A 72,089-nucleotide genomic window follows, 5' to 3' on the forward strand; every position below is an offset into this window, starting at 1 on the left:
CTTTCAAAAGACTCAAAATGTTTGTTTATGGAATTAATCAAACTCTTTAATGGCTTGGATGGAGTATCTATAGAATCCTTTTGGAACAGTAGAATTAAATTTTCAAAAACACTGGTTTCCATGTTTAGCAACATACTATCCTCAGTATGGGACTTCAAAAGACCTTCGTTGGAATTGTCTTGTGCAAATGATGCAAGTTGAATATTTTGAATCAGGGACAAAGAATCAAGGTTGATTGTGTTGCAAGGTGTGCACCCTTGGTTTCCTTGTGTTGTGTAGTGCTAGGGTTTGTGACATGGCTTAACTGCCTCTTGTAGATTCTATAAGTTTAGTGGTTGTATCGAGAATTACAAGGTAAATCTTTTGGTGCAACGACAACCGCACTTATAACAAGTGATATCAGAGCTTGGTCATAGATTCAAATCCCTCACTTGCATTGGGGGATTGGGGGGGGGGGGGTTGTTTCAAGGTGTGCGACCTTGGTCTCCTTATGTTGTGTAGCGCAATACTCGGGTTTGTGACATGGCTTAACCGCCTCATAAGGATTCTATAAGTCTAGTGGTTGTATCGAGCATTAATAGGTCAATCTTTTGGTCAATCTTTTGGACCTTTAATGAATTATGGATCATCAATTACTATCTTTCCTTTTAGTTTCTCTATAGTGTCTTTTTCTTCAGTCTTGATTTTAACCTTGACCTCCACTTTTTCTTTTTCTACATTCTTCTCAGGAACTGGAGGATCAACTGTAATAGTTTGAGGATTCTCAACCTTGTCCTTTCCTTCCTCTACTTTGCATGTGTCCTCTTCTCCAACTTATCCTTGTACACCAACCTTTGCATGCTCACTTGCCTAGACTTATTGAACAAAAGTGTCATTCACTGTCTTCTCACCTTTCAGATTGACTTTTGATGTTATATCATGTTCTTTGGGATGAAGTTATTGCCCTATAGCCTTATTTACCTTATATTGATTATCTAATAAAACTTGTCAAAATCTTTTGTCTCCTTTGATCTATTTTTCCTAACATGATTTTGTTTACCCTATGTTTACTCCTGAATTTTCTCTTTTCTAGATTAAGCAATCTATCTATCTCCTTTGTAGTAATGACTGAACATAAGTTGACAAACACATACTCCTCAGTCTCTCATCTTCCTTATTAGCTATTTGTCTTCAAGAATCCAAAATGTCATACAGGCTCTTGGGTATGAATTTTATAAGTTCAATTAATTCATTACTATACACATTTAGATAATCTACAGTAGCCTCTTAGAGTGTTCTCTTACTGGATTCATCAAAATTGTCATAGCACTCAGATATTGGTTTCAGATCACCATTCTTAACAATCTTCATTAACAATTTTCTCTAATTTTATAGGAGGAACAATAGTAAATTTTCTTTGTTTCAAAGATTCGTCAATCTCAGATGCCTTAGATTTCTTACCAGATCTTGTTCTACCAGAAGGCTTCTCTTTTAAAATCTTGGTGACTTTTGGAGTTTGGGCCTTCACTTCCTTCACAGATTCATCAGATTTAGTTTATTCTTCATCCGCAATCACAAATCTAACTATCTTCCTCTTCTTTTCACCACCAGATGGCTTGATTGAAGATTTAGGTTTTCTTGCAAGCTTTGTAGGACCGGAGGAGGGAGTTGTGCTTCTAACTTGCCTTGGCTTAGGCTTAAGAATTTCCTTCTTCACAAACTACTCCTCAAAGAATATTTTCTTCTCTAGATTTTCAGACAACTTCCTTTGTTATTCCCAAACTTTTTGCAAAAGCTTCTACTTCTTTTTGAACCTTCTTCTGAATCACTGATTTCTTAAACTGCCAATGAAGTTTTAAACTTTTCTCCTTATATGTTTCAAATCTTTCATCATTGGGGTCCATCGGTTTTCTCAACATATGTTGTGCATACAATTCCAACATTTTTTCTTTGACTTCATAGCTCATAGGAATGATCCATACGATCTGGGGCTCTATAGCTTCCATTAAACATTGATCAATATCTACCATGAAGCAAATGGTATATTGATATTTCTCTACATTAGACTTAGGTATCATTTCCCTATCATGCATTTCATTTTGGAAGTTCTTGAAATAACCCCATAGATTCTTTCTTCAGACCTTAGAGTCTCGGAATTGTATAGGTTTTCCTAGATTTGAAATCCTACAGGTCTATCAAATTCAAATTGCACTAGACCAACACCCAGAACCTATTTCATAAAGTAGAAAAACAGACATAGAAGCAATGTTCCGAATTTGAAAGGATGTTTCTTATTTTCTTTTATCTTCTTAATATTATTGATAAGCTCACTCTAGAGCAATTCACAAAGATCAAATTTCTTGTTCTCTCTCATCATCTCATATGTGGTATAAATGGGAGTATCAAAAACATAATTTTCTCTGCTAGAAAAATAGATTTTGTACCCAATGACCTTGATGCAAACCTAATATCATGTTCCAGAATATCATTAATTCTCATCGCCCGTTTGTCAAATTTTGATCCTATTGCATTGATCACAATTTCATTTTTCACAGATTTTAGGGATGGTAGTTCTCTGGTTGCACATAATCCTTTTACAACTTGAATGAATGTCTTGGTGATCTTGTGTGACTTATCCAACCAAAAAAATTCATCACAAAATTTTCTAAAGATGTACCAGATCCATTCATGTTCATAAAACATCAAAAATCTAATGAATTGCACAAAACACTTATTCTCCAATTCATGAAATTGGGGTTTCAATACTGAACTCTTGTCTACTAACTAATTGTTATACAGATTCAGTATTTGTGTGCTACCCAATTCCTCAATGGGGCAATACATATATACTCTAATATCTTCAATATGTATTACTTCATAGGGCACCGATGAAAATGTTCTCTCAAGATTGTCTTCCATCAAAATAAATGGATGATTATTGAAATTCTGATGCACACGCTCAGTGATTTCAACAACCAAAGGAGTTGCAGTGCCAAACGCAACGATCTTATCAATTTCAAATTTCAAACTTCAACTAAAAAAGAGGTTTCACTATTAAATACCTTTCAACCAAGCACAAGATCATACATCAAATGTATATATCACTTCAGAATCTCTGCAAATTATCCCTTACTATGCTCTTCTACTCTTTTGTTTTGAATACAAGGTGAGAAATGAATGGTTAATTTTCCTTTTATCCTTTGCATACCTACCTTTTCACTCCAATAAATTCACTTAACTCTAATACTTCTAGATACTCTTCATATCACAATGATCTTCTACGGACCTTCAGATTCTTCCAGAAATCCATCATAAATATTTACAATCACCATATATACCTCTGTAACCTGCCAAAATTAGGTACAAATCTCAAACATTGGTTAGCAATGTATCCAAATCTTCCACAAGCATAGCATCTTATATTTCTCCTATTTACCATACTATTGCATTCAATTGACTTGTGACCATATTTATTGCAATTGAAACATTGTCCGGAGAATAATTAATTATTCTGATTCACCCTATTTCTGCATTGACTTGCCATATGACCAAATTTATTGCAAACAAAGCATTTACCATTGAATTTATAAGAATTAGGTTGTCTTACCAGAGATCTCTTATTCTTTTGATGATTGCTTTGCCTAGATCTGGAGCTTTCTCCTTTCTTAAATCCAAGTCCTCCCATATCACCTTTATTCTTTTGACTTTGTTGCATTTCATCCATTTTAGATGAGCTAGGATTGAATTTTTCTTTGTACTCATTAGCAGTGGTTAGTTCATCTCTCAAAATTATGATCTATCTTTCAAGCTCTTGCTCATTATTTTTGGATTGCATCAATTCAAGCTTCAGCAGGTCATTTTCATCATTTAGTCTGCAACACTCATCAAATCTATCTTTTATTTACTAGGTCAAGCTTTCCTCATTCTTCCTATCTTCAATCTCCTTTGTCAATTTCAGTACAATGGCTTCCATCTCATTCTTTTAAAGTGAATTAACTCTAGCAAGTCTGTCACATTCTTTTGTCTTTTCTTTTAGGGCTTCTTCATCAATGCTTTTACTTTCTTTCTCCTGAAGTTGATCAACAAGCTCCTTTCTCTTTTCCTTGGACTTACTCAGTTGCTCCTTTAATGTCTAAATGAAATTTTCATCATCCTTGAGATTTGTTTTCAATTCCCAAACCCTGGCTTTGGATTGATCAAGATCATCAAGTGCAACAAGTAGCTGATGTCTAAGCCCACTAGAATCCATTAAGACACTTTCCCGGATCTCCCTAAAGCTATTAGGATCCTTCTGAGGAACTAGGATTTGATACCAATTTTTGAAATCAAGGGAACATTGAGAGGGGTGGTGAATCAGTGTTCAAAAAATTTAACTTTAATTGATAACCTGATCTATCAACCACTTTATGCAAATGAAGAAAAGTAAGTGAGAAACATAAAGCCAAGATCAACAACACCATAACACCAAGATATATACGTTGAAACCCAGTTAAGGGAAAAAACATAGTGGGATTGAGACCCACAATATTATAATACTGTGATTGGGACTATAATAATATTACAAGGGGAATGCACATGCATTCAGGTACACTGCTTAGAGATCACTGCTCAATTACAAGTAAGAGGGCTACAACCCCCAAAGGAATCACTATCCTACAAATTATTACAAATGATAATTGATTGTCTAAACTAATGAATAACATCTACAAATTCCAAAATATAGTTCTAGTTAAGCACAAAATGTCTTCTTCCACTATTCTAACACACTCCTTTGTCACATTATGTAGATGCACGTTTGGTCTTATTCTTCGGGTTTTGAACCTTTTGGGGCCAACTAGATCCTTTGGATCGATATATATATATATATATATATATATATATATATATATATATATATATTTGTAATCATGCTTTAGAATGAATCAATCAGAATCAATAGAAGATCAATTAGGATCAATCAGAGATAGACTGTGCTTAGAAGATAGATCTTTTGATTCAAGGTCTCGGTGTGACCTATTCTACCAGGCCTATGTGCTGGTATGTTGTAACTCAATTGTTACCAGTTGAATGTAATCAAATTTCATGCAATAAAACTATTTATTTTACTCTTGGTGACTGGTTTGGACTGATCTCCTTGATCTCGTTGAGGTCATCTACGTCACTTACCCAATCAACATCAGTATAGGCATGTAGCATGAAATCATCATTCTTTGGATACCATAAACCATAATCAACAGTCCCCTTCAAATATCTGAAAAATCCTCTTCACAACAATAACATGAGTCTCTTCAGGATCAGTTTGAAATATGGCACAAAGACAAACAACATGAATATTATATGGTCTAGTCTGAGTCAGGTACAACAATCCACTAGCCATAGATCTGTACAAGGTCTAATTAACTTTTTGAGATTCAAAATTCTTAGATAGCTTGCATCCAATCACCATAGGAGTTCCAATAGGTTTAGAATCAGCTAGCCCAAATTTCTTCAACAGTTCCTTCACATACTTAGATTGAGAAATGAAAATACCTTTACCAGTCTAAGTAATCTGCAATCCTAAGAAGAATTTCATCTCACCTATCATAAAAATCTCAAATTCCCTTTTCATATCATCAACAAACTTCATACTCAAAATCATCATCACCTCCAAAAATAATTTCATCCACAAACACTTCAACAATGAAAATTTTATCATTCTCAACCTTAAAGTATAAATTACTGTCAGCAATACCTTTACAAAATCCCAACTTCATCATATACTTATCTAATCTAGCATACCAGACTTCAGGGGATTTCCTCGGTCCATAAAATGCTTTCTTCAATATGCATACCATGTCTCCTTCATCTTATAATGAAAATCCTTTTGGTTGTTCAATGTAAACTTTCTCCTCAAGATCACCATTCAAAAAGGTTGACTTGACATCCATCTAATATACCTTGAAATTATTATAAGTAGTGTATGGAAGCAACAATCTAATAGCTTCAATTCTAGCTACAAAGATCAAAAGTTTCTTCATAATTAATACCTTTCATCTGAGATAATCCCTTACATACAAATATTTCTTTTTCTCACAACTTCATTGGCTCCATTTAGTTTATTCTAGAACATCCATTTAGTATCAATCACATTCTTATGTTTAGGTCTTGGAACAAGCTCACAAGTGTTAATCTTCTCTATCTGATTCAACTCTTCCTCCATAGATTTTATCTAGTTATCATCCTTACATGCTTCAACAACATCTTTAGGCTCAATCTTAGAAATCAAGCATATCTCTTCACCAGCAAGTCTTCTCCTAGTCATCACACCCTTATTCTTATCACCAATAATCTAATTCTCAAAATGATTCAATTTCACATACCTCAGAGTTTTTAGTTTATTCTGAGTCTTAGACTCTTATACTTCTTCACGGTCAACAACAATATAGATTAATTGTCTCTACCAGATCAAACTTCTTCAAGATCTCAGTCTATGCAGGCTTAGAAATAATATCCTGATCATCAATCTCATATCCACATGCTCTAATCTGCTTCCCATGACATTCATCAACCTTCACATTTTCACTTTCCACTATCTTCTTCAACCTCTTATTGTAGCACTGGTAGGCCTTTCTCTTAGTAGAATATCCCCAGAAGATTCCTTCATCACATCTTGCATCAAACTTTCCTATCCTCGTCTCTTTTGATATAACATTTGCTTCCAAAAAATCTGAAATATCTAACTATAGGAACATGACCAAACCATAGCTCATAAGGAGTCTTACCAGAATCACCTTTCATATGCACCTAGTTGAATGTGTGAAAAAGAGTGCTAATAGGTTCTTTCCAAAAGTTTGGTGCAACATTTCCTTAAATCAACATCATTATAGCAACATCCAAGATTGTTTTGTTCTTCCTTTAAACAACTCCATTCTGCTGAGGGTTTCTAGGAGAAGATAATTGTCTTTAATTCCATTCCTCTCACAAAATGTATCAAACTCATTAGACATGAATTCTCCTCCTTTGTCAGATCTCAGACACTTCAGTTTCAATCCTGTCTCAGTCTCCACCTTTGCTTTGAATATCTTGAATTTCTCCAATGCTTATGATTTCTCCCTTAGAAAAGTCACACACATCTTTCTAGAGTATTTATCAATCAACAACATGAAATACATGTCACCATGCATGCTTCTCACACTTGTAGGACCACACAAGTCAGTATGCACATGATCTAATAGTCCATTAGATGTATACAACTTAATTTTAAATGTAATTCTTGTTTGATTTTCCAATTGACATTCCTTACATACCAAATTAGAAGGCCTTACAATATTAGGAAAATCTCTAACATCTTGAGTAGAACTTATCCTTATCATGCAGTCAAAATTAACATGACACATCCTTCTATGCCACAACCAACTTTCATCTATCTGAGAAATCAAACAACTTTTCTCATTGACATTCAAGTGAAAGATATTACCTTTAGTCTTAGTCCTTGTTGCAATCTCTTTAATAGAGGCATTCAGAATCTTGCATTTACCATTCTTGAATTGCAAATTGTATCCCTTATCAACCATCTGTCTAACGCTCAAAATATTCTGCTTTAAACCTTCAACATACAAGATATCGTCTATATTATTTTTACCATCAAAAGACATAGAAACTCTACCATGAAATGCACAAGCTTTATCATCTTCAAATCTTACTATACCACCATCATACCTTTCCATATTCACAAATTTACTTTTATCGCCTGTCATATGATGTGAACAACTGTTGTCAATTACCCATTCATCTTTTTCTTCAATCTTAGTAGCCAAATATTTCTCCTCAACAATGCAGCTTGTAGGATTCATTGGTACCAGATCATCTTCCTTGATAGCAATAAATATAAATTCATCTTCTGAATTCTCATTGTTTGATTCCTCATCTATCACACCTTTATCAGCAGCATAATAGCATCTCTTATGATTTTTGTACTTCTGGTAGGGCTTATTGGGCTTTTCATACTTATCATGCTTCTCATATCTGTCATGCTTATCAGATCTATCATCCCTTTCAAATTTATCATGCTTATCATATCTAGACATTATTTCAAGAGACCGAGAAGCAAAATGTCCTATCTTATTACAAGAGAAACATTTCAAAGGAAACTTTCCATCATATTTACCAGCTCCCTTAGGCAATCTCCGAGCAATAAGTGCTTCAAGCTAATCCAACTCTCTTGCTTACTCTTCCATCTGTCTCATCTCTCTTTCATATCTTGAAACCCTAGATGAAATCTCTCCCAGATCATACAGTTGTTTCCCAGATACAGAGGCTTTCAATGTAGTCTCAAATTTACCATGTGTAGACGTCTAAAAATGGTCAACGCTTGTGGAATCATACTTTAAAATTTGCGCATCGCCTTATTTTAGGGTTTTTGCATCGCATTAACATTTCTCCTATTATTTGCACTTGGTCTTTATCATTTGCGAGCATTGAGTCCTTCTTCTACATTCTTCATTTGTCTCGCTTTCGAATTTGGTCTTGTCGATAGCAATATTTGTCATGATTTTGGTCGATCTTATCTTGTTGCATCAATGTGCGTGCTCGTTTATCATATTTTGACATCGTTAATTCGATTTCATTTTGGACATCGTCAATCCTAATTAGGGTTTTGTCCTCTTATCAATCTTGTCATCTTGTGATCGATTTGTCATCGATCGTTGTCATTATCAATCTTGTCATCTTGCGATCGATTTGACATCGATCGTTGTCGTTTTCAATCTTGTCATCTTGCGATCGATTTGTCATCGATCGTTGTTGTTTTCAATTTTGTCATCTTGCGATCGATTTGTCATCGATCGTGGTCATTTTCAATCTTGTCGTTTTGCAATCTATTTTGTCATCGATCCTTGTCTTCTTGTCAATTTTGTCATTTTGCGATCGATTTGTCATCAATCGTCGTCTTTCTCAATCGTGTCAATTTGGATCAATTAGTCATTGTTCCTCGTCAATTGGTGCACTTATCAATCAAATCGTTTGTCAAGCATTGGTCCTTTGTCAGTCAGAATCATGATCAAATCGAATCGATATCAATGATCCTTTGTCAAGACCTAATTGTCATTCTTGCATTTTCTAATTCATCTTCTAGGGTTTCATGATTTATTCATTTAACCTTGTTTGTCATTTCTCCCTCTAGGTTAAATAGTTTATTTATCCTAAGTCTTCTTATCACAATTAAATGTTTATTTAATTGGCTAATTAATTCTTCCCTCTTTGTGAATTAATTAATAAATGAAAAATTGTTAATTAATTCACTTAATTCCTAATTTCCTAATTTTCTAATTTTCCTAATTCCTAATTTTTCCAATTTTCTAATTTTCCTAATTTCTAATTCAATTCTCTCCTATTTCTCTCCTAATTTTATGGGAATGACATTTCAATTTGTCATAATTTGTCATAATTGACAATCAATCAATTTTGACATAGAAATTTGTCATAATTTTGTCATAACTGACAATCAATCAATTTTGCATAGAAAGTGCAAATTTGTCATAATTTGTCATGTTTGTCATTCTTCATTTGCAATTTCCATTTGAATCTAATTCATGCTACTTTTGTCTTTTCTCCAATTTGACTATAAATTGGATGAATTTCTTTAATCAAGATCCCTACCTGGTCGAATCAATCATGCTTCGAGTATTCTTGTGCTACAATCTTGTCTACATGCTTTCACATCATGCTTATGCACTAGTAGGTGAGATCCACAAACAAATCTATTTGAAGGAGAAAGAAGGACAATGGAGCCACATGAAGGAGACATCCAAGTTTGCAATGGTTTGCGTTTGAATTGATGTCTTGTTTTCATGTCTTTATTGAGTGTTTTTAGGATTGATCATTGCATTTGAGTTTTTGTGATTGAACTAGACTAATAATTAACATTGCTTTGATGATTTCTGATTTCCTAGCTACACCATGTGATTCTCCATATTCTCTCAACTCAAATGCAACAAGATTACCAACCAACATGTCTCTTGCTATAGTAGTCACACTCTAGATCTCATAAATAGTATCAACTTTATCTTTGTAAGAAGAAGGAAAGGATCTCAACACCTTAGCAACAATTTCATCTTCTTCAAGAGTTTCACTGGCACATCTAATGTTCATAACCAGTTCATTCACTTTAGCCATAAAGGATGTTATGTTCGCATCTTCTACCATCTTCAATGTCTCATACTTTCACTTCAGACTCTGCAACTTAGAAACTTTAACTTGTGTATCTCCTTCATACAAGACCTCTAAATTTTTTCATAGCTCATGTACAATCTTCAAACCCATAACATTAGTCATCTCTGAATCAATCAAGAAACTCAACAATGCTTCCTTGATTTTATCGGCAATAATCAGTCCATTCAGAGGAACATTGTTGACATTCTTTGTGATCTTCCAATAATCTTCTCCATGACACTTGAAATGAACTTCCATCTATTCCTTCCAAACAGTATAATTATTTCCATCAAATATATGACTCTCCTTCTTGAACACATAGGTTGCCATCTCAGATCTCCTTATGTGATTAAGCTTCCTCCGGAGGATCTAGCTCTAATACAACTTGTTTGCAATATCAAGGACGGAAAATTGAGAGGGGGGGTGAATCAGTTTTCACCAAATTTAACAAATTAAGAACAATATCAAATCTGATCAACTAAAATGAAAAGAAAGACAACAACAATGTTATCAACACACATAACACCAAGATTTTTAATGTGTAAAAATCGGTTAAGGGAAAAACCATGGTGGAAACCTACCCACAATAAGATGATACTCTATAGTAGTATGTGAAAATATTACAATGGGGAATGTACATGCATTTAAGCACATTGTGTAGAGCTTGCTGCTCATATTATAATGACTCAGAAGGCTCCAACCCTTCAAGAAGATTCACTACCTTACAAAGAAGTTCAGACTACAATCCGGAATACATGAACTACAAAAATAACATCTGTTAATGTTTGATGACAGTTCCAGCTAAGCTCATATGTATGCCCTTCACCAATCTCATCTCAAAACTCCACACCAAAATATGAATTCACTTGATCACACATACACCTGTCTCTGATAATGTACACTCAACAACCATACTTCACCGAAACACAAATTAATAGCTATTTATACAAATCATCAACCTTGACTACATGGTCAACCAAACCCTTAATACCTAATTTCAAAATTACATTACATGATATATAAGCCAACAACCAGACCAATACAATGTCATAAGAATCATAGAATGGGCCTAAATCAATTCCTCAAACACACACCACCAACAAAAATCTCGCCAAGATCAACCACGACACATTATACCACCAAAAATACCGCATAACATGAAGAATATCACTGGACCTAGAAGATCATCAAGAACATCCACAATGATCAATGCAGACCACCAAAACAAATAGGACATGATTAGGAAACCCCAACAAGTATGTTAGAACTGTAGACACCTAAAATTAATTAAATTAATAATTAATTTAAGCTTGTCCACATTATTAATTAATTTAATTGTGTTGGTCCCTTCTTAAAATTATTTAAATCAAATTTAATTAATTTTATCACCATAGTCCTATAATTAATTTGCTAGTAAATTAATTATTTCCCATTCTTCTAAAGTCATCTCAATCATTAATTCTTCTAAATTCCTTTTCATTAATTAATTCTAATTAATTAACTAAGCTAGTCATGCGATTCCTTCATATCATTTCTTCTAATCCTCACTTCACTTAATTAATTCCTCTAGAAGCATGATTATCATTATTCCCTTATATTAAAATTCCTCCACTCATTCTCTATCCTCATCTCACATCCTCCTAACTTTCCCACTTGCACTCTAATCTCTCATTAAGCCACCTAATTAATCCCCTTAATCATTTTCACATCTCTAATCACCTTGATTAGAGATGGGTCAACTTTGATCATTTCAAGGAAATTCAAATTCTTTGAATCTCCCCATGTATCCTCTTCCCAAGGATTTTTTAATTTCTTTTCTCATTTAGTCTTCCCGCACATCTCTTATTTTAGAATTTTTAATTTCTTCTTCCTTCCCCCAAGGAATTTTATATTCCTTTTCTTTTCCCAATGTATTTGGGATCTCTTCCCCATGAACCTTGAGAGGTGTGGAGACAAGAAATGCCTTTATGATATATCTCTTGAATCCCACACATTGTCCTCTCAATCAATGATCTCCCTCTCAGATTGATCTCAAACCTTCATCCCAAAGTCAATCTTGGCCCTTCATTTTGGCCTCCTCCAATCTATAAATTGGAGTCTCCTCTGCTCACAAATCATCCACTTTTCATATAATATTATGCTATCCATTTGAGATCCAAAATCATCCATCATGTTGTCATAATGCCAAAATCATTCCACACTTAGCCAATCCATCCATCAACATTATCATTCCTATCCTATCCTTTTGTTGTGTAGTGGAGAGCAATCCATGTCCCATCTTGGAGCCAATCCAATCAAGTGGAGATAGGGCGCTTCTATACTTCATCAAAGGCTCAATCAGAGGACAAGAGATATTCACATGAAGGTATAATGGTTTCTATTGCATTTGATTATATGTTTTATGCTTATTTTGATTAAATCTAACCATTAATTCCTCTTGTGGATTTTCCCTTGGTTCAAGAACCATCCACAATAGTTGCACCAACACCACTTATTCAAATCTTCATCGATCAATATGCTAACACTCAAGAATGCTTAACAACAACAACTCAGACCAGAAAGATAGCTTGTGGAGAATCAAATCACGAACCATCTGAAATGAAGATACACACGAACATCCCAAACATTCTCTCAAATCTGCAACACAAGATATGATCATACCAGAGCACACCGGATCAAACACCAGAATACTGCAACACAGAACACTGAAAAAAAGTCTCCATACTAGAGTCCTGAACTCGATCAAATCATCACATAGCATCATGGAATCAATAAATAATGACATAGAGGCACTAGTGATACGTAATACCAAACCACAAATCCTCGTCAGCAAACCAAACTAAATCAATTCTCTACAATCATCGGATCACCAAAACCACAGGAATATGTTGACATCAATGATAATAACATATCCTAGCAGCAGCAATATCCAACAACTAATTGTTGAAATTATGTTATCATTGATGTCAACTGGTATAGGATGGCTAATGGTATAAGAGATGTATGTGCAACACTATCATGAATGCATACAAGGTGAGATGTCTTTGATATCACCTTGTGTTGCTAAACACCGAAAAGGTAAGGAAGAGAATGTCATTCAGAGGAATGACCATTTGAGTCACCAATAAACAATCTGAGTGTTTGACTTGTGTGGATGATATGGACAAGTTACCAGTATAGTCTGTCACCAGTAAGAAGAATATGTCAAGTGATAAGTGATGTGTTGACATGGATAAGATAAATCAACCAAGTGAGTGGTTGTCAATCAGCACGTATATGACCAATGTACAAGCAGGATAAGTGAGGTCTTGAGCTATTGTTTATGATGAAGAGTTAGAGTGTTATCTAAATAACATCAACACGGGAGGAGAAGGATGTATAGGTCACTGATACACTATGTGGATGCAGAACAACAAGACTCCCACTAGATAGAGATGCAGTCACCATGTGAGAAGATGACTGACAATGAGTGTACCCAATTAGATCACATGAGCTTGTTTGAAGATATGTTGCATAAATAGGGAAGCCACATGAGTGCATTGTAGGATGCAGATGACAGGGATCCACTTCCATCAGTAAGTGGAGCTTATCTCCTATTATGGACAATGTGCATCACAGTTGTATGAGATAAGGAAGAAGAGGTAAAGGAAGGTGTTTGAAGGCTCACACTAGATCTACTGGTGAATCACAAAGATGCCTCAAGTGCATGAAATCAAGGTTATGCACTGGACCGACATAGAAGACATGATGAGTTGTTAGGATAGATGAAGAGTGATGAGTTTGTCACTTTGACAAACCAGTTGAGATATTGTCTAAACTGATGATGAAGAAGGAAAGACTGAGCAACTGCAGACAAAGAGTGATAATAACATGAAGATGCCTCAGATGGAATCAGTTGAAGGATGATGACATGGTGTCATCAAGACATCTACCAGTAAGTATGTCCACTAGTAATGTAACAATGTGTGGATGCAGAAGACTCCCATCTGATGAAGATGTGCATAAGGAAGGTTAGAAAGAGTGTTGACCGGTTGAGTGTTCCACCAAAAAGGAAGTAGAATGTAAGGTTGAACCAATAAGAGGGTTTTCCAGATGATCAAGTTTGAACTGACTAAATGTCGGTAAGTTGAATGCTAAGTTGGATGCCGACATGTGCAATACGTAGGTGCCAAGTGGCAAGAAGGAAGAGGTTGGTGAAGATGTTTATATCATTGAGGCATGGTAGGTGTTTTTACAGTTGAGCATTTAATATGGAGCCTGTGATTTGCAGATTGGATCAAGGGATTGCAGCTCAAGGAAGAATGAATGACAAAAGGAGACCAGGGAGTTGTTGGCACTAGGATCAAATCAAGGAAACCAGATTGCAAGAGAATCTCAAGAAGGAAAGAAATGGGTCATAAATGTGTCAATAGATTTCAAGACCAGAAAACAAGGTTAAGTTTTCTATTCTTGGCAAACATACTTTTGGACAAATGGAAAATGCATGGTGGATTATCCCTCTAAAGAAATTACGTGATCCAAGGCAGACCAGATCAGATCAGATGCAAATTCAGTGCGTGGCAGAAACCCTAACCATTCCAATATTCAAACTCACATCTTGGTGGGAAAATCTAGCAATAAGTATGTGAGCCAAAGATATTATTTGTGTCACGAAATGTGAGAGTGTTGCTGCTGTAGAAGAGGGTAAATCAGTCAAGTGCTCATAAAAAATCAGAATGAGGTTGAAAGGTTCAATCGACAATAATGAGGTAATTGGTAGTCTGGAAATGAGTCTGTGAGAGAAGTATACGGGTGTTGACTAAACCAGCAGAGAAGAGCCATAGCAGATTGCAGAGAAGGGAACCTAAGAAATGACAGGTTTCAAATGGTAGACATCTGATTACATTATCAAGAATGGTGGTGGAGAGAAGCAGTGTAGAAGAGTAGCTAAGAGAAGAGAGAACTGACAAAGTGCAAAACTAGGAGAGACTAAGGTTGTAATAGTGTGAGGGTTAGTAGAGAATCGACAGTGAATTGGATAGAAGATCTAGTAGAGAGATTTGAAGAAGGGTTACAAGATCTATTTGTAACAAGAAGATAACTTTGGTATCAAAATATGATTTTGTATTCACTAAGTTTTAGCTTGGTGCAGGGGTTGTAGCTCTTTGGGTTGGTGCCCTAAATCAATGGTTGGTACTCCCTGGGTTGGAGCCCTAAAATAAGGGGTTGGTTCTCCTTGGGTTGGTGCCCTAAATTAGAGGTTGGTGCTCCTTAGGTTGGAGCCCTAAAATAAGGCATTGGTGCTCCTTAGGTTGGTGCCCTAAATAGGGGTTGGTGCTTGTTGGGTTGGTGCCCTAAACATTGTAATTAGAGATTCATTACAAGGCTAGATTGAAGTAGTAGAATCCAACAAAAATTTTCACCGAGGTTTTTTCCATCTTGGTTTTTTCTCGTATATGATCATGTAATGTGATGTCTCTTTATGTGTGAGTTCTTTTGAGTTAGCCTCCCCACCAACTGGTAAGTGCATTGAGTTAGATCTGATAACTGGTATACACACATAGGGTAGTTAAAAGGAAAAGTTTGAGAACCACTAATTCAACCCCCTCTTAGTGGTACATTGTGTGTAACAATTGGTATTAGAGCCTTAGCTTCTTGGTTGATAAGCTTTCTCTAGCTTGGGTATGTTGGCATATGCACACTCCAATGAGACATTGTCGGTGATTGAAGGTTTTGTCATTGATGGCAACCTTACAATCCTATGACACCGACAAGTCATTCCACTGACACTAGCAAGATTAGACTCTACACCGGCACTCAGACCATTGGCACCGACAGTGAAAGGAAGCATACCGACACAAAAGCCGACAAGAATTTTATTGTTAATATATTTTGTTTATTATTGAAAAATCATTGTAAGCTGACTTGGCAATTTGTAAAATGACTCTTATATAAGAAAGATCATTGTAGAATACTTAGAGAAGGATAGAGGAATATAATTAGGCGAAATAAGGCAGACCTATTATGCGAAATATAGGTTAAGGGTTTATGTAAGAAGCAGAGCAAAAATCGGTACTGGATCTGGCATTATAGATGCTATTTTGAAGTAGTACAAGACACTGGATTTATATAATCCATTTTGTAAGTTAGTGAGACTTCCTATTTTGTATTTGAGCAGTGAGCTCTAGGCACTCGGCCTTCCTGCATGTACAGGCCCCTCTTGTAATAGTAATATTCTCTTATTGGCCAGTAAGCGAATATTGTGGGTCACAAATCCCACCAAGGTTTTTCCCACACTGGGTTTCCTCGTTAAAATATTATGTTATGGTGTGTTTTTCATGTGGTTGCTTTTATCTCTGATTATTGCATTACTTTCTATTTACCGGTACATAGTATTAATATGGTCTACATGTTTTAAGTTAAGAAAATCTTACAACTAGTTAGATACTGATTCACCCCCCCCTCTCAGTATCTGTGAGAATCCTAACAGGGTAGATTCTGGCTTAAGGACACAATGGTTTGTTTAGTGTCAATCCTTGCTCCAGTTTTTCATGCTTCAAACTATTCCATTTGGAGTTGTAGAATGGAAGTCTACCTATCCTCTCCAGTGTTTGATGTGTGGATGTCTGTTGTAAATGGATGTCTTAGGAAAGTCAATTCTCCCACCAATTTAGATGCAGAAAGAAGAAACCAATGCAATGATATAGCAATGAAGGCTATACTTAGTGGTTTATCTAATGATGTTTCCTCATAGGTGGATATATGAAGATTGACAAAAATATTATGGGATAGATTGAAGAAGCTCTATGGAAATGAGCTTACTACTGCAAAATCGGCTTGTGAAGATAGAATGAGAAATGCATCTTATGTATCTACAAATGATGAAGGCAAATCTGCTAGTAGCCGCAATAATGATGATGAAGGATCCCACCTCTTGATGGCTCAAGAATTAGAAAATGAGAGGCACACATCTGAGAATGATAATGTATATCACTCCTACCTGCAAGATATGTTTGGCAGTGATAGTGAAGGTGAAGAAAAAGAGGAAACAAAAGTGATCTTGAAGGAGAGCTTGCAAGTGCACTCGAAGAACTTAGTAGAGTGAGGAATGAGTACAAGTTATTCAAGAATGCTAGAATTGTGGAGCAGAACCGGTTGATAAAATGCCTTGAGGTGTGAGGCCCTACCCCGACCCATCCTAGCATTTCAGTGATTTTCATGTTGGAACTATTATGGATGCTTTATTTCTATGCATTATGGATATAGAACTTTATATGATCGCAACATTGGATAACATTGATATATTGATGCTTCATTTCTTTGCATTATGGATATAGAATTTTATATGATTATAGGATAGGATAACATTGAGATGGTGTATGTCATTTATTTGATTTGCGGGACTTTATTATGATGCTAGAAATATGATGCATGTCTTATGAATGGATTAAATTTATGAGGATTATGATAATTACTTATGTGGATTGCTTTGATATATGGTAAATAGATTTGTATGATGTCAATTGTATGTGTTTAATATTATATGAGGCTATTTGGGAATTACTAATGTGTAATTGAGATGTGCAGGAAAATTATCCATGTGACCATGGGAACATTATGGAGAATCAAGCCTAGGTCTATGTGCGATTGTGAAGCTAGGGGTTGTCTATTTGGAGAGACAATCCCTCGTTTGTAAACGTATTTTAATTTGTAAATGTTATACTTGCATGAGTGTTCAATTTGGTAATTTGTCTAATTTATAAATTTCAATAAGGACAATTTCCATGTGTGTATTTGTGATGTGGAATTCTTTTTGTAGTGTCACTTGACACATGTGTGGTATGTTGAGTTTGCATTGTCATGCCTCTTTTTCAGGAATTTATTTTTTCAATGTTTATATTTTCAATTATCCTTGAAGGTCCCAAGTAAACTTAGGATAGTGAGCCATTAGGAGCGTCAACTCAGATTTGACCCATAGGTAAACTTTGGGTGGACTTTCAAAGGGTTAAACCAACTCCTACAGTCAATTTAAGAGCATTTTTACTGGGCCATATGGTGTACCTATGGATGAAGGCCAAATTTGGCCATGTGTCCACTCCCTAGGACTTGTTTAACCTCCCCAAAAAGTGATTTTCCCAAGTTGGCTGAAATTCATCTTTAGGAGACCCATCCTTGGTTAGATAACCTTCTTGGTATGTGTCATTCCTTTTCCCCATTTCATTCCCCTTTTTGAGGTGCCTTGGTTAGAGAGTGTGTAAGACTTTGGGAAGACCAACCAATGTGAGCTCTCACTCTATCTAAGAGGTTGGAAAGAGTGAGAGGTTGGGATTGAGACTTAGGAAGTTAATCACCCACTCTCCATCTTTGGAGACTAGCTCTTGAAATTTTGGAAGCAAGTTTAGGATGAAATTTTTGGCTAAGTGTTGAAGAAAAGAAGTGTGGATTTGGGCTTATCTTCTCCAGACTATCCCTTGTAAACCCTTGGCAGATTCAAGGTTGGTTCAATCTCTTAATTTGTATTTTGAAACATTCTTTTGAAAGATTACTTGAATGTAGTTGTTTTCTTCGCTTGTGTTTTGTTTGTGAAGATATATATGTGATCTTTCACTTGTTTTCGGCTATGCATTTACTTGTGTTTTGAGAGTATCCAAGGCCATCTTATTGGGAGGGTAGAGTGGTCTTGGGGGTGGAAGGTTGTTTGACAGCCTTAGAGTGAGAGGATCTCTTTGAGAGAGTGATCTCTTGGGTTTGTTTATGTGACCCTTGCTGTATAGTTTTGTTTATGCATTTGGGGTCAAAAGGGGAGATATTATGGCATGTGTGCCTTGGGGGTCATAAGGATTTTGGGTCAAGTTGGACCTGTGATGTGTTCTTGGTTTCCATGAGATGGCTTGTGATCTACTATTCTGCAGTTTCTCCTCAAGGTACTTAGTCAACTTCCACCCATGTAAAAATCACATTATGTGATGATGTTTAGCCTTGGGATGGGAATATGTTTGTTGTAAGTTTGTCATGCTTGTTTGTGTTTGCTTGAGTGTAACCCATTTAGGTCTTGGTTCTCCAAGCTCAAGGGTGGCTTCTAGTAAGCCTAGGTTGGGAGGTGAGCCTCCATGCTCACAACCTTAAGATTTTGTAATGCAAGTTTGCTTAGAAAAGAAGAAAAAGGAAAGCTAGGAGTTGCGACAAGATTATTTATTTGAGTTACAAAATAATAATGTATTTATTTGTTTAAAGTCCTCATTTATTAGAAATGAGAGGCTAGTTGGGTACTTCACCCATTTGTAAAGTTGACATATTGTATTCATAGTATTCTTTTAAGATGGTTAAATAGATAGTAGAGGAATAATAGTTTTGCATTTTTAATATTTCTAAGTGTTTTCTAGATTATATTAATGTTGCTGTAATTAATTTATCTGTGTCATTTATTCAAAAAAAAAATGGAGAAAATATAATGGAAATAAATGAAACAGTAAGGCATGAATGTTAGTAAGAGAAAAGTAGTTATTTAGTTCTATTTATCTATTTCAAAAAGAAAAATATGGTAGAATAGCTTCTAGAGTGAATAATAAATTTTCATCAACATGATGGTAATGATTTAAGTAATTTCTAAGCTATTATAGTTGCTGCTGTAATTTATTTATTTCTGTTGTTTATTTCTTTTAAAAATATATATGCATAAAATAAACCTAGGAAAATACATCTAACTCTAAAGATTAACTATATGACATTTTAAAGGGAAAGAAATGCATTTACTTGAATTTGATATTTTCCAGTAATTTGTCTTAATGTGTGTGTTTTTTTTTTTAAATAGTTAATCTAATATACTTTGTTAAAAAAAAAAATGTATCAAAATGTGTTTTTATATTAAATAGAGAAATGCACATTAACACTACACAAAACAAAAGGGTTAGTTCCACCTCCTATTATTTTTATCAGTCAAAATATGCATATGCATGAAAGGGGTTTATACATTTTATTCTAGAAAATGAAATATACATCTATTGATGGTTGTTGGTATTTCTTTATCTGTCAGTCAATATTTTATTATTGTTTTTATTGCTGCATATTAAAAAAAATTAAAACAGATATATATATATATATATATATGTTATTTTAAATTTAACTTATAAAAAAAAAAAATTTGGCAACCCCTACCCGAGGGTACCCCGGAGCTGAGGCTCCCGTGGGCGACGTAGGCCCTCTGTGGGCCGCGACCCACAAAGACGACAAAGCGTCGCTGTAGGCCGAGGCCCACAGAGGCGTTACGGTACCACTGCGGGCCGCGACCCGCAGAGGCGGCCGTGGTCGCCATTGCAGGTCGCGTCCCGCAGGGACACTGTGGCTTCACTGCAGGCCACGACCTGCAATGGCACCCACGGCACCGCTGCGGGTGGCCCTGCTATCATCCATGGTCGCAGAGCCACTGCGGGTGGCCCCGCTATCATCCGCGGCCCCTCCAAGACCATGCTGCCATTGTAAAGATCGCCACCTCTGTAAATAGAACCCTCTCGCGGCCTCTCTCAAAAGCCCTCTGCCATGGAAAATATCATACCCCTGCATAACACATTATACCCTAACCTGATTTGGGTTAGGGTAGATAAGAAGTTAAAAAAAAAAAATAGAATGGAAGTTAGTTTATAACTTTAATTTAAGGTTTCTTGTGTATATTTTAATGCTAGATAATTTGTAAAAGGGGGAAACCCTATTCATATTTTGAATAGAGTATCCCCATTTTCTTATTTTTGGCTTTATATGGTTATAGTCAATGGTTATAGTCAATTAATTCCATGATTTCATATATATATATATATATAGAATTAGATTTAGTATTATTTTTATATTATTTACATAAAACATTTAGGCATATAAGTATATGTTTAAGACGTTTAATTTGAATAGGGTAAATTCCCAATTATAAATGAACCTATTGTTTTACATTTTAGCGAGGATATTTATTAAATCTTATAATTTAGTTTATAAGTATATCTCCTTTATTTAAAATCTAGGCCATATATATATATATATATATATATATATATATATATATATATATATATATATATATATATATATATATATATATATATATATATATATATATATATATTGAAAATGATGAATTTAAATCTTTTGTTGGGATTTTAATAAGAACAACTAAAAGTCTTCGAAATCTTTTAGCCATAGGGAAATTATTTTTAGTTCACCTTAATTTTGGCTTTTCGAAATTAAATCTTATAGGGCAAATTTTATTATGAATTTGCTTGGCCCTTTAGTCAAATTTTTAAACGCATTCTAATTATTGCTCAATGGATTATTAAATTTTAATAATCTTAGTACTAGGATTAATTTAATTAACTCCCAGAGCAATTAAAAGACTACTTGAGATTAATAATATCTCTTGCCAATTTAGTTAGAGATTGTTGTTTAAATTAATTTATTAATTAATAAAATAATAATGATTCTCTTGGAGAGTTATTTTCCACATTGAGTTTAATTTCGCATGCTTGATTAAGTTAATTAGATTAACTTTAGTAAATAACTCTTTTATATTCTAGAGTTAAATCATAGTTAAGACAAGACTTAATTATTGCAGTTTTATTTTAGTTTAATTAGTTTTTATTAGGTTGTTTTAAAAAACAAAAATAATTGTTCTGTTCTTGCCCAAAAGTTTGGGCATGACATTTGGTATCAGAGCCAGGTTTCCAATGCTAGGAACCTTTCTCCATTCTTTTCGCTCTAATTATTTAATTAATTAATTTTTTCTCCAAAAATTATTTATTTATTTCATTTTATTTTATTTTCTCATAAGGATACCTCCGACTACGCGACAAGCTTGCAAGCGCGGTAGGGGTCCTAGGTGTGCATGTATGGCACGCGAAGATGCTGATAGGGAGGAATCGGTTTCGAAAGGGAACCTAGAGGCTCCTCCTAAATGACTGGTTGACCCAAATTGAGACATCTTATTAGCGCTTTGGAACTTGATTGGGACAGTATAGGATAGGCTTCCAGTAGTTGACCATCATGCAGAAAACCAGAACTCAAGGAGCCATAGATCAGCAATTAGGGAACGGAGTAGGAGTCTACCTCCTAATCCCTTAGAGGGCTAGGCTGAACATGAGCCTGAATCCATCCATCCACCCAGACCACCTCCAGTAGCGACACCTGTATATTTTGAGACAGCACGTCGTGATCCAGGGGATTTGATTAGAGAGGTTTTGGGCCTCCAGCCACCATCTTTTGGGGGATCTACCGATGGGGTAGAGGTTGAGGCTTGGGTTTTGAGCCTAGATCAGTGCTTTGCATTGCGTTCCTATGAAAGCAAGATGAAGGCAGGAGTAGCAATTCACGTTTTGAGAGGAACGACCTCCACATGGTGGAGACAGGAGGAATACAAGTGTGGCCTAGTTGCAAACACCCTCACATGGGAGATCTTTATAGAGAGGTTCAGGGAGAGATACCTATCAGAGCACTTCAGGCAGCGTAAGATAGATGAGTTCCATGATCTCCAGTAGAAGGGTCTCTTAGTGACCCAGTATGAGAGTAAGTTCTTCGAGCTTCTACCATATGTGGATTACTTGAAGGACGAGAAGCTTCTCGTCAACCGTTTTATCAAGGGATTGAATGTCGGGATAGAAGGACTGGTGAGGATGGCCACTCTAGGAAGCCTTCAGGTTGCCATGGAGAAGGCCTTAATAGCAAAGGAAATTCATGTTAGGCCTCAAGACACGAGGCATCAGTTTCAGAACCGAAACTCTACACCGCAGTCTTTTGGATTTTAGAAACCCCACTAGAAAGGCAACCACAGGAATACATCGAGGTCCTTTAAACCCCCTCCTCTACAACAGTCATAGTAGAATCAGAGGTAGAGGCCCCCTCAGGGACAACAGGGCTTTAAGCCCAAGCAGTGGCATTCACAGGGTCCTAGGCGCGACTAGAGAGTACAGGGTACTTACAAACCTCTGGCACGGACTCAGCAGTCCTACAAGGGTGGGTCAGTGGTTTGAGTAGGATAGGTGGACAATCTTTCTCTAGGCCTTAGGGCATATAGTTTCAGGCACCCGGTGCTTGTTTCACATGTGGAGCCATGGGACAAATGGTGAGAGAGTGTCCGTAGGGTTAGATGGCAGGTAGTCAGAGGATGGCAGCATCAAAGCCTACGATTGGGGATATGGGCAAGTCCCATAGGGTCTTTGTAGTGGTTGACAACCACCAGACAAAGCACTAGGCCATAGTTATTGAGGCTGCAGGTATGATCAGTGGTAACAGTGTATCTATATTGTTTGATACAAGAGCTACTGATTCCTTTATATCTCCATTAGTTGTGGAGCGTTGCGGGCTAGTGGCAATTCGGCAAGGTGTCAGTTGGGAAGTGGAGTTAGCTTTAGGGGCTAGAGTGTCAGTGGATTTAGAGGTTAGGGGATGTTAGCTCTAGATTGGTAATACCACCACCTTAGTAGACTTTAGAGTTACACCACTTGGATCTTATGGCATCGTACTTGGCATGGATTGGCTTTACACCCATAGAGCCGAGATGGATTGTTGCCAAAAAAAGATCGAGTGTGAGGATGATCATGGTGCTCCCATAGTAATCACTGGGATTCAGAGGCCTGTGTCTCTTCGTATGATTTACGCTATGCAACTTAAGCGGAGCATGTAAAAGGGATGCTAGTTGTTTGCTATCACCATCAGTGATAGAGAGGAAGAGAATGAGAAGGAGCCTTCCTTAGATGATCATCCCATCCTTGAGGAATTTGCAGATGTGTTTCCATCCAAGCTACCTGGTATGCCACGTAGCAAAGAGATTGACTTCTATATAGATCTTGTACAAGGAGCCGAGCCCGGTTTGAGAGCACCTTATAGGATGACCACAAATGAGCTTAATGAGCTCAAGATGTAACTTGAGGAACTCTTAGAGAAGGGTCACATTCATCCTAGTGTCTCCCTTTGGAGTACACTAGTCATATTCATGAAGAAGGATGGGTTCCTTCGGTTATGCATGGATTACAGACAGCTGAACAAAGTGACCATCACGAACCGTTATCCCTTGCCCAGGATCCATGATTTGTTTGATCAACTTCAGGGAGCTAAAGTGTTTTCCAAGATAGATCTGAATTCAGGATACCATCAGTTGAGAATAGTGGAGAGTGATATCCACAAGACCACATTTCGTACCAGATATGACCACTATGAGTTCACCATGGTCCTGTTCAGTCTTACAAATGCTCCAGCTGTATTCATGAGTCTCATGAATGGGGTATTCCTCACTTTCCTTGACCGGTTTGTGATTGTGTTCCTCGATGACATATTGATATATTCTTAGAATGAGAAGGAGCATGAGGAGCACTTGAGGCAGGTTTTGCAATGTTTGAGGGACACTTAGTTGGATGACAGTTTGTCGAAGTGTGCTTTCTTTAGATTAGAGGTCAAGTAACTTGGGTATGTTATATCCAGTGATGGGATCTCAATTGACCCATCAAAGATCAGAGCTATTATGGATTGGCCAGTGCTAACCAGTGTGACAGAGATCAGGAGCTTCATGGGTCTAGTAGGGTACTACAGACGCTTCGTTGAGGGATTCTCCATAGTTGCGCATCCTATTACATCCTTTTAGTGAAAGGGAAAGAAATTCGAGTGGATAGAAATGTGTGAGAGGGCCTTTTAGGATCTGAAAAGGGCACTCGCTAGTGCATCTATTCTTATTGTGCTAGACCCCACGACTGACTTTATGGTATGTACAGATGCTTCTTTGGATGGATTAGGAGTAGTCCTTATGCAGGAGGGTCGAGTTATAGCTTATGAGTCTAGGAAACTTAAGACTCACGAGCTTAACTACCCTACGCATGACCTTGAGCTTGCAGTAGTAGTTATTTCACTTGTGAGGTGGAGACACTTCCTTTTGGGTCATCATTTTAAGCTTCATTCAGATCATCAGAGCTTGCAGTACATCTTCACCCAACCTAATGTTAATGCCTGTTAGAGGAGATGGATGGAGTTTCTATGCGAGTATGATTTTGATGCCCACTACATCAAGGGGAAAGAGAACATAGTTGTAGATGCCTTGAGTAGGAGATGTCATGAGGTATACTCCATATCTATGAGCACAGATTTGAAAGATCATATATTACAGCGGTTGTCAGAGGATGGATGGTATTTGGAGGTTTGTCAGGTGATTCGATCACAGGAGACCCTGGAAGGGAAGTATGTTGAGTATTCCTTAGAGTTTGATGGACTATTATGCCATTGAGGGCGCATCTATGTACCTTCTCCTGAGGGATTGCGAGAGCTCATTATGATGGAGGCTCATAGGGCTCCTTATGCAACACATCCCAAAGTTAAGAAGATGCATGCAAACTTGAGATAGTTATATCATTGGCCAAGTATGCGGTAGCTTATTGCTGAGTTAGTAGCCCAATGTCTTGAGTATCACAGAGTCAAGACGAAGCACCGCCATCCTAGTGGGTTGCTCTAGTCTCATGCTATACCAAAGTGGAAGTGGGATACTATATCCATAGATTTCATCATTGGTCTTCCCATGTCATCCCATCGCCATGTTGCCATCTTGGTGACAGTTGACAAGTTGACCAAAGTGGCCCACTTCTCACCAGTTCGGACTACCTTCATAGCACCAGCAGTGGCATAGGTTCTTGTGAGACATTGTCAGACTTCATGGCATTCCACGCAAGATTATTTATGATAGGGACTCCCTCTTTACTTCTTCCTTTTGGAAGGCATTACAAGCAACCATGGGCACCAGACTCAACTTTAGTACAACCTATCATCAGAAAATGGATGATTAGACAGAGAGGCTAAATCAGGTGTTAGAGGATGTACTCCACATGTACGTCATGGATCATCAGACTAGATGGGAGGAGTATCTTCCTTTAGTAGAGTTTGCCTATAATAATGGGCATCACACTTCTTTGGCGATGCCACCTTTTCAGGCTTTGTATGGCAGACCTTGCAGGACACCTCTAAGTTGGGACCATATTGAGGATAGAGTGGTCATAGGTCCTGAGATGGTTCGTGATATGGAGTAGCAGGTGATTTTGATTAGACAGTGCCTTAGAGAGGCACAATATAGGTAGAAGAAGTATGCAGATGCGAAGAGGATAGACCGGAGTTTCATGGTTGGGGACAAAGTTTTCCTGAGAGTGCGACCACATAAGAGTCTAATCCATTATGGAAAGGGTTCTAAGATCACACCTCACTTTGTCGAACCATTTGAGATCCTTGAGAGGATAGGACCAAGTGCTTATCACCTAGCTTTGCCACCTATCCTGTCATGCATCTATGATGTGTTTCATGTATCAATTTTGAGGAAGTATATCTATGATGAGTCTCATATTTTAGATTGGGATGCCTTGCATGTTGAGTTGGATGGGCAGCTAGCTTTGGAGCCCATTCACATTTTGGCTCGCCAGACATTGGCCCTTCAAAGTCGAGAGCTGGACCAGGTTAGGGTCCAGTGGGATTTCTATGATGAGGTTAAAGCTTCATCGGAGGATGCAACACATATGAGATCACAGTACCCCCATCTTTTTTATGAACTCTAGGAGGAAGTTCATGCCTAGAGGGGGAGGGTGTCAGGCCCTACCCCAACCCATCCTAGCATTTCAGTGATTTTCATGTTGGAACTATTATGGATGCTTTATTTCTATGCATTATGGATATAGAACTTTATATGATCCTAGGATTGGATAACATTGATATATTGATGCTTCATTTCTATGCATTATGGATATAAGATTTTATATGATTCTAGGATAGGATAACATTGAGATGGTGTATGTCATTTATTTGATTTATAGGACTTTATTATGATGCTAGAAATATGATGCATATCTTATGAATGGATTAAATTTATGAGGATTATGATAATTATGTGGATTGCTTTGATATATGGTAAATTGATTTATATGATGTCAATTGTATGCAGAGTGGTTTATTTGTATTCTTATTTATGTGTTTAATATTATATGAGGCTATTTGGGAATTACTAATGTGTAATTGAGATGCGCAAGAAAATTATCCATGTGACCATGGGAACATTATAGAGAATCAAGCCTAGGTCTATTTGTGATTGTGAAACTAGGGGTTGTCTATTTGGAGAGACAACCCCTCGTTTGTAAACGTATTTTAATTTGTAAATGTTATGCTTGCATGAGTGTTCAATTTGTTAATTTGTTTAATTTATAAACTTCAATAAGGACAATTGCCATGTGTGTATTTGTGATGTGAAATTCTTTTTGTAGTGTCACTTGACACATGTGTGGTATGTTGAGTTGGCATTGTCATGCCTCTTTTTGAGGAATTTATTTTTTTCAATGTTTATATTTTCAATTATCCTTGAAGATCCCAAGTAAACCTCGAATAGTGAGCCATTAGGAGGGTCAACTCAGAGTTGACCCGTAGGTAAACTTTGGGTGGACTTTAAAAGGGTTAAACCAAATCCTAGAGTCAGTTTAGGAGCATTTTTAGTGGGCCATATGGTGTACTTATGGATGAAGACCAAATTTGGCGATGTGTCCACTCCCTAGGACTTGTTTAACCTCTCCAAAAAGTGAGTTTCCCAAGTTGGCCGAATTTCATCTTTAGGAGACCCATCCTTGGTTAGATAACCTTCTTGGTATGTGATATTCCTTTTCCCCATTCCATTCCCCTTTTTGAGGTGCCTTGGTTAGGGAGTGTGTAAGACTTTGGGAAGACCAACCAATGTGAGCTCTCACTCTATCCAAGAGGTTAGAAAGAGTGAGATAAGCCTTCTTAGGCAAGGGATTGAGACTTAGGAAGTTAATCACCCACTCTCCATCTTTGGAGACTAGCTCTTGAAATTTTGGAAGCAATTTTAGGATGGAATTTTTGGCTAAGTGTTGAAGAAAAGAAGTGTGGATTTGGGCTGCTCTTCTCAAAACTATCCCTTGTAAACCTTTGGCAAATTCAAGGTTGGTTCAATCTCTTATTTTGTATGTTGAAACTTTTATTTGAAAGATTGCTTGAATGTAGTTGTTTTCTTCCCTTGTGTTTTATTTGTGAAGATATATATGTGATCTTTCACTTGTTTTTTATTATCCAGTTACTTGTGTTTTGGGAGTATCCAAGGCCATATTACCCTTGGGAGGGTAGAGTGGTCTTGGAGGTGGAAGGTTGTTTGACAGCCTTAGAGTGAGAGGCTCTCTTTGAGAGAGTGATCTCAAGGGTTTGTTTATGTTACCCTTGTTGTATAGTTTTGTTTATGCATTTGAGGGAGATATTATGGCATGTGTGCCTTGTGGATCATAAGGATGTTGAGTCAAGTTGGACCTGTGATGTGTTCTTGGTTGCCATGAGATGGCTTGTGATCTACTATTTTGTAGTTTCTCCTCAAGGTACTTAGTCCACTTCCACCCATGTAAAAATCACATTATGTGATGATGTTTAGCCTTGGGATGGGAATATTTTTGTTGTAATTTTGTCATGCTTGTTTGTGTTTTCTTCAATATAACCCATCTAGGTCTTGGTTCTAAAAGCTTAAGATTTCATAATGCAGGTTTTCTTGGAAAAGAAGAAAAATGAAAGCTAGAAGTTGCGACAAGATTATTTATTTGAGTTTAAAATAATAATGTATTTATTTGTTTAAAGTCCTCATTTATTAGAAATGAGAGGCTAGTTGGGTACTTCACCCATTTGTGAAGTTGACATATTGTATTCAAAGTAATCTTTTAAGAAATGCATTCTTTTGTTAAGTTGATGTTGCAAAATATGGTTAAATAGATAGTAGAGGAATAATAGTTTTGCATTTTTAATATTTCTAAGTGTTTTCTAGACTATATTAATGTTGTTGTAATTTATTTATCTCTGTCATTTATTCAAAAAAAAAATGCAGGAAATATAATGGAAATAAATGAAACAGTAAGGCATGAATGTTAGTAAGAGAAAAGTAATTATTTAGTTCTATTTATCTATTTCAAAAAACAAAATATGGTAGAATAGCTTCTAGTGTGAATAATAATTTTTCATCAACATGATGGTAATGATTTAAGTAATTTCTAAGCTATTATAGTTGCTGTTGTAATTTATTTATTTCTGTTGTTTATTTCTTTTTAAAAAAAAATATGCATAAAATAAATCTAGGAAAATACATCTAACTCTAAAGATTAACTATATGACATTCTAGAGGGAAAGAAATGCATTTACTTGAATGTGACATTTTCTAGTAATCTATCTTAATGTGTTGTTTTTTTCTTAAAAAATACTTAGTCTAATATACTTTGTTCAAAAAAAATTGTATCAAAATGTGTTTTTATATTAAATAGAGAAATGCACATTAATACTCCACAAAAAAAAAGGGTTAGTTCCACCTCCTATCATTTTTATCAGTCAAAATATGCATATGCATGAAAGGGGTTTATACATTGTTGGTATTTTGGTATGGTTTTGTCAATGATGTCAACACCTACTAACACTTATCAACTCTGGCACTTTGGAGAATCGACAATGTTCATCGGCAAGCAAGTGACTTATGCACAGTCACCAGTATCTGGTACACAGATAGGATATGATGTTCACTAGCACTTGGAATGGCATGGAAAACACCTGGTTATGTGGAAGACATTATTTGGACACTTTGTCTTGGAGATTTGTTCAGTAACATATTCGTGTTTGCATATTTGTTGTTACCAACAAATAGGTCCAGGTTATACACCGACATGTTTATCTTTTCCAGATCAGCATGACACGCTATGGAGATGTTTTATTATTGTTGTAAATTCATCAAGCCAACATGTTGAATTGGTTATTGTATCAGATATTGTTTTATTTGTAAATTGATTTTATTGTATTATCCTTTAGAGCCGACCTACTAAAATTGGTCTTAGGTTATGATATAAATGTAAGATCTTATTTGGAAGATCAAATGTGGAATGCAAAAAGGAATTGTGAGAAGGTATATGCGAGAATAAGTAGAGCTATACACACAAACATCATTTGAAGGTTGAAAGAGGGTTTTTGTGAAGATAATCAGAACTACACCAGTACTAAATCCAGCATAGAAAGATGCTATTTTGATCAGTACATCTTTATTGGATTTAACCATCCAATTGTAGTCAGTGTGACTCCTATTTGTGTTTGAGTAGGTAGCTCTAGGCACTTGGTCTTTCTGCATGTGCAAACCCCATTTGTATACACATACTATCTATAGTAGTATCATATGATTGTGGGTAAGGTTTCCCACCATGGTTTTTCCCCTTACAGGGTTTCCACGTACAAATATTGGTGTTATGTGTTGTGGATGTTATTGTCTTTTTGTTTCATGCATTAATCTTTACCGGTATTGCAATTAATTGATAAAAATGTCTACCGACATAAAGACTGGTTTACCGATATTAAGCATTAAAGTTGGTTAAGTTGTTTTTGGTTTAAATTTATTTGACAACTGATTCACCCCCCCATCTTAGTTGTCTCTAGGACCTAACAATTAGTATCAGAGCTTAGTCCTCTTTTTTCAGAAGTTTAACAGCTTGAGGAGATCCAATGTCTTCTAACTATTTCAGGAAGGACAATCCTAAACTTGATGGAACCAACTATGGCATATGGAAGATCGGGATGGAGACACATCTAAATTGCATTGGAAAGGACATCTGGGAAGTTACAAAGAATGGCTATACTGCTCCCACTCAGAATCAGCCTAATCCACCTACCTTGGCTAAAGATGAAGAAAATGATTGCAAAGCAAGAGAAGCAATTATGAGCGCATTATCAGATCAGCAAATCATGGGATTATCAGATAGGTCTACTGTTAAAGCTATTTGGGATCATTTGGAAACACTGAATGAAGGAGATTCCACAGTCAAAATTGCAAAACTTGAAATCTTCCGGGTCAGGTATGAAAATCTGAAAATGGAAGAAGATGAAAGGATTTTTGCCTTTATGGAAAGAGTTGCTGAAATTGTTTTGGGTATTAAATGTTGTGGAGGAACCTTAAGTGAAGATGAAATTATTTCAAAAGTTTTAAGAGGATTCCACCGCATATAAAATGAAGGTTACTGCTATAAATAAGTTGAGAACAATGCCTAATACATCAGTAACTAGGGATACATTGATTGGAAAACTTTCAGCTTTTGAAATAGAGGAATTTGGTCATGTTGCTACTATAAAGATAGATTTAGCTTTTAAGGCATCAACATCATCTGCACCATCATTTGACAAGTCTGATTGGAAAGCCTTTTATGTAAGAGAACTTGAAGAAAGTAGGAGAGAAAATGAAGAACTTGAAGCACTATTTGCAAGAAAAATGCCTAAAGGTCTAGTTGGAAGTAAGTATGAAGGTAAAGCACCCTTTAAATGTTTTAACTGTAATAAGATTGGTCATATGGCTTCAAGATGCCTGGATAGACATGCGAGACTAAGAGAAGAAGCTAGAAGAACATACAAGCCTAACCCTAATTATTAGAGATATAGATTTAAGAAGAATAAAGATAAATCTTATTATCTTGTTGATGAAGGAGTGATTGATGATTTTGATGAGGATCCGACAGACAATGGATGGGTTTTTGTTGCTATAATAGAAGATCAACTGACACCTACTATTCAACCGGTAGAGTTGGCCTTGGTAGCTAAAATTGAAGTTAAGGATGAATGGATCATTGATTCAGGATGCTCACATCATATGACTAGTGATAAAAGCAAATTCTTGACTTTTCAGAAATACAAGGTCTATTAAGATTTGGAGATGATAAAGATTGTTTGATCAAAGGTAAAGGTACAATATCTCTTGATGGTAAGCATAATACTGACAATGTTTACTATGTTGAAGGTTTAAAGAATAATCTTTTGAGTGTTGGTCAATTAGTTGAGAAAGGATTTCAGTTACAATTCAAGAATGGAAAATGCAAAATTATGAACAAAACTGGGTTGGAAATTGCAACCAGTAATCAAACTAGAGGTAACATCTTTCATTTGAATAACAGTGAAAAGACATGTTTGATTGCTCATATTGATGAAAGTTGGTTATGGCAAAAGAGACTTTGTCATGTAAATTTTGATTGCATGGTAAAAAGTAGTACTACTAAGGCAGTTAGAGATTTACCTAAGATTGTTAAGCCTCACAATCTGGTATGTAAGGAATGTCAATTTGGAAAAAAAGTTAGAGCTACTTTTAAAAGTATTCCAAAAAAATCCAATAATGCTCTTGACTTAATTCATACTGATTTATGTGGTCCAACTAGAACTAAAAGTTTACAAGGTGATAGATATTTCATGTTAATCATTGATGACTATTCTAGAATGTGCTCAATTACTTTTCTAAGAGAAATATCAGAAGTACTTGGGAAGTTCAAACTATTCAAAGCAATGGTAGAGAATGAAACCGGTAAGAAAATCAAATGTCTAAGATCAGGTCAAGGAGGAGAATTTACATCTAATGAATTTAATGCATTCTATGAAGTGAAAGGAATTAGAAGACAGTTATCAGCACCTCAGATACCACAGTAGAATGGAGTTGTAGAAAGAAAAAATAGAACTATCTTGGATGCAGATATAAGTATGTTATCAAAAGTAAATCTACCACATGTATATTGGAGAGAGGTGGTAAGCACAATGGTCTATACATTCAACAAAGTTCACATCAAAGGCGAAACCCGTAAGACCCCTCATGAACTATGGTTTGGTATTACTCCTACTCTTAAATATTTCAAAATATTTGGAAGTAAATTCTATATTAGAATAGATGAGTATATTGGAAAAGCTGATCCTAGAAGTGATTAAGGAATATTTCTTGGTTATTCATCTAAGAGCAAGGCATATAGATCTTTTAACAAAAGTTTGCAAAAAATTGTTGAGAGTACAAATGTGAAGATTGATGAGCAATTCAGAGGAACTTCAAGGTATATAACTTTGAACCGGCAATAGAAATACTGACAAATGAACCTACATTGAAACCACCGGTACAGAATAAAGATCCAGTTACACCGGTATCATCTGAAAATTTCACTATAACTGAGGAACAACAGCAAATGAAGACACCTCGGTATGTTAGACTGAATCACTCTGAAGATCAGATAATTGGAAAAAAGTATAAAGGAGTTATGACAAGAGGAAGACTGGAAAATGAAGAGGTATGTCTTATTTCTCAAATTGAACCATCATCAGTAAATGAGGCATGTTAAGATAAACACTGGATTAAAGCTATGGAAGAAGAATTAGAGTGAATTGAGAAGAATAACACTTGGACATTAGTTCCTCGGCCTAAAGACAAAAATGTGATTGGAACAAAATGGGTATTCAGGAACAAACTTAATGAAGATGCTAAGGTAATCAAAAATAAAGCAAGACTAGTGTGTAAGGGATATTCTCAGAAAGAAGGAATTGATTATAATGAAACCTTTGCACCGGTAGCTAGAATTGAGGTAGTCAGATTATTCTTGGCTTTTGCAACACACAAGAACTACAAAGTATATCAAATGGATATTAAATGTTCATTTCTGAATGGAGATCTTGAAGAAGAAATTTACATTGAATAACCTGATCGATTTTCTTTGATAGATAACAAAGATATGGTTTGCAGGTTAAGGAAAGCTTTGTATGGGTTGAAGCAAGCTCTAAGATCATGGTATGCAAGATTGGATAAGTATCTTTTGAAGATTGGTTTTTCTAAAGGTAATGCTGACAACAACTTATACTACAAAGTGACTAATGATGACATCTTGGTTATAGAAGTTTTTTTGATGATATAATCTTTAGAGGAGAAGATGGATTATGTAAAGACTTTTTTATTGAAATGTAGCAAGAATTTAAAATGTCTATGATTGGAGAAATAAAATTATTTTTAGGATTGCAAATTTCATAGACTGATAAAGGTATATTCTTGAGTCAATCCAAGTACTTGAAGGAGTTACTAAAGAAATTTGGGATGGAAAACTCTAAACCGGTAAGCACACCTATGACTACAAATGACAAATTATCACTAAGAGATGAATCTACACCTATTAATCCGACTAGGTACAAACCTATGATAGGAGGTTTACTATATTTGACACAAACGAGACCTGATATTATGAATGTAGTATGTATTGCTTCAAGATTTCAGAGTAATCCTAGAGAAAATCATGAATCAATAGTAAAAAGGATTTTTCAGTACTTACAAGGCACTACAAATCTTGGCTTATGGTATCCTAGAGATGAAAACTTTAAATTATGTGCATATATAGATGCAAATTGGGTAGGAGATGTGGATGATAGAAAAAGCACCACCGATGGAGCATTTTTTCTTGGAAGCAAATTAATTTTTTGGTTGAGTAAGAAACAAAGTTGTACATCATTATCAACAGTAGAATCAGAATATGTTGCAGCAACAACTAATTGTACACAGGTACTATGGCTTAAGCAAATGTTGAAGGATATAAAGGTAAAATGCAAGGAACCCATAACTATCTATTGTGATAACACTGCAGCAATTGATATATCTAAGAATCTGGTATTACATTCTAAAACTAAACATGTTTCTATCAAACTGAATTTTCTGAAAGAGAATGTTGAAGCAAAAGAAGTAAAACTGGTTTATGTGAATACTAAAGAGTAGATTGCAAATATTTTCACTAAACCTCTGCCTAAGGAGACCTTTGAATATCTCAGAGACCAGCTTGGGGTCATACCCCCACCAATAGAGACTTGGACAGTTGATGTTTGTCATCAACCGACAGAATTAACAGAGAAATCTTTTACTCTAGCTTTGATGAGGAAGCTACTTCAGGGGGAGTAGTTGGTATATTAAATTTGTTGATATTTTATATGGTTTTTAATATTGCTTTGGCATTTGATGTCAAAGGGGGAGAGATTAATATGGAAAAACACATTATCTCTTGGGGAGAGATTATTCATTTCGGGAGAGATTGTTATTTTGGGAGAGACTGATTACTCTCTATGTCTGTATTTTGATTTCTGGTTATGATCTCTTTTTGGACTGTTGGTTTTTGGTATTTGGCATTTCTGTTTTGGCACTTTGATGGTTTTTCTATCTTGTGTTGCCATCAATGCCAAAGGGGGAGATTGTTGGTATTTTGGTATGGTTTTGTCATTGATGTCAACACTTACTAACACTTATCAACTCTAGCACTTTGGAGAATTGACAATGTTCACTGGCAAGCAAGTGACTTATGCACAGTCACCAGTATCTGGTACACTTGCAGGATATGATGTTCACCGACACTTGGAATGGCATGGAAAAATACCTGGTTATGTTGAAGACATCATTTGGACACTTTGTTTTGGAGATTTGTTCATTAACATATTCGTGTTTGCATATTTGTTGTTACCAGCAAATAGGTCCAGGTTATACACCAGCAGGTATATCTTTTCCAGATCAGCACGACACGCTATTTGGTTGAATTTATTGGACAACTGATTCACCCCCCCCCCCCCCCCTCTCAGTTGTCTCTGGGACCTAACAATTGGTATTAGAGCCTAGTCCTCTTTTTGTAGATGTTTAACAACTTGAGGAGATCCAATGTCATCTAACTATTTCAGGAAGGACAGTCTGAAACTTCATGGAACTAACTATGGCATATGTAAGATTAGGATGGAGACACATTTGAATTACATTGGAAATAACATATGGGATGTTACAAATAATGTCTATACTACTCCTACTCAAGGTCAACCTAATCCACCTACATTGGCTAAAGATGAGGAAAATGATTGCAAAGCAAGAGAAGCACTTTTGAGCGTATTGTTAGATCAGCAAGTCATGGGATTGTCAGACAGATCTACTACTAAAGCTATTTGGGACAAAGTGGAAACATTGAATGAAGGATATTCCATAGTCAAATTTGTAAAACTTGAATGCTTTCGGGTCAGGTATGAAAGTCTAAAAATGGAAAAAGATGAAAGAATTTCCGCTTTTATGGAAAGAGTAAATAAAATTGTTTTGGGTATACAATGTTGTGGAGGAACCTTAAGTGAAGATGAGATTGTTTCTAAAGTTTTAAGAGCTTTGCCACCAGAATATAAAATGAAAGTTACTGCTATAAATGAACTGAGAACAATGCCTAATGCATCAGTATCTAGAGACACCTTGGTTGGAAAACTTTCAGCTTTTGAACTTGAGGAATTTGGTCATGTTACTACTATTAAGATAGATTTAGCTTTTAAGGCATCATCATCATTGTCATCTGATAAATCTGATTGGAAATCCTTCTATGCAAGATAACTTGAAGAAAGTAGGAGAGAAAATGAAGAACTTGAAGAACTTGAAGCACTATTTGCAAGGAAAATGCCTAAAAGTCCAATTGGAAGTAAGTATGAAGGTAAAACACCCTTTAAATGTTTTAACTATAATAAGATTGGTCATATGGCTTCTAGATGTCTTGATAGATATGCAAGATTAAGAGAAGAAGCTAAGAGAACATATAACCCTAACCCTGATTATAAAAAATATAAGTTTAAGAAGAATCGAGACAAATCTTGTTATTATGTTGATGAAGGAGTTACTGATGATTCTAATGAGGATCTAGCAGACAATGGATGGGATTTTGTTGCTATAACAGAAGATCAACCGGCACCTACCGTTCAACCGGTAGAGCAGGCCCTAGCAGCTAAAGTTGAAGATAAGGATGAATGGATTATTGATTTAGGATGTTCACATCATATGACTGGTGATAAGAGTAAATTCTTAACCTTTGAGGAATACAATGGAGGTCTAGTAAGATTTGGAGATGATAAATCTTGTTTGATCAAAGGAAAAGGCACTATATCTTTTGATAGTAAGCACAATACTGATAATGTTTACTATGTTGAAGGTTTGAAGCAAAATCTTTTGAGTGTTGGTCAATTAGTTGAGAAAGGATTTCAGTTACAATTCAAGAATGGTAAATGCAAAATCTTAAACAGAATTGGTTTGGAAATTGCAACCAGTAATCATACTAGAGGTAATATCTTTCATTTGAACAATAATGAGAAAACATGTTTGATTGCACATATGGATGAAAGTTGGTTATGGCATAAGAGACTTTGTCATGTAAATTTTGATTGCATTGTGAAAATCAGTACTACTAAGGTAGTTAGAGATTTACCTAAGATTGTTAAACCTCACAATCTGGTATGTAAGGAATGTCAATTTGGAATGCAAGTTAGAGAAAATTTCAAGAGTATTCCAGAGAAGTCTAACAATGTTCTTGATTTGATTCACATTTATTTATGTGGTCCAGCAAGAACTAGAAGTATAAAAGGAGATAGGTATTTTATGCTAATCATTGACGTCTATTCTAGAATGTGTTGGGATACTTTTCTCAGGGAGAAATATGAAGCATTTGGGAAATTAAAACTATTCAAGGTAATGGTAGAAAATGAAACCGACAAGAAAATCAAATGTTTGAGATCAGATCAAGCAGGTGAATTTAAATCTAAAGAATTTAATATATTTTGTGAAGTGAATGGGATCAAAAGATAGTTATCAGCACCCCGGACAACCTAGCAGAATGGAGTTGTGGAAAGGAAAAATGAAACTATCTTGGATGTAGCCAGAAGTATGATATCAGAAGAAAATCTACCTCAAATATAATGGAGAGAAGTGGTCAATACAGCAGTTTATACATTCAACAGAGTTCACATCAGAGGTGAAACTAGTAAGACCCCTCATGAACTATGGTTTAGTAATACTCCTACTCTTAAATATTTTAGAATATTTGGAAGTAAATGTTATATTAGAAGAGATGAGTATATTAGAAAATTTGATCCTAGAAGTGATGAAGGAATATTTATTGGTTATTCATCTAATAGCAAGGCATATAGATGTTTTAACAAGAGATTATAGAAAATTGTTGAGAGTACAAATGTGAAGATTGATGAACAGTTTAGAGTAAATTCAAGGTACACAGACTCTGAACTGGCAATAGAGATAATCGCAAATGAACCTACTATGAATACATTAGTACAGAATGGTGATCTAGTTACACTGGCATCATCTAGAGATTTAATAGTTACTGAAGAACAACAAGTAAAAACAACCCGGTATGTAAGACTGAATCATTCTGAAGATCAGATAATTGGAAACAAATTTCAAGGAGTTATGACTAGAGGAAGACTGGAAAATGAAGAGGTAGGTCTTATTTCTCAAATTGAACCTACATCAATTAATGAGACATGTGAAGATAAATATTGGATTAAATCTATGGAAGATGAATTGGAACAAATTGAAAGGAATAACACTTGGTCATTAGTTCCCCGACCTAAAGATAAAATTATAATTGAAACTAAATGGGTTTTCAGAAATAAACTTAATGAAGATGGTAAGGTAATCAGAAAAAAAGCAAGATTAGTGTGTAAGGGATATTCACATAAAGAAGGAATCGATTACAATGAAACTTTTGCACCGGTAGCCAGAATTGAGGCAGTTAGACTTTTATTGGCTTTTGCAGCACACAAGAACTATAAAGTATATCAAATGGATGTTAAATGTGCATTTTTTAATGGAGATCTTGAAGAAGTTTATATTGAACAACCTGATGGATTTTCTTTGAAAAATAACAAGGACATGGTTTGCAAGTTAAGGAAAGCTTTATATGGATTGAAACAAGCTCCTAGAGCTTGGTATGCTAGATTGGACAAATATCTTTTGAAGCTTGGATACACTAAAGGTAATCCTGACAACAATCTATACTACAAAGTGACTAATGATGACATCTTGGTTATTGAATTTTTTGTTAATGATATAATATTTGGAGGAGAAGATGGATTGTGTAAAGAATTTTCTAACAAAATGCAGCAAGAATTTGAAATGTCTATAATTGGAGAGATAAAATTCTTTTTAGGATTGTAGATTTCACAGACTGATAAAGGTATATTCCTATGTCAATCTAAGTACTTGAAGGAATTACTAAAGAAACTTGGCATGGAAAACTGTAAATCGATAAGCACACCTATGACTACAACTGATAAATTATCTTTGAAGGATGAATCAACACCTGTTAATCCGACTAGATACAAGTCTATGATAGGAGGTTTACTGTATTTGACACAAACAACACCTGATATTATGAATGCAGTATGTATTGTTTCAAGATTTCAGAGTAATCCTAAGGAAAATCATGACTCAACAATGAAAAGGATTTTTCGATACCTACAAGGTACTACAAATCTTAGTTTATGGTATCCTAGAGATGAAAATTTTAATTTATGTGCATACATAGATGCTAATTGGGCAGGAGATGTGGATGATAGAAAAAACACCATCGGCGAAGCATTTTTTCTTTGTAGCAGACTAATTTTATGGCTGAGCAAGAAACAGAGTTGTACAAGTCTATCAATAGCAGAATCAAAATATGCTACAGTGGCAACTAATTGTACACAGGTTTTATGGATCAAACAAATGTTGAAGGACATAAAGGTAAAATGCAAGGAACCTATAACTATTTACTATGATAATATGGAAGTAATTAATATATCAAAGAACCTGGTATTTCACTCTAAGACTAAACAGATTTCTATCAAATTCAATTTTCTAAAAGAGAATATTGAAGCAAAAGAAGTGAAATTGGTTTATGTGAATACAAAAGAGTAGATTGCAGATATTTTTACAAAGCCTTTGCCTAAGGAAACTTTTGAATATCTTAGAGAGAAACTTGGAGTCCTACCCCCACTAGTTGAGACTTAGACAATTGATGTTTGTCATCAATCGGAAAAATGAATAGAGAAATCTTTTATTCCAGCTTTGATGAGGAGAGCTACTTCTCAAGGGGAGTAGTTGGTATATTGAATGAGTTGGTATTTTGTATTTAATCTGGTTTTTGTAAAACTTTGGCATTTGATGTCAAAGGGGGAGAGATTGATATGGAAAAATGCATTATCCCTTGGGGGAGAGATTGTTACTTTGGGGAGAGATTGTTGGAGAGATTGATTACTCTCTGTATCTGTTTAATGATCTTTTGGGGAGATTGTTGGTTTTTGGTTTTTGGCATTTCTATTTTGGCACTTTGATGGTTTTTCCATCTTGTGTTGCCATCAATGCCAAAGGGGGAGATTGTTGGTATTTTGGATATGTTGATATGTTTTTGTCATTGATGTCAACACCTATCATCACTTGTCAACACTTATCAACTCTTGGAGATCTTTGGTTATGTTCACCGGCAAGTCAGAGACTTATGCATAGTCACCGGTATTTGGTTCACCGACAGATTATATTATTCACCAGCACTTGGAATGACTTAGAAACTACTTGGTTATGTCAAAGACATAATTTGGACACTTTGTCTTGGTGATTTGTTGATTGGTACATTCGAGTTTGCATATTTGTTGTTACTAGCAAATAGGTCCAGGATATGCACCAACGGGTATATCTATTCCAGATCAGCACAACACATTATGGAGATGATTTATTATTATTGTAAATGCATTTGAGCCGACATCATCCATCGGATATTGATTTATTTGTAATTGATTTTATTGTAATATCTTTTAGTGAGCCGACCTATTCAATTGGTCTTAGGTTATGGTATAAATGTAAGATCTCATTTGTGAGATTGATATACGTAAGGAAAAAGAATTGTAATAAGGTATATGCAAAAATAAGAAGAGCTATACACACAAACATCATTTGAAGGTTGAAGGAAAGTTTTTGTGAAGGCAATCAGAACTAAACCGGTATTGAATCTAGCATATGAAGATGCTATTTTATGCAGTACATTATCATTGGATCTAACCATCCAATTGTAGTCAGTATGACTCATTTTGTGATTGAGGAGTGAGCTCTAGGTAGCTAGCCTTTCTGCATGTGTAGAATCCATATTGTACACACATACTATCTACAGTAGTATCATTTGATTGTGGGTAAGGCTTCCCACCATGGTTTTTTGCCTTACAAGGTTTTCCACATACAAATATTTGTGTTATGTGTTGTGGATGTTATTGTCTTTCTGTTTCATGCATTAATTTTTACCAGTACTGCAATTAACTGATAAACTCTCTACCGGCATAAAGTTTGCTTTACTGGTATTAGGCATTAAGTTTTGGTTAAGTTAATTTTGGTTGAATTTGTTGGACAATGGATTCGCCCCCCCCTCTCAATTGTCTCCAGGACCTAACAGTATATAAACATTATTACTTAGTACTATCTCCTATAAATATTCATTTAAAATAAAATGCACTATGCAAGTACAAGTCTTACCACTACATCGTCAGTGTATGATGAAGGTACGTCCTTGCCTCTAGCATGCAAGGACTCTCCAGGGTATCCTCTAGTCCCTATCATCACATCTGGTGCATCAAGCATATCATGCACCTCATAAAAAAATTGTCTGTAGGAGGATCAACAAGATCTCCAATAGGACCTAAGCATGGCTTCCCACACATAACACATGTATGTGACACACAAATATGTGGAGCCAAAGATGATGTTTCGGCACCACTGGATCCACTGCTAGTAGTACTAAAAAGTTGAGCTAGTGCCCCAACCTAAGAAACCAAAAGGCTACTCAAAGAGTGAATAACCAAAATAGTATGTGACGTTTCTTTAACAATGATATCTGGATGTTGTACTAGAGGTGGGGGATCAATGGGAGGAGGCAAAAGATATAGACCCTGTAATAGTCGAACTACCTTAGATCTATCTTGAGGCATACCTAAACCCACACCCTAGAGAGGTTTAATGTCAAAGTAGTTGACATGCTTTCCCAAAACAAACTCAACATACAATTTTTTAATGAAATAAAATGGGACATCAAGGTTGTTGTTGGGTGGTCTATCAAAAACCATCCACCAATGATCCCAAAATTTATTTACAATATCATCGTTTGTACACCATTTTAAGGAAAGTTTTATTTTTTTCACATCTACGGGTTGTCTAGTGTGGGGATTGACAAACAATGTAGCTATATCAACTTTTGAAATCTCAAGATCCTTGACCTAATCATAGATCTGTTAGACAATTCAAATAAATGGAAGACAACTGAGAGGGGGGGGTGAATTAGTTGTATCAGATTAGTGAAACATTTATAAACTAAAACTTTAATACCAAACCTAGAAGATCAGTACCAGAATGCATAAACCAAATACCAAAATAGTAGATAAACCAATTAAGAATAAAAAATAATCATAGAATAAATACCATCCAGATGACACCAAGATTTATACGTGGAAAACTTGGTAAAGGGAAAACCCAAGGTGGGAAGCCAACCCACAGTCAGATAATACTTTTGCAATAAGTATGTGAATTATAATTGAGGGGCCTGCACTTGTAGGAAGGCTTTTGGCAATTGACACTCATTGGATTCATATGTTGTCATTGATGGCAACAAGATTCTATTGAAGGCTTATACTGGGAGATAGAAAAAAATGGAGACATACACTGGAAGATATCGGTATTGGACTAATCAGGGTCATCACCGACACTAGCACCAACATCCTACACTTCAGTGAAGCTGACATCAATCTAGATCCAAAAGGTTTTATTTGTAAAATCATTTTGTAATTATTGTATAGGGCTGACATTGAATATATTTTGTATTGTAAGCTGACATAAGACATATTTTTTGTAAAGGGTATATAAGTCAGTCTGTTAGCTCATTTTGATATATGAGAAGGTAGAAAAAAAGGGTGATGCAAAGGATATGTATGTAGATCATTTGTATGTGAAAGTAATATCATGCTATGATCAGTAGATGGTTTGTAAAGCATTCTTGGAGGAAAGAAGATACCAATAGAAGGGTTCAGGGTTTATGAACTGGTACAAAACACAAATTTAACCTGAACTCTTTTTGGCATTACAGATGCATTTTGTGAGTTCATCATTACTATTTTATCTCACCAAAAGCTTGTAGTCAGTGAGACTCTTTTGTGTTGAGAAGTGTGCTCTAGGCAGTGTTCCTTCTTGCATGTGCAGGCCCCCATGCTATGTAATATCTTTCATATGGCTAATGAATTGATATTGTGGGTCACAAATCCTACCGTGGTTTTTCCTCTTTGAGGTTTTCCATGTATAAACTCTGTGTTTTATGGTGTTCATTCATGTGGCTGGTTTATTTACTTCATGTTATATGTTTCTTCATTTACCGATTTATATATGTATGTTATAAAAAGTTAAAATCTTGTATTACCGACAGAACACTAATTGACTCCCCCCTCTTAGTGTTCTTGGATTCATTATATTCCAACAATTGGTATTAGAGCTTGGTACCTCAGAGGAAGTTTAACAGCTTGAGGAAGATCCTGAAACCGGAATCATTGAACATGACTATCAAGAAGCAACTTGAGATGGCACTTGAGGATTATGATGCTGAAAGGATGAAGAACTTAAAACTGCAAGATGAATTGAATTCTACTAATGAATTCATTCTTGTTCTGCAAGAAAGGTTATCATCTTCTCAAGCTAAGAGGAAGGAACTTTTGCAAAACTAGGATGATGAAGAGAAAAATGCACTTACGAAAAAATGTCAAAAACTGAGTCAAGAAAACATGCTCATGGAAAATGAAATGCAAGACCTGACTATGAGGATGTCAAAAGATATTGAGGACATAAAGAAGAAGGAAGAAAATCTTGCTATATCTCTGAAGCATTTTTTTTAAGAATGTGGCAGATTGACTCATGAGAATAATCTATTGAGAACTGATTTGGTACAATCCTAGAATAATGAACAAGAGCTAGAGAGACAAATAATGACTTTGAGAGATGATCTGACTACTGCAAGTGAGTATAAAGAAAAAATCAGGATTAGTGCTATATAGTTGGATGATTTATTGAAAAGACAACGACAGAGTGAAGATTCTAGAGGACTTGGATTTGTACAAGATGAAAGCTCTGGTACTGCAAATGAAGATCAAAAAACCAATAGGTAGAACTCATCAGACCAAAGGAAACCGGTAAGGCAATCTAATTCTTACAATTTAATGGTAGATGCTTTGTTTTTAATAAATTTGTGCATATGGCTAGACAATGTAGAAACAGAGCAAATAAAAACTACAATTCAATTTCTGGTCAATGAACAAATTGCAAGAAATATGGTCATAAGTCAAAAGATGGTAGAATGAATGTTAAGTGTCATGCATGTGGAAAGTTTGGACATTTGGCTAATCAATGTAGGTCAAGGAATAACATCGAATATGTCAAAGAAATTCAAAAGAACAATGTTACATGTTATGCATGCAAAAAATAGGTCATACTGCTAAGTACTTCATTAGAAAGACTACATTGATTAGCAATAACAAAACAAATGAGAAAGAAAAGCAAAAGGTAGATGAAATACAACAAGACCACACCAAGAGATGGGTTAGAAAGTCTAAAGAACCAAGTGGAGATGCAACTACACCGATAACTGCACCTATAACTCCACCAGTAGAACAGAGCATTCTTGCACCGGTAGGAAATTCAACTGGTAACTAAGGCATACGCCTTAGGGGTTGGAAAATTCATTGCAAATCTTGCATATTCCTCAAAAGAGATCTGGAGAGTGGTATTGATCATTGATGGAGGTTTATCTGGCATAAAACTATGAAACCAACATTCGGTAGGGCACATCGCTAAGCATTTATGATAGTGATGAATTAGGGTTTACTCACTGATAAAAAGAGAAAATGGACTTATTTTCACTCACCTAGCACTCAAGCAAACCAGAGTGAAGCAAAGGTGAATCATAGGCGATCAAGAGCAAGAAAAGACATTCTAAAGGATTTCCTGCAGTTATCTGAGAAGTAATCAAGATCTTTCAACTGATGACTGTTATCCAGGTATTTCTTTGAAATGGCATCCAACTCATCATCTGCTCCTACTTTCATTGTTAATCCCACTATTGTTGAGGTTAAAGATAGGCTTAGACCTATTTTCAAGGAATTTCCCCAAATTACAATGAAGGAAGACTCTACTGGCGCATTTTGGAGGGTTCTTGATGGCATAGTCTATGTGGAAGATGTCTGAGCCTATATTCACTCCACCTTGGAGGATTTAGGCATTGAGGAAATCAAGGGGATGTATCAATCTATGATACTAGGCAGCTCTGGAACAATCAAGCTGGAATATCAAATCATTGAAGACCTAGGGTTAATCAGAATCTTGTATATACTAGAACTCAAGGACGAAGTGATCAGATATGTCCTAAGAAGGGTCCATAATGAATTCATCTAGTTGGAACAGCCCCACATGATCACCAAAGAAGCAATTCAAGCAGTCACCGACTTACCCAAAGTTGGACAGGAACAAGGAAATAAGATCTCCAACACTACGGTTGTGAAGCTCACTGATGCAACCCATGATGGAAGGTCGATGAGGGTCAACACCATCAAAGATACAGATGTGAAATTTTCTAGCATGATCATCGGCTACAAGGTAACTCAATCAAGTCGATTGAACTCTGTTTCCAGCTCCTGTATCTGTTGTTCACCAAAAGTGATAACCCAAGAACACCTGCAATCCTTCTATGAAATGGCCAATTTCAGTCTACAAAACACATCAGGGCTTAGACAACATAACATAGGACCCTAATTGATCCTCCTGCACTTCAGGTTCTACTAGACCTAGGGGGGGACACCCTTTGATGCTTTGAATACAATGATTACAAACACAAAACTGCATCAACTATAAGCAGATAGATCATTTCACAAGCTCAACAGGTTAGGAAACACTACAGATTAGCTAGATCTGTACAAACAATAAGATGAAATAGAGCTTGGAAAGAATGGAACACACACCCCTAAACATAAAGGGAAATAGATTTATCTTTTAATTTGTATATTGCTCTAAGAACATCCCCAAAACTTGTGAGACCAGTGCCTTATCTAAGGGCAATAGAGTCATATATCAAACTGTAAATGATAGCATATACTGCAAACCCATCTTCATTATTAATATCCTTGCATTAATGCCTTACAAAAATGCATTACCCAGCTCATTCACAAAACCATCAGATCTGCAAAAATGTATATCTCATTATCTATGATGTATTACAGAATTTAAATTCCTCCTTGAAGAATACCTGCAACAATCACTACAACCTCCTTGAAATTGACAAACTTCAAACCTCCTCAAGGCCTTCAATTTGTAACAACAAGAAATACATCCAAAGATGAATTCTATGTGAAGTTATGCATGCCTTACATACACAAGAACCTGCAGCAAAATATCTATAGCAAGAAAGAACTCTATTACTCAAGACAAAAACCCTGCCCTATACAATATTGAAGAGAACTCAAAATTGGAAGCCATCAAATCTGGAGCCTTTTTACAAATTTCTGGAACCCTTACAATGAGAAGAAAATTGGAATAAGAAAGAAGAGGGAACAAATTAGGTTTCATCAAAAGAAGCAGAGTGTCCCCTTTCTCCAACTGAATTTCACTCCCGTGGAAACTTCTCCCAAAATATCTGATCTTTGCCAAAATTGAATGCATAATTGGATTCCTCACTCCGAGAGCTTTCCGGAAACATATAATACTTCATGTTTTGGCCAAACATTGAGCCCTGAGCGAATTAATTCCTCATGTGTGCACATCATTTAAATTTTCCATTTTTTTATATAGTCTGAACTATATGTTTAATATGCATTTAACTTTGATTTTTGGCCCTTTTGTGCAATGACGCTTTGCCATGTGGTAGCCTCTAATTGGTTCGTAGGGTCTATTGGGTGCCACCTCAACTGACACCTCATCATTGCCATGTGTCCACTTGCTTATCTGTCCACCTGTATGCCACGTGTACACCACCTCAGTGCCACATCATCACCACTAGACAGGACCCGTGAGTCAGACTTCCACCTAGACCTACCACCTGTCTTTCGCTATTTCACAATGGCTAATGATCTTGCATCTTTGAGTCACAAAGTCGCGCAGGTCATCGGATCCTCCAAACTTGCTCACTCTTTAACTCTTCGCAATCCACCTGAGCTTTTCACCATTTCGCAACCCTTATCCTTTGTGCATCTCGCCTTCGCAAAATCACACTGATCGTCGATCCTCTCCAAACCTGCTTGTTGGTTAAGTCGGCCTTTCTCTGCAAAATTTGCCCTCTTGTCTTGGGAAGCATGCCTACGTGGGGTCTACCCGTCACCATCTGTCACCTTTTGGTTGCCTTGGGATGTGTCCCCACATGCATGGGGTCCTCCTTGGGCACTCAACGAGCACCCTCCATCAAAAGCCTTGAGGCTTTGACATATTAGATGGGTGGACATTTGTATTTAAACATCAAAACATTCCTCTCCACAGTGAATGTGGGACAAAAGACTTTGCCTATAACTGCATTCTTGAAGCTTTCCTCTTGGGTTTTAATGGCGATTTTTTGCATTTGATTAAAATTTTGATGCCCAAACACCACACAGGGGAGGGAAAATGCTGGCAAGGTCATGAACATTAGCTTTACACCTGCCAAATGCATTTGCTACATGTTTAATATGGTCTCCAAACAGCCACACAAAGGGGGTTTCTATTGCTATGTTTCATTTGCTTAATGATTTTAACTCGCTGCTCCCTTATCTCCATGTCACATTAACTTGCTCTGCAAACTTTCCAACACACCATGTGAGCACTAGAGATGTGGAGGTCGTGGGGGGAATGATACCAACATTTTGTTTGCATTTGCTTGAAACTATCAATGCCCTCCACCAGTCATCACGTGCCATTGGAGATGGGCATTCAACCTGCCAAATGTATTGATTGGAGTTTGTTGCTGCTATAGCTGCTACCAAAGGGAGAGCATGTGAGGAGCTTGCTGGGAAGGTTGTAGAGGTTGGACCTCCACCTGCCAAAAACAATTTCATTGCAATTTCCTACAGATCTTCATTACCATGTGAGCATTAACTTCCGCAAGCATTCAAACACCACGTTGCAACAGGGAAGGAGGAGATGGGTTTAAATTGGTACAAATTTCATCCTCCTAACTCACGCCACACATAGGGGAAGATAAACCTATACCTACTGGTTGCATCGCTTGATAATTTCAATAGTGTCTTTCATCGTGCCACGCACATGGAGGATGTTGGAAGAGTGGTGGAGCTTGGGCATAGACCTGCCACATTGCATTGGGTTAAAAAGTTCTAAGTGCTGAAGAACCTCGCAAAGGGAGGAGAACATAAACAAGGTTTGTGGGTCTCAGTAATAGATCTCCAACTTGGTTTATAATACTCCATAGCCACGCTCCTTCAATATCTTGATTGCAGATCCCATTGCCTGCTCTATGCTCTTTTCATAGCTTCCAAATGGCAAATCATCAACAAGAAGGGATCGCCTTGCCCCATGCACCACGATTCCAGCTGAATCTGCTGATGGATAATCATAAGCTATAACCATTATAATTGGATCCTCTTTCCCATATTTTAAGACAGATGCTTCAAAGTTATCCTCTTCTAGGGAGATTGGGTTTCAGGTCCTCCACCAATTTTAAGAATGTAGTGCTCTTGTGTGAGGCCAAATTTATCCTCAATTGTAAAGGAAATAATCAGCATGCTCGACATTTTGTCAGAATAGCTTCCTCCCTTTTGGTTTTACTTTATACTTAACTCATATAAACATATAGTTTAAGATATCAATTTAACTCTTGATTCAAAAACCTCAGGAAACAAGAAGTCAGGTCGGGCCCCAAAGTGGGTCCGACTAAAAAAAAAATCATTTTCATTCAACTGACCTTTGAAAAGCTTCACAAACCTCAAACATACCTCTAGAATCGATCAACACTATTTTCGGATCACCAGACTGAGTTTTGCAACTTTCCGACGTTTACGCCACATTTTCGCATTTAATCGTGAAGACGTATTTTTCAAAGTAGTCAAAACACCTTTCTGGATCTTGCCATCTGACAGCCATGTACTCTGATATACAAGGATGAACTCTACCAAATAGTTTCTCAAAATGAGTCCTGAGCGAAGAGATATTAATCGACGAAAATGGCAAACTGGCTTTGTCGACACTACGGACCTGACGAAGTCAATGTTCTAGCAACACATGATGCCTTTCTCAAAAATACCAAATGAACTCCGTAGGCCCTCAAATTTGAAAAATAGGTACCTTGAAGTACATATTAAAACTTATAAATCTTAGTTTGATCACAAGACTGATAGGATGCAAATGGTGCGCTCATGAAAATGGCTACATTAATTGATATAACACTGAAAGTGCAGAAGACTAAAAATGATAGTTCAATGAACCCTTTTGCAAACCGACAAAACGGATTGGTAGGAGCCTAAAACTGGAAACATAGCTTGTCATTTATACCAGAATTAACCTGGAAGAAACATTTTGGCATGACACCCACTGAGGCAACTTTTACACTCGTGCAAAACAAGGCTCCGACTAGCTGTCGAAACAGGGACTAGTCAAACCACACAAACTGCAAATGGATTGATCTTCAAAAACTGAGCAAATGGATTTGTTAAGACTTGAAACTTTGTAGGATTACTCACATTTATGCATATAATTTAATCCATTTTGAATTTCTTCATGAAAATCAATAGGGAAAAAGATATAATTGCTCAAAGTAGGCTACTCAATAAAATCTGCATTTGTGCCTAAAATGCACTTTCAGCTCACCCCTCGAAATGGGTACCTACTAAACTTATCCAAATTGAATTCTGAAAGTTTCACATCATTGAATAGGCCAAATGAAAGGTGTAGGACATGAATCCCGAGCCTTACCCCTTGAAAATCAACTGGCTCCACTTTGCGCTCTCTCTAAATAGGCCATTCAAATTGACTCATTTGGAAATGCAAAGCAAAATTTGAATTGGGCATCAAAACTTGACTCAATTTTAATGAGTCCCAACTGTATCCATGCTACATATCAAATGATAAAGAATAATGAAAAGTATGACTTGTGTGAATGGTAGAGAAGTGAATTAATGTTGAATCTTGTCAAAATCAAAGGTGTTAAGAAAGGAGCTTTCAGGTTTGGCAATCTTATTGTTTGCTTAATGTTATACTTCATGAATGATCTACCGGGTTTGGGAAAGAAATGTTGGGATCATGACATAATGGTAGGTATGCAGATCAAAGATGCAATCACCGGTCTTGGGAGTAACAGGGATGAGAAGCTTTGGGGCTACTTTAAAACTTTTCAAGAGAACAAGAGACTGAGGGAGAGAATCTCCAAACACATTGTGGAGAAATACTCCACTGATATTTGCTTCATGGTAAAAACAGATGAGACACTCATGGAAGCAGTGGAACCTAGAACAATATGGGTCATTGAATTGGGGTATGGAGTTGATGACAACATCTTGGAGCTATATGCTAAAATGTTGATTGATTTTCCTTTGGATGATAAGGTTGAACACTTTGGCACTACAGAGGAGAAGGCTTTTGAAGTTAAAACTAGTTTCAACAAGAAAAGGAGGGAAAAGAAAATAGACAAAATGTATGCATTTGTTCAAAATGTAATTCACAGGATAGATACAAAACTAGGTTCTGGATCTAAACCGGTAGATCAACCAACAGTGGCTAGTGCTTTTGAGGTAAAGAGGCCTGAGATTTTCATTTCTTCTATCATTTCTGACTCTGATCCAGAGGATAATCAACCTCTTGCATTCAAAAGGGTACAAAGGAAGAACGTTGACAAGCCTCCGGTAGAAGAGAAGGTGGAACCAAGGAGGAAGCTAATAAGAAAAGTAACAATTGCATCCACACCTCTGGCAAGGAAACCTACTCAGAAGAAGAAGCCTGCTCCATCCACTCCTGCAACCACCAACAAGAAGAAAAAGAGTGTGATAGATGAAGCAATTGAATTTGGTAATGTTACCATCATCCCCCCCAATGACTTGTGCAGAATTGATAGATGAGGTAACTAAAGATGGAATTTTGAAGAATGTGTCAAATTTCTATGAATATTTAGATGTTAATGAGAAAAATGAAATGGAAGAACCAATTTTGTTACAATTAGACATATATAAGAAGGCTTTGGTAGAGATTTTGAAGAAAATTCCTTTATCACTGTATAATAAGTTAGATGCAATTAGGAGGGACAAGGAGATTAAAGAAGTTGAACTTTTGAGTATATGTGGTTCTATGAATAATGAGGAAATGAAAAGATGTATAGAAGTTGCAAATAGAACAATCTTTACCAGAAAACCTCGACAAATAAGCTTAATGATGGGTATAGTCAATGAAATACTAAATGAGACCAAAGATGGTTAGGCTAAATTCTTCCAAAAGAATCATGATTTCCTTACTTCTTAAGAAGAATTTGCTAAGGCAACTACTCCCACCATTCTGGAAAAATCTAAAGGAAAAGGAATTTTGGGAAGTTCAGATAAAATTTTGAATGAACTGACAATTAATCCTAAAACTAATGATAGTATACAGACTAAACTGGTAGAGACAACATTTGTACAGTCTGAGCAAGGTAATATAGGTAATGAACAAGATACTGATAATATTGTGGATAATACTCCAATGACAATATCAGATACTACACCAAGTGGTGAAGCCACCAGTGTAAAAGAGGATGAGAAAAGGGATACACCAAAAGAGGATAAGGAAAAGGAGACTAAATCGGTAGTTGATTCCCAAGCAAAACTTCTGGCAATTGACACTTATCAAGTTGAGAACAAATCAATCATAGAGATGAGTCCCACAAAGCTAATGATGATTACTACTCAAAAGCTAATGAAGGAAGGATAAGCTAATGAAGGAAGGATCTGCAGACAAAGGAATAATAGATAAATCAATAATAGTTTTGCACGGATTGATTCCTGATTGTATGATTGAAAATGAAGCAAGCCCTTCCGACAAGCTTAAGGCATTGACATAGCACATATCAAAAAACTTTCAATCATTACAGCATATTTTTTATCAGCAAGCACTTGAAATATTTACTCTGGCCAAGAAAGCCGCTTTTGACCAAATTATTGAGATAGAGAAGAGGAAGGTTGAAGAGAAAATTACTCTTATTAAAAATTCTTTGAAATAGGGTACTAACATCTACAGGGTTTGTTGTAATATAGAAATTCTTACAACAAATGTGGATAAGAGGATAAAGGATTTACATGAACAGATTGCTAATATTGCTAATTATTTTGATGGACTAACTTCACTTAAAATATCTATTGATGGAAAAAAATTTACTTTGAAGAACCAAATTTTTTCTTTTGAAAAGGAAAGAAACAAGATTATTCGGTGAGCAAGAAGTCTCAGAGGTTTGGTGAGTCCAACATTGGATTCACTTGGTGTACATAAGAGGGAATGCATGGATATGCTTGTGAAGCCCACACCAAAATAAGTCACTAAGAAAGAAACACTAGCACATGTACTGAGTGGACTTGTATCCATATTAGAAACATTCAAAACCGGCTGGGATACCTATATACAGTTGCTAGAGAAAGCTTATCCAGAAATCTTGAAAGTGGTCAAGCTCCGGTAAAGTAATCTATAACAATTCTTTCAATTCTTTCACTGGTCTTTGCCATTGATGTCAAAGGGGGAGTATATGTATGTGAAAAATATATATATGTATATAATCCTAGGGGGAGGATATCAGACAAAGAGTATATTGCAAACATAGTCAATTAGCTCAGGGGGAGCATGTTTTAGTTGAACCGATAGGGAATCCATTTTTCACATAGTGTTGCCATCAATGCCAAAGGGGGAGATTGTTGGCAATTGACACTCATTGGATTCATACATTGTCATTGATGGCAACAAGATTCTATTGAAGGCTTATATTGACAGATACCGGCATTTGGAGACATACACCGGCAGATACTGGCATTAGAGTAATCAAGGTCATCACCAACACCGACACCGACACCGACATCCAGCACTTCAGTGAAGCCAACATAAATCTAGATCCAAAAGGTTTTATTTGTAAAATCATTTTGTAATTATTGTATAGGGCCGACATTGAATATATTTTGTATTGTAAGCTAACATAAGGCATATTGTTTGTAAAGGGTATATAAGTCAATCTGTTAGGTCATTTTGATATATGAGAAGGTAGAAAAAAAGGGTGATGCGAAGGATATATATGGATATCTTTTTTTATGCTAAAGTAATATCATGCTATGGTCAGTAGATGGTTTGTAAAGCATTCTTGGAGGAAAGAAGATATCGGTAGAAGGGTTTAGGGTTTATGAACTGGTACAGAACACAACTTTAACCAAAACTCTTTTTGGCATTATAGATACATTTTGTGAGTTCACCATTACTATTTTATCTTAGCAGAAGCTTGTAGTCAGTGAGACTCTTTTGTGTTGAGCAGTGTGCTCTAGGTAGTGTGCCTTCATGTATGTGTAGGCCCCCATGCTATGTAATATCTTTCATATGGGTAGTGAATTGATATTGTGGGTCACAAATTCCACCGTGGTTTTTCCTCTTTGAGATTTTCCACGTATAAACTCTATGTTTTATGGTGTTCATTCATGTGGCTGGTTTATTTACTTCATATTATATATTTCTTCATTTACCGATTTATATGTGTATGTTATAAAAAGTTAAAATCTTGTATTACCAGCAGAACACTGATTCACCCCCCCTCTCAATGTTCTTGGATTCATTGTATTCCAACAAAGTCCAATAGTCTAGAGCACATTGCTCATCATAAAAGGACTCTCACTAACTACATAGAAATCCAGACTACAATCTAGAAGAAGGAATGAATTGCAAAGATAGCATCTCTTATGCCTGAATACAGTTCTGGTTAAGCTTAATACTAGAGGACTGGATCCTCTTACATAAATCCAATTTGATCACCAATGGTTGAACAAATCCTCTGCCTAAATGATTATTACATTATTTTCTCATTACATTTCCATATCCCTTACACATATCTTCCCATATGATCTACAATGAGATCTTCCATCATATATACAAACCCTCAACCATAAACAGTAAGGTCGACCACCAAATAATAAAACAATTACATAATTACAAGACATGTCAGCCTTAGACAAAACAAATATTATCCAACCCATAAGACATCTCAAAAACACATCAACGTTTAATCCATATGCTACATTAAGTCAGTCCATAACCTAGACAATACAGGGACCCAATATAGGTCCATGCACGCCAAAGAAATAATCCCAATCAACTAAGTCTCGAACATGATCACCATTAGCATCTTGAATCTCCACTAGAAGCTGCACCAACACCACTTATGCATATCATCAAATATCTTCATCAAATCTCTGTCAGTGAAACCCTTGCCGGAACAACAATTAAACCAAGCTTTCTAGCATACAGGATAGCATCCGATCACCAAATCCAAAACCAACTGACTGAACATGAATCTGAGTAGCATGAATTAGATGATTCCATAACCCAAACATATTGAAGAATACTAGATCATACCAAACCATCATGATCCAATCCAACCAGAAACCAAACAACCTAGTGGGACCAGAAGGGTGTCGATAAAGAAGCTAAAACAGCTAGTGTTTACATCAATTACAAAACATCAATGCAACACATAATCAATTCCTCCAAATGGCCAACAATCTCCCCCTTTGGCATTGATGGCAACACTAGATGTGAAAAACATCCAAGTGCCAAGAAATGCCAAACAAGCCTCCCCCAATTGAAGATAACCAACAATCTCCCACATAAAGATATAGCAATGCAGTTCCGAAACAAAGACCAAACTCCCCCTATGAATGATATCTTTGTAAAGCTCTATTTTTCACATATATCTCTCCCCCTTTGACATCAATGCTAGAAAATTTGACAAAAAATATCAAAGCAAAAACAAAAACCACTGAAACACAAGGCTAACTACTCCCCCTGAGCAATAGCATCCCCACATCATTCTGAAATGGATGATATCATTGATAATGCATACTGGACTGATGCCAAATAACACCAATCAGCTCTCTGCCAGAGGGGCAGAAACCCCTAATCTATCTCTCAAGTACTCAAATGATTCTTTAGGCAAAGGTTTAGTGAAAATATCTGCAATCTTCTCTTTAGTGTTCACATAAACCAGTCTAACTTCATTTTCCTCCACCTTCTCCTTCAAAAATTTATACTTGATAGATATGTACTTTGTCTTAGAGTGAAATAACAAATTCTTTGATATGTCTATAGCAGAAGAGTTATCACAGTGAATAACTATCGATCCAATGCAATGCACTTTGATATCCTTCAACATTTGCTTCATCCATAGAACTTGTGTATAGTTACTAGTAGCAACAACATACTCAAGTTCATCAATAGATAAGGAAGTACATGATTGTTTCTTGCTAATCTGTTAAACCAATTTCTTTCCAAGAAAGAAAGCTCCATCAGAAGTACTTTTCTGGTCATCAACATCACCAATGCAATCTGCATTTGTATATGCACATAAAGTAAAGTCATCATCCTTAGGGTACCACAAACCATATTTAGATGTACCTTTCAAGTATCTAAAAATTATTTTCACTGTACTCTCATGATTCTCTCTAGGATCACTCTGAAATATAGATGCAATACAAACAACATTCATTATGTTAGGCCTAGTCTAAGTCAAATATAGCAGTCCTCCAATCTTAGACTTGTATCTTGTAGGATTTACCATGCAGATTCATCTTTCCTTGACAATTTATCACCTATAACCATAGGATTACTTACGGGTTTAGAATCTCCCATACCAAATTTCTTCAACAATTGCCTAGCATACTTAGTTTGACAAATGAAAATACCTTTATCAGTCTGAGTAATCTGCAAACCTAAGAAAAATTGCATTTCCCCAATCATGGGCATTTCAAATTCTTTCTCCATATTTTTAGAAAATTCCATGCACAACTTATCTTCACCTCCAAAAATGATGTCATCAACAAAAACTTCAATAATAAATATATCATCATCAGTGAATTTATAATATAGATTACTATTAGCATTACCTTTAGTGAAACCAAGCTTCAAAAGATATTTATCTAACCTTGCATACCAAGCTCTAGGTGCCTGTTTCAATCCATATAAATCTTTCCTCAACCTGCAAACTATTTTTTATCATCTGAAAGTGAAAAATCATCAGGTTGCTCAATATAAACTTCCTCATCAAGATCCCCATTCAAAAATGCACACTTGACATCCATTTGATAAACCTTGTAGTTCTTATGGGCAGCATAGGCAAGAAATAATCTTATAGCTTCAATCCTAGTTTCACCATAGTCAATTCCTTCCTTCTGACACTATCCTTTACAAACCAATCTAGCTTTATTCCTTACAAATTGTCCATCTTCATTCAATTTATTCCTAAAAACCCATTTAGTTCCAATAATATTCTTATTTTTAGGTCGAGGAACTAAAGTCCATCTATTATTCTTCTCAATCTGATCTAATTCTTCTTCCATAACTTTCAACCAACATTCATCTTTACATTCTTCAATTACTAATATTGGTTCAACTTCATAAATTAAACATACCTCATTAGATGTCAATCAACTTATTATCATCACTCCATTGTTTGTATCCCCAATGATCTAATCTTCTGAATGATTCAATCTCACATACCTAGGAGTCTTCTGACTCTCTATTCCTCTTCCCGGTTCTTTACTTACTATTGAATTTTCTGATACTGCTAGAGTAATTGGTTCACCATTTTGTTCAGATGAAGGTGTTACCAGTTCAGTTATGATCATTTCCATTTCCTGTTCTTACTCATAAACTCTGATTTCACTTCTATTCAGCTCATCCACTTTGACATTAGCACTCTCCACAATTCTCTGTAATCTCTTGTTGTAACATCTATATGCTTCACATTCATTAGAATAACCAAGAAAAATTCCTTCATCACATCTAGGATCAAATTTTCCAATGGTATCATCTCTCCTAATATAATATTTACTACCAAAGATTCTGGAATACTTAACTATAGGGGTATTGCCAAACCATAATTCATAAGGTGTCTTACTGATTTCTCCTTGATATATATTGTGTTGAATGTATAAAAAATTGTGCTCATTGCTTCTCTCCAATAGATATGAGGTAGACTATCTTCCATCATCATTTTTCTAGCAGCATCCAATATAGTTATGTTCTTCCTTTCCACAACTCTATTCTGCTGAGGTGTCCGCACAGCAGAAAATTGTCTCCTTATACCATGCTTCTCACAAAAGTTATTTAACTCACTGGATGTGAATTCTCCACCATGATCTGACCTTAAACATTTAATCTTCAATCATGTCTCTGTCCCAACTTTATCTTTAAAGATTTTAAACTTTTCAAAAGCCTCAAATTTCTCCCTTAGAAAAGTAACCCACATCATTCTAGAATAATCATCAATGATTAGGATAAAATATCTATCACCTTGAAAACTTTTAAATCTAGAAGGGCCACTCAAATCAATATAAATAAGATCAATAACATCATTATATTTGTCTTGTATACTCTTAAAAGAGGTTCTGACCTATTTTTCCATTTGACATTCTTTACATATCGGATTATAGGGCTTTACAATCTTAGGTATATCTCTATCTACCTTAGTTTAACTGATCTTTACAATGCAATCAAAATTCACATGACATAGCCTTCTATACCATAGCCAACTCTCATCAATTTGTGCAATTAAACATGTCTTCTCACTGGAATTCAAATGAAATATATTACCTTTTGTTTGTGTACCAGTTACAATATCCAAACTAGATCTATTAACGATTTTGCATTTTCCATCCTTGAACTGTAATTGAAATCCCTTATCCACCAATTGTCCTACACTCAAAAGATTATTCCTTAAACCTTCAACATAATAAAAATTATTAGTATTGTGCTTACCATCCAATGATATAGTTCATTTTCCCTTGATTATACATGCTTTGTCATCTCCAAATCTAACTAGATCACCATCACATTTTTTGCTAAGATAGAAACTTCCTTTTGTCTCCAGTCATATGATGTGAACATCCACTGTCAATTACCCATTCATCCTTACCTTCAATTTTAGCAGCAAGTGCCTTCTCTTTAGGTACATTCTCTTCTAGTGCTGGAACATCTTCCTTGATAGCTAGGAACACCCATTCCTTCCCATTGCTGGAACCACTAACAAAGTCTTGTGTTGGTTCATCATCAGATTTAGTCACACCTTCCTCATCTGCTATGTAGCATGATTTATCTATGTTTTTCTTGTACTGATACTTGTTCTAGTATCTAGGGCTAGGCTTAAAATATCTTCTAGCTCTCTCTTCAAATCTTGAATTCCTTTCAGGACATCTAGATGCAAAATGACCAATCTTATTACATGCAAAATATTTAAAAGGCTCCTTTCCTTCATACTTACTTCCTATCAGTCCTTTAGGTACTCTTCTATTAAATAGCACTTCAAGTTGCTCAAATTATTCATCTTCTCTCTTCATATCATCCAATTCCTTTACATACAAATCTCTCCAATCTTTCTTTCCAGTTGATGATGCAGATGCATGAAAAGCAGGTTCAGACTTCATAACTCCAGAAGGTCCAAATTTTTCAAGTTCAAAAGAAGATAATTTCCTAGCCAAGGTATTTCTGTTGACATAAGTATTAGCCATTGTTCTCAACTCATTGATTGCAGTAGCCTTCATCTTGTAAGCCAGTGGTAAAGCTCTCGGAACTTTAGAAATAATTTCATCTTCACTCAAAGTTCCACCACAACATTGAATTCCCATAACAATATCATTTACCCTTTCCATGAATGTAGTAATCATTTCATCTTCTTCCATCTTCAAGTTTTCATATCTCCCCCAGTAACCATCAAGTTTAGCAATCTTCACAGTAGGGTCACCTTCATTAAGAGTCTCCAACTTGTCCCATATAGCCTTTTTTGATGATTTGTCAATTAATCCCATTATTTGTTGATCAGAAAGTACACTCAAGAGGGCTTCCTTTCTCTACAATAATTATCAAGCTCCTTGTCCAAGTTTATAGGAGGAGGATTGTCAGATGTTGGATTATGAAATATAAAACCATTCTCTGTGATCTCCCAAATCTCCTTGTCAAGATATCTCAGATGAGTCTCCATCTGAATCTTTCAAACTCTGTAATTTGTTCCATCAAGCCTAGGAATATCTCTCTGAAAGATAGCTCCAGATGAACTAGATGAACTTGAACTATTAGTCACCATAGGATCTTCCTCAAGCGGTTAAGCTTCTGCAGAGAGGACCAAAGCTTTGATACCAATTGTTAGATAGTTCAAATAACCAAAAGACAACTAAGAGGGGGGTGAATCAGTCGTCTCAGATTACCGAAACATTTAGCAATTAAAATTTTAATACCAAAACCCAAAAGATCAATATTGGAATGCATAAACCAGATACTGAAATAGCAAATAAATGAATTAAGCATAAACAATAATCAGAGAATAAATATCATCCACATGACACCAAGATTTATATGTGGAAAACCTGGTAAAGGAAAAAACCATGGAGGAAAGCCTACCCATAGTCAAATAATACTTATGCAGTAAGTATGCAAATTATAATTGAGGGATTGTACTTGCAGGAAGGCCAACAACCTAGAGAACACTTCTCATCACAAAAGGAATCTCACTAACTACATATAAATCTAGACTACAATCCGGAAGAAGGAATTAACTGCAAAGATAACATCTCCTATGCCTGAATATAGTTCTAGTTAAGATTAATCCCAGAGGACTAAAGCCTCTTACATAAACACAATTCAATCACCAATGATCGACAAAATCCTCTTCTTGAATGATTATTACATTATTTGCTCATTACATTTTCATTTCCCTTACACATATCTTCCCATATGATCTATAATGAGATCTTGCATCATCTATATACAAACCCTCGACCATAAACAATAAGTTTGGTCACCAAACAATAAAATAGTTACATAATTACAATACATGTCAGCCTTAGACCAAAAAATAAATATCCAACCCATTAGACATCTCGGAAACACATCGAGAGGTCCAATCTATACGTTACATTAAGCCAGTCCATAACCTAGACAATACCAGGACCCAATATAGGTCCATGCACGCCAAATAAATAATCCCAATCAACTAAGTCTCAAACATGATCACAATTAGCATCCTAAATCTCCACTAGAAACCACACTAACACCACTTATGCATATCATCAAAGATCTTCATCAAAGCTCTGTCGGGGAAACCCTCGTCGGAACAACAAACCAAGCTTTCTAGCATAAAGGATAGCATCCGATCACCAAATCCAAAACAAAATGACTCAACATGAATTTGAGTAGCATGAATAAGCCAATTCCATAACCTAAACATACCAAAGCATACCGGACCATACCAGACCATCATGATCCAATCCAATGAAAAACCAAACAACCTAATGGGACTAGAAGGGTGTTAGTAAAGCAACCAAAATAACTAGTGTTGATATCAATGACAAAACATCAATGCAACACATAATCAATTCCTTCAAATGGCTAATAAGGTCAATCCATCCACATATCTAGCCCTCATGGAATCTCACCACAAAAGAGCAACATTGTGCTCCACAATCACAATTTCTACATTGTTTATAATGACATTTAGAGCATCTAACATTGGGGTTAGACGAGGGATTCTAGCATAGAAATTTGCAATACCCCTCAATTGGTTCAAATTTTGACCAATTAAATCTTGAATTGAGGGGGGGTTTTGGTAGTCGAGGGTTTGCTAATGGAGGGTTTGGTGGTTGTGGCAGTTGTGGTTGTCAGGATTATCATTGTTGTCCCTTGTTTTCACCAATTGAATTCGAAAATTTGAATTTAATCAATAAATTTGAAAGAACAATGTATTTCAAATGAAAAAACCTAGTTTCTATCAAATAATAAAAAATTATAAATAAAAAATGCAAAAAAATGGACAAAAAACAACAAAAGCACAATCAAATCATACCTGGTATGACAAATTCACAAAAAAATGTCGCCCAAATTGAAGATATGCTAAATGTATTGAAAACGCATAGCCCGTGGGTGAAAAATGACCCATGGGCTGCCACAGTGGGTTTTTTCCTTGGCCAAATGTACTGACATCCAAGCTAAGAAAAAAGTCATCACAGATTTTCACGTTTTTAGGCGAGTGGAGAAGGCTATTTTTTTCACATCGCCACTTTTTGGCCCATTATGATCCTGCACATACCCACATATCAAAAATTTAGATGTACTAGAATGCAATGAAAAGTCCAATGTAATTGGGATAATTAAGGAGACTTTACTCGGATAAAAGAGACCCCGAATAATGTTGACCTCTCCCAAAACTAGTCTAAAGCTCTCGATTTCCTACAGACGGGCTTGGAAATGTTATTTTCCAATTTTTTCACCAATATTATCAACTTAAATTCTATGTTTTCCCTATAATTCTCAAAGCGTTTCCCCAATTGTAAAAAAATCATGTTCTTAATAAAGAACAACCCCAAAACAATAATGACATGATTTTTCCCTCCCATTTCCATATGCAAAAGAAAAAAAAATTCATGTAGTGTGTGTTTTTTTATTGGTAATTTTTTTGTTTAAATAGAGGAAAGCTCACAAGAAATACATGACCTTCATCCATTTCAGGTGCTCATTATTATTTGAAATGAGAAGAGCATGATATTCCCATGTGTGTGTGAATAAATTCCATCATGTCGATCACTACTAGAAGGCTAGCCAACCTCTACCTCAACCATGTTCCAGTCTTCACACCTGCCATCAACTAAAGAGCTCAATTTTACTCAGCATATCTGCATACAAAAATCAATATTCATCATCAAATTTTTCATGTATTTCTAAATAAATATCATAAGTAATTGACCCATAATATAAATTTAAATTAGTTATAAAGTCAACAACCAATATATATTATTTACTATTCTAGTTATGTCACCTTATGTCCAAAATATTAATAATAATTATGTCTGATAAAATTTGGGGTTGTGACACCCTTCCAAGGGTAAATCCGTTTTTTTATTCAAAAATAATTTTAACCAAAAATATTTTTAACTTGTTTGATAAGGATTTAGAAATGATTTTGTGAATGGTATAGAAAAATGATATTGGACGATAATCATCTAGTGATCTACATTTTATTTTCTTGGGGATAAGGACAATCACTATAGTATTCATTTTCTTAGCAAATTTGCTACACCATCTAACCTCTTCCACAAATTTATAAATGTCTTCCCCCATAAATTTCCAGCAATTTTGGTATACCTTTATAGTAAATCCATTCATTCCTAAAGTTTTCCAACTACATCCTAAAAAAACTTTATCCTTTTATCCATTTTCCTTTTATCGAAGTCACAACCGCCACCCAATATTGACTAAAAATATTGATTTGTTGCCTCTCCAATAGCATTCATGTCTTGGCACCATGATCCATCATCCATTTTAATTTCTTTAATCTAATTCTGTGTCCTTCTTGCCTTGATTGATGCATGAAAATATTTTGAGTTGTGATCCCCATCTTTAATCCAATTATCATGAGCCTTATCTCTCTAGTAGATCTCCTCTCTATTAAATAATTCTGACAATTGGTTGTTGAGGTCCTTTTCTCTAATGTAGACCTCGTGGTACATTTTGTTTTCTATAATTTTTTCATTAAGGGCTACTAACTCCCCTCCCACCACATATTTTTCCTCAAATATATTTTTAACACTTCTTTATACCATACCCTAAGCTTATTTTTTAGGAAGTGTAAACTTTTGATAAAACAAAAACTAGTTGTGTTGCTCAATATAGTACTCTACTTCTACCATTTCTTTATGTTTTCTGTCAAAGAATTATTATGCCACCACATGTTCTTGAATTCAAAATAGCCCCCCCAAATTTTGACTATGGCCAATAGATATTTGAACAGGGAAGTGACCTGACATAATTATTGGCATTGTATTGTCATTGATGTCAACCAATAAGTATAGTATGAGCCAGTATGGATGGTTACCAGTATACAAGGTATATGTAGGATGCAAGAAGGTGATGTTATCAACCTGGATGTTGACCAATAAGCATACAAAAGAAAACAAGGTCCATCAGTTAGCAAGCACAAGACAACAAAGAAGAATGTGATCACCGATACACAAAGAGGGGTGTAATTCACTGATGTAAGGCAAGTGTAATATCACCAGTAAATAGACTTAGTGGATGAATCAGTGTGTTTGATGTCAATTTAGTTTGACTTGCTGATAGAATAGAGGAAAGAAGGCATGAAGGATAACCGGTAAAGTGACATGTGTAGGTAGGGTTAGTAAATTGGTGAGCAAGCACCGGTAGTATGTCTTGGTCAATAAATGAGTCTAAACCAGCTTAGTGGACTAAATAGAGGTGGATTCTGACAAGCATGATAGGTGGATACCACTTGGGAAGCATGAAGAGGTCGATGAATTATCCATCGACGTGGTAGGTGACGAGTAGGTCAATTTTAAATAAGGAACTTATAAATCACGAGTCAATGAAAGAAGAAGTGCAGATCGAGGTGGATCAAGATGCAAAAGATTTTTGGTGATGTGAACCAAACAAGACAATTTGATCTTTGTTCTCGTTGGTCGAAGGAAACAACTGAGACATTAATGGTGAATGACAAAGCAAGGATGAAAAACAAGTTGCAGGTTGCTAAATATAGAAAGTGTGTACAATTGTCATTAGAAATGGTGGTGATGTTTGATCTACTACATATCATCCATCGAGGAGAGGAGAGGAGAGGAGAGGAGATCAAGATTTGATACAGATTGTGTTGGTTGAGAAAAACCCTAACATGCCCAGTTTGAATGTAGGTTTTGGCGGGAACATTCAAGTATAAATATGCAGACTAAAGACTGAAGTTTGTGATGTTTGATGTGGGTTAAGATAGAGTAATTGAGAGAGCAGAGAGTGATTAGAGTGAAGATCAAAAGAATCTAGGTGTTGGAGCTATTTGACAAAAAGGTTGAACTGGTAGAAGGTTTATTAGAGGTTTTACTAGTAAGGTTAGAGCAACTGGCAAGATGCCAAATAGAACTACAATTGTGTGAACTGGCAAGAGAGATTCAAGAAGAAAGTTGCAGAAGGTGAAGGAGATAAGAGAGTGTACCGATAAAGGGTATGGAAGACAAAATCAGGGCAAAAAAGGTATAAATAGAGAATAGAAAACCGACAGAGAATTGAGCAAGGGAGAACCAGTTGAGAAGAGTTAAACAAATGAAGTATTTTGATTGCAAGAGTTCTAAAGCTCATTTGTGACAAGACTACAACTATTGTATTGATATGATCTATTGTATATCACTGAGTTGGAGCTCGGTGCAGGGGTTGGTGCTTCTTGGGTAGGTGCCCTAAACTTTGTAATCAGTGTTTACTGTGAGGATGGATTGGAGCAATAGTCTCTAGCAACATTTCTCACCTAGGTTTTTCGCACATTGGGTTTTCCTCATTTATCCGGTGTTATGTATTGAGCATCTTTGTGTTTTTGCATTTGATCACTTTCCTTATCTCACCAATATATCCTCAGTGTGTCTAATTTTCTAACCGATACCAAGAGTTTGGTTTAAAAGGTTTAGAATATTGGGAACCACTGATTCACCCCCCACTCTCAACGGTACATTATGTTCAACAATTGGTATTAGAGCGTAAGTTCCTGATCAAATAAGCTTTATCTAGCTTGGGTAGATTCTGGTCTTAGAACACAATGGCAAGAGATGAGTCCTCCTCCTCTTCTAAAGCTCCCATGTTTGATGGAACCAACTATGCTTTCTGGTGCAGAAGAATGGAAACATATCTATCCTCTCTAGGATTTGATGTTTAGATGTCTGTAAATAATGGGTATATTGTCCCCAATGTTCCTCCCACTAACCCAGATGCCAAGAAGGAGTATGAGAACAATGCAAAGGCTAAACATGCTATTCTTAGTGGGATATCAGATAATGAGTTTGTCAAGGTCATGCACTACTCATCTGCCAAGGAGACTTGGGATAAATTGAAAAGATTATTTGAAGGAGATGCCAAAGTCAAAGAGGCCAAGTTGCAATCACTAAGAGGTCATCTTGAAGGCTTGAAGTTGAAAGATAAAGAAAAGATTGCAAACTACCTTCACAGAGTAGATGAAACTGTGAACACCATGAGAGGACTTGGAGAGGAAATTGCTAATGAAATTATTGTCAAAAAGGTACTTAGATCACTCACATCTAAGTATGATACTAAGGTCTCTACTATAGGGGAGGCCAAAGATCTGAAAACCTTCACAATGGATGAGTTATTTGACTCCTTAACTGCTTATGAGATGAGGACAACCGGGGAAGGATCTTCAAGGAAAGAGACGACTTTCAATTCCACCAAAAAGGGAAAGGAAGAGGTTGCTCATAATGGATCTAGTGGAGACTCAGATGCAGAGGTAGAAAACTTTGTTATAAATCTCAAAAGAGGATCCAGTAAGTATAAAGGAAAGTTTCTACTCAAATGTTTCAATTGTGGTAAAATAGGACACTTTGCTGCAAAATGTCCCTACAGTGAAACTAGTGGAGATGAGTAAAGGAGCTCTGGTAGATCCTTTGGTAAGAAAAAGAAAGGAAAGTTACCGACAAGGAAAAAGAAGCTATTGAAAGCAGAATAACCTATATACCATTGAGGATGATGCCACATATGAAGAGAGTACATCAAAAGATGACTACCATGAAGATGAAAGAGAATTTAATCTCTTTATGGCATTAGATGAACCAGTTGTGGAAGATGAGGAAGATGAAGACATTGAAGCTGAAGTGGATCTAGAAGGAGATCTCATAAGTAATCTTGAGGAGTTAAGTAAGACAAGAAGAGAACTCAAGAACTTGTTGCAGCAGAAGAACAAGATCTTTTGAAGAAATCCCTGGATGAGTCCAATTATGTGATTTTTGACTTGAAACTCCAGTTGGAAGAAGCTAAGAGGATATGTGAAGTTACATCCTCTGATTTGATGAAAAAGGAGAAGGTGCATCAAAATCTGGAAGAAGAAATTGTAAAGCTTAGAAAGGAGCTTGAAAAGAGTAAGGATGAACTGAAAATAAGGACCAAGTATGAGGGAAGCATTGAAGCTTTGGACAAGATGCTAAACAATCAAAAGCATTCAAAAGATATTGGTGTCTTGGGATTTGAAGGACAAAGTTCCAATAGAAAAGACACATCTGGTAAGGAGATATAGTTCCCCTCTTCAAGTGAATGTAAAGAGAAGCAAATCTTTAAAGTTAGAAAAGATACCAGCAACAAGACCTATGCTGAGGCTACAAGAAATCGGCCTGTGAACCGATATGCTCAAAACCAAAAGGCTCACACATTGTACTAGTATGAAAATCATAAAAGAAAGCCCAAGGTGGATAGTGAAGGATTCACTAGAATCAATAGCTTGAGAGGAAGACATCCGGTGAGACAAAGCTTTTCCAGTTCAAAGCAACAAGACTAGTATGTACCCAATTTCCATGGTTATTGCTACTGGTGTAATAAGTTTGAACATAGAGTTGCAGATTGTAGATTGATGAATAAGCCCCCTATTAGTTTTGAAAGTAGAAACTCTTTTGCTGCACTCTAGAGTATGGATTTTGATTGATGGTATGATGAATCAATAAGGATCTGGTAAACTACTGAGATTGGGGGAGGGGGGAGTGAATCAGTAGATAGAAATCTGACATAAACTTTTCACCAAATGAAAACAACCTCTCAAGACAAACTCAAAACTGATTGGTTGAAACATTGAACTATCAAATGCAATATCATTGTCAAGTAAACCGGTTGGTTGTCATAATAGAATAATGGTAAAACAACTCTGAAATTCTCAAACCTTTTAACCAAAACATCCAAATACTTTATTGGCAAAATTAAAATCTCATTTCATATTGTTGTCGATCATCATATCATATCTAAGTGGATTTAGCAGTTAAGAAAATTAACCATATCAAACATAACCACAAAAACATTCACCACTTGACACAATGATTTTGACGTGGAAACCCAAATGGGAAAAACCATGGTGGGGATGAATACCCACAAGTATTTTGAATCCTTCTGAAGTTTTCCCTGTTAGGAGCCAAGCCTATTAAAACTTTAGAATAAGTCCTATTAAGAATAGATCATGTTAGGGACCACCCGGTTAAGGGATTGACTATAATGCCCTATTAGGAGCAATACCCTGTTAGGAGTAACCTCAGTAAAGGATTTGAAATCCAATCTAATGGATCACCTGGTTAGAGGATTTAGATAACACTTAATCTTGTTAGAGCTTACCTGGTTAAGGGATTTGACTATTGTAATTGTTAGAGAATAATAGGGGTTTGCTGATCTGGTGAATAGAACTAATCTGCTTGATCAGATCCTTTTCATGCTCCTATCTACCTTTACACATACTAAAGATACATCATTTGGTTCGACAACCAATCACTCTTACATTCAACCAAAATTGCCAACACTACAATAAAACAACTCATTGACCTTATAAACAAAACAATAGGTTAGTAACACATTACAAACCTAAGATCTCATAGAGATTACAAACATATCGGTTCAAGTATGACTGTTGGATTACATATCAATTACTTACACCTCATTCAAGACAATCTCGACCACTCCTTGATCACCGCTTCATAAAACTCTGTAACTCATCACGCGGTTTCCATTACATATAATGAACTTGCTCATTCCCAAGATAAAAACCATTATCTCTACATGCCAAAAACTATTTGAAACTCTTCTCATACAACACACATACGTGGCATAATCACTACCGCTCATCATTTGATCATAAACCAATACAACTAATTCACCAAACTCCATCGGTTAGGGTTTAGCATATCAACAGGTAGGGTTTACAAGTTGATCCCACTTCTTCTCTAGGAATACCGATTTCCTTCACAAGCTCACCTACCAGTTGCAAAACAACATTATTACAACATCATTACCGGTTATAATTGACATAAATGACAACAAAAAAGTTCATCAATGCAATCTTCATGCAAATGCCAACAATTTGTTATCAGTGTAATGGATTTGGTCATAGGAGTTTTGAAAGTAGGAGATGTCAACCTGTATCCTACAATAGTTTTAAAGATTCGGCTTTTAATGTCAATGTGAAATGCTATAACTATCAAGAGTTTGGACATATTGCAAAGCATTGCAAGCACAAGAAAATCAAGCAAAAATAGACAGCTCCAGATTAGAAACCGGTAGTTACACTAGAACAAGAAGTTGCAGCAGACAAAAAGAAAGAAGGCAAATGGGTTTAGATTGAGAAAGACAAGAACAAAGCAGAATCAAGTCTGATTGGGCAGACTGCTCTACATACAAAAAGAAGGAACTTATGGGTTTAGACAGTGGTTGTTCCAATCACATGACCATTGATAAAAAGAAATTTATCAGACTTGAAGATTGGAATGGAGGCTTAGTAAGATTTGGAGATAAATCCTCCATCAAGATAAAAGGCAAAGGTACTATGAATATTTATCAAAAATTGAAGGCACGTGATGTTTATTATGTAGAAGGTCTAAAACAAAATTTTCTAAGTGTGAGTCAAATGTGTGATAAAATATATGAATTCACTTTTGACTCTACTGATTGTTAGATAAGAAAAGAGAGTACCGGTCATATTGTAGCAGAAGGTAAAAGAATTGATAGAAATGTGTACAATCTGAAGGTATGTTTTGAGTCTCAAATCATGACGTGACAAGTGGATGAGAGATATTTGTGGCACAATAGATTAGGCCACATAAATTTTGATAATCTAGTTGTAGTAAGAAAAAAGGGCTCTGTGAGAAATATACCACCCATCATCAAACTAGTAAGCACATTTTGTGATGAATGTGTGAGAGGAAAGAAGACTAAGGTGAGATTCAAGACAAAAGAACACAACACCTCAAGACCACTTGAACTTGTAGATATAGATCTATGTGGTCCAATTAGGACAAGAGCTCTTGTCGGTGAGAGATACTTTCTGCTCTTCATTGATGACTATTCAAGAATGACATGGGTCACTTTCCTACAGGATAAATCTCAATCATTTGATAGATTCAAGATCTTATGGAAGTTAGTAGAGAAGGAAAGTGGATGTAAGTTGAAATGCCTAAGACCTGATAGGTGTGGAGATTTCACATCAAATGAGTTTGAAGATTACTGTGAAAGACATGGAATCAAAAGACAATACTCAGCCCCCAGGACACCACAACAAAATCGTGTGGTAGAAAGGAAGAATAAGGCAGTCAAGGAGATGGCTAGAACTATGTTGAATGAGGAAAATTTACTATATTTGTCTTGGAAGGAAGCAGTTCATACAACAACATATAATTTGAACTAGGTTCAACTGAGAACAAACAACTTGATGACACTTTAGGAGCTGTGGTATGACTGGAAACCATTAGTCAAGTACTTCAAGTTGTTTGGGAGTAAATGCTTCATTAAAAGAGATCGAGATGGCTTGGGAAACTTTGATTCCATGAGTGATGAAGGTATTTTCCTTGGTTACTCAACTCACAATAAGGCCTACAAATGCTACAACAAAAGACTAAGAAGAGTTATTGAGAGTGTGCATGTAAGAGTTGATGAGGATATGCACAAAGGAAGACAAGAACAAGTGAACCGATATGCTGATTCTAGTGATGAAGGTGAAGAATCTCAGTCAGACAATGAACCAGAAGAAGCATACAATAAGCTCCCTAACTGGTATGTGTAGAAAAAACACCCAGAAGAGAAGATTTTGGGTAACAAGAGTGATGGTGTGTAGACTAGAAGAAGACTTGCCCAGAATGATGAACAAGTCAATTTTTGTCTCATGACTAATATGGAATCTAAGACATTCAATGAGGCCAGAAAAAGTTAGAAATGGATGGATGCAATGGAAGAGGAACTGCAACACATTGAGAAGAATAAGACTTGGAAATTAGTTCCTAGACCGGTTGATAAGAATGTCATTGGCACAAAGTGGGTATATCGAAACAAGATGAATGAAGAAGGGAATATTGTTAGGCACAAAGCAAGGTTAGTGTGCAAAGGATATTCTCAAGTATAAGGTATTAATTTTGAAGAAATATTTGCACCAGTGGCTAGACTAGAAGCTATTAGGATGTTTCTTTCTTTCTCTGCCTACAAGGGTTATAAAGTTTATCAAATGGATGTCAAATCTACTTTCCTAAATGGAAATTTAGAAGAGGAAGTATACATGGAACAACCAGAAGGTTTTCTGCTACATGATGATGAAACCTTTGTGTGTCGATTCAAGAAATCATTGTATGGGTTAAAGCAAGCTCCTAGAGCACATTATTCAAGGCTAGATAAGTATCTAAAGGAGCAAGGGTTCAGAAAAGGAAGTGCATAAAATAATTTGTATGTTAAAGTAGAAGGAAACCACATGATTATTATAATTGTGTATGTGGATGACATCATTTTTGGAGGTAACAAGGACACCCTATGCAAGGACTTTGATGATAAGATGAAATCAAAATTTGAGATGTCCATGCTTGAAGAGCTATCATTTTTTCTTGGTTTGCAGGTTTCACAACGAGACAAGGGAATATTTGTCTCTCAAACCAACTATGCCCGACACATGTTGAAGAAATTCCAAATGGAAGACAACAAACTGGTAAGTACCCCCATGTTGACTGGATGTAAGTTGAGCAAGGATGATGAATCACCGATAGTGGATCAAACATTGTATAGATCCATGATCGGTAGTTTGTTATATCTTACTACTTCTAGACCGGATATAGTGCGGACAATATGTATGGTGACTAAATTTCAAGATGCACCCAAACAGTCACATGTAAATGTAGTCAGGAGGATATTCTGGTATATACAAGGGACACTTGATTATGGATTATGGTATCTAAAACAAGGGGATTTAACCTTACATGCCTACACTAATACTGATTGGGCGGGCTGTATTGATGGTGCATTCTTCCTATGTAACCGATTGGTCTCTTGGTACAACAAGAAGCATGATTCAGTTTCTCTATCTACTCTTAAAGAAAAATATATTTCTACTACCACATGATGTTCTCAGGTGCTATGGATGAAGAAAACTCTCAAGGATATTCAAGTAGAGATGTCTGACCTCATTTCCATCTAGTGTGACAATTCAAGTACAATTAACATATCAAAGAACCCGGTTATGCACTCAAGGAAAAAGCACATTGCCATAAAGTACCATTTTCTCAGGGAGAAGGTGGCAGATTAGGAATTTAAGGTAGAGTGTGTCCCTATAGGTGAACAAGTGGCTGATATCTTCACCAAGCCTCTATTGGTAAGCATTTTTAAGTATATGAGACACAAGTTAGGAGTTGTGTCTCTTGCTTCTTGCACTTAAATGTGTATTGAGATTTTTTGGTTTAGGGAGAGTTTGTGCCCTTTGTCATGGATTTCAAAGGGGAAGAAGAATGAACCGGTTGAAGAAATAAAGAGTGTGTTGACATCAATGCCAAAGGGGGAGATTGTTGGCATTGTATTGTCATTGATGTCAACCGGTAAGTATAGCATGAACTGGTATGGATGGTTACCAGTATACAAGGTATATGCAAGATGCAAGAAGGTGATGTTACTAGCATGGATGTACACTAGTAAGCATGCAAAAGACAACAAGGTCCACTGGTCAACAAACACAAGACAACAAAGAAGAATGTGATCACCAATACAAAAAGAGGGGTGTAATCTATTGGTGTTAGGAAAGTGTAATATCATCGGTAAACAAACTTAGTGGATGAATCGATGTGTTTGATGTCAAGTCAGGTTGACCCACAGACAGAATAGAGGAAAGAAGGCATGAAGGATAACCGGTAAAGTGACATGTATAGGCAGGGTTAGTAAACTGGTGAGCAAGAACCGATCGTATATCTTGGTCGGTGAATGAGTCTAAACTAACTCAGTGGACTAAACAAACATGGATTCCGACAAGGATGATAAGTGGATACCAAGTGGAAAGCATGAAGAGGCCAGTGAAGTGGCCATCAACGTGTTAGGAGACAAGCAAGTCAAATTTAAATAAGGAACCCATAAATCACGGATGAATGACAGAAGAAGTGTGGCTCAAGGTAGATCAAGATGCAAAATCTTTTTGGTGATGTGAACCAAGAAGGAAAATCCAATCTTTGTCCTCGTTGGTCAAAGGAAACAACTAAGACATTAATGGTGAATGCTAGAGAAAGGCCATCAAATAAGTTGTAGGTCGCTAAATATAGAAAGCGTGTACAATTGTCAT

The 72,089-nt window shown here is 36.0% G+C and overlaps 1 protein-coding gene across 1 annotated transcript; it reads right to left on the reverse strand.

The window, feature by feature from the left end:
- Positions 1-20,490: 20,490 nt before the first annotated feature.
- On the reverse strand, positions 20,491-48,373 carry LOC131859961 (uncharacterized). The gene is made up of 2 exons (XM_059214272.1): positions 48,209-48,373; positions 20,491-20,700 (listed from the first exon to the last, which is right to left on the reverse strand). The coding sequence occupies exons 1-2, from the start codon at positions 48,371-48,373 to the stop codon at positions 20,491-20,493; spliced, it is 375 nt and encodes a 124-aa protein (XP_059070255.1).
- Positions 48,374-72,089: the final 23,716 nt, after the last annotated feature.

The sequence above is a fragment of the Cryptomeria japonica genome, chromosome 2 (assembly GCF_030272615.1).
Source record: "Cryptomeria japonica chromosome 2, Sugi_1.0, whole genome shotgun sequence".
Taxonomy (NCBI): domain Eukaryota; kingdom Viridiplantae; phylum Streptophyta; class Pinopsida; order Cupressales; family Cupressaceae; genus Cryptomeria; species Cryptomeria japonica.

Excerpts from the sequence above, each read along its gene's own strand:
- LOC131859961 (XM_059214272.1), bottom strand. The coding sequence starts at position 48,373 with ATGGTTATAGCTTATGATTATCCATCAGCAGATTCAGCTGGAATCGTG. Across the intron at positions 20,701-48,208 it reads TGAAGGAGCGTGGCTATGGA|GGGTATGATATTTTCCATGG; the intron begins GTATTATAAACC and ends TGTGTTATGCAG.